The sequence below is a fragment of the Pinus tabuliformis genome, chromosome J, assembly GCF_031772625.1.
Source record: "Pinus tabuliformis cultivar Carrire ecotype Pingquan chromosome J, CPIR1, whole genome shotgun sequence".
In the NCBI taxonomy this organism is placed as follows: domain Eukaryota; kingdom Viridiplantae; phylum Streptophyta; class Pinopsida; order Pinales; family Pinaceae; genus Pinus; species Pinus tabuliformis.
In genome coordinates this window covers 68,586,166-68,658,254 of record NC_142295.1, presented here as the reverse complement: position 1 = coordinate 68,658,254, position 72,089 = coordinate 68,586,166, and positions in this window count along the sequence as shown.

Below are 72,089 nucleotides of genomic sequence, written 5' to 3'. Positions count from 1 at the left end.
CACAAGCTTAGAAAATGTCCAGGGGGAATGTAAAAAATCCAGGGAGGTGAGGAGCACCTTGAAGGATGTTTGTGTAGAGAGGAGGTCCTGCAAACAATCTCTAGATTAATGAAAAGATATTAGTATGGTTTTATTCTTGTTGTAGTTTTTTTGGAGCACAAGTGTACCAAAAACCACTCCCTTAGCAATGGATTGTTACCTGCAAAGGATCATAGTCAAAATTGGTGTTGTTATTGGACAAATTTAAATAAACACAACATTGTAAATAATGGATACAATGCATACATAAAGATAAAATTAAACAAAGAGGTGAATAAACATAAAAATTATCAAATGGAGAAAACACATCAATAATATATGGAAAAATATCCCTTTATTGATTGTTGGTGGTAGAGGTTGAATACAATCAGAATACTAAAACACTTGAAGAGAATTCCTTGAGCTAGGGAGCTAAAAAATCCTCAGCAAGGATGTTTCTTTTCCTCAATATCTTTGAAAGTTTCTCCTCTCACTCAAAGAAGTGTGAAGAATCTGCAAAGGGTGGATTGCTCTTCACTCACTAAGATGTTGGGTTGCTTAGAATCAATATGGTCAACATGCTAGTGCTCTTCACTGCCTTGGTTCAACAATGAAATGGTGTTTTTCTTACAACCAATTTGGCCAACATAACAATGTCTCTTCATTTGACTCTCCCATGGCCTATTTATATAGATTTTTTTGAATCCCTCTTCGCTCTCTTTATACATGTATGATAAAGAAACATGATTAGGACAAGATGATTCCATTGACGGCTACACTTCTCCAAGGTGACTTGAATTCGGTTATACTAGGCTGATCTCGTATCAAGGAATTAGCTCCAAGTGTGTAGAGTTGTCTCAGACTGATGAGTCACCTTTTCTGCAACTGCATGGATGTTTGAGGATATGCTGCGCACATGCATTTATCGAAGAAATCTAAGCGTGACCTTAATTGATTTCCTTTATAAACTTTGGACCTTAGGAGAACCTTTGATTTTTATAATGTATTCGGCGGGAAAAATGTCTACATGTGGATTCTGCTGGACACTTTTAATGTCTTCTATATTGTATTAGCAAGTGTATAGTTTTCTGGTGTTAACAACAGCTAAGCTCTCTCTCTTTCTACCCAAATGTGCAACTGTGAGGTGTATTGTTCATGCAACTTCAACTCCTCTATTATCCCCAAGTGCAGCTTGTGCAATCTCTACAATGGTACTGATATGATGTTCATGTTGACATTTCTCCATTCTTTAGCATGTTGCTGAGCCTCGAAAGAGGTCAAACTACAGGGCCCCTCCTTTGCTACAAAACTCCTTTTGGGTGAGAGACGAATTTTTATAACAAATCTAAATTTTTGACCCAATCATTAGCTCAAATTGTGTTCAGATTGTGCTCATTAATTTCATATCTATCCCTAGATCTCAACAATCTATCCTTATAAATGCAACTTTTCGTGTGTTTTAATGTTAACCTTTCCCTTTTAACGGTCATATTTTTCAGTGAAATTCGACGCATCCTATAGTGTAGCGAACAACCCTTCTTATGTCATAGCTCCTATGAACTTCGACATAATCTAGACTGTAGCGAAGTAACCTCCCACATCGAAGCTCTCTGCAAGTTAGTTTATAGTCCAGTGCCCACTTTCAACTGCAGGTGGCACTAACAATTTTCTCCTTTCTTCTTTAGAGTGAAGCTGTAGGCACAAGATTGTCCCTATACAACTTCAACCTATTGCCATTTACTCTTCCTTGAATCAATTCTCCATTTAAATATTCTAATTGAGCTGCGCCTCCATCAGTATTATGCTTGATATATATGGGCCCAACCTATTCATCTTGAATTTTCCTGGAAATTTCACAAACTTATTGTCATAGAGGAGAACAAGGTCTCCTACCTTAAAATTCTTTTCCTTAATATGTCTGTCATGCCAGGGTTTTTCTCTTGCTTTCTATACCAACCGATGGAATCCTGCTATAAATCTGTCTTCCTCTAAAGCAAGCAACTGCGACATTCTTTCCTCCATTATATCAAGGTCTACCATATCTATAAAAGCTGCAATCCTCAATCTAGGCACGATGTAATCCATGGGCATCCCAACTTGTTTCCCATAAACTAACTCGAAGGGTGTCTAGCCTCTCAACTTTTTACACGTGGTCCTACAAACCCATAAAATTTGTTGGAATTATAAGGTCCCAATCATCTCTATTCACATTGCATATCTTAGTAAGTGCATTCTCCAAAATCATATTAAATGCTTCTACTGTTCCATTGGCCTAAGGGTGATAAGGGGTACTCTTCTTATGATAAACTTGGAACTCCTTAGTCAATGCTTCAATCGTCTTATTCAAGAAATGTGAACCTTGGTTACTCATCAAAATATTTAGACATCCAAATCTAGACAATATGTACTAAAAAATAAGCTTCGCAGTAGTATCTACGCTGCAGTTTGTTACTGGTTGTACTTCAGCCTATCTTGTCAGATAATCAGTCGCTGTAATTATGTACCTTGCACCAATCTTCTTTCAAGGTGGGTTGATGGGTGAAACAAAATCAATGGCCCACTTATCAAAGGACTACAATGTAACTTGTGGTACCAATGGAATTTCATCTCTTCTTGAAGGCTTTCCTATTCTTTGACACACATCATATGCTTGTCAGTATTCCTTTGCATCTTTGTGTAGTGTAGGGCACCAAAATCATGCTGTCAAAATCTTTTGCGCAATATATTTTCTTGCATAGTGTCCACCAACTGTGCCTCCATGAGCCTATGCTAGAATCATCTATCTTTCATGTTCGGGAACATATCTATGTAGTACCTTATCTGTTCCCATCTTATATAAATGTCCTGGTATTAATGAAAAGTCAACTGCCTTAACCACTAGTTCTTTCTTTTGCTGTGTAGTATACTCTAAAGGAGCAATTCTCGTGCTTAAAAACTGAATGATATCTACGAAATGGTCATTTGAAACTTTGATTGCATTTGTAAAAATCCCTTTTCATATAGAAGCATCTTAATTCAAAGTTTCAAAGATTACCTCGCGGTCCTTGAAGAATCGTCATTCTGCTTTGTTATAAGACACAGTCTAGTCTATTGTGAACTCAATAATGAACCCTCCCAAGATACTATCAATCCATAAATCAACAGCCCTTGAAACTCTATTTTTAGTTCTTTTGAGTCACTATATCAGTTCAGGAGTCCACACCGTAGGTTATTCACCTTTAAAAAAGTTCTTTCATTCGGTCAACCTTGATATCCACTCGTACAACTCGGCAAGAAATGAAGAGAAGAAATTTTGTATTGATATGTAAAAATATACTTCTATAACCAAGCTTCGGCTATTAGACGAGGGTTTCTGTTTTCTTGATTCACAAATTCTCGGTCTTTTATTTCTATCCAATCTTGAATCTCTTTCTTCAATGGGTACCACATCCACATATCCTTCAAATAGAACCCAATACCAACAACATAACCATTTGTTTCCTTGGTTTGGGCTGACCCAAGTTCGATCTATACTGCGCACCAACAAAACCCTAAATCACTAGCCCTTTTGACAACGACCTGTAAGCAAATCACAGTCTCACCCGAAGTGACTATGGGAGGATGTAGAACTATGTTTCTACAACCTTGAAGCATGTGGATATGTGCTATTATTATGTTATTTTATTCTTAACATTCATAAATCACTTCGCCACATTACATTAATCACTTAAGCGTATCATATCAAACCATAAATCATCATTATGCCGAAATCAAATGAAACTGCGATAACTGAAACTCTAAACAGATAATAAGAAAATATACACACAAAGACACCAAATTACCATGGTTAACCCCAATGTGGGGCTACATCCACAAGAAATGTTTATTATATAATAAATCATGTACAACAAATAGTTCTTGGCCTGCGCACTAAGTTGCAGGCTGTCTCCGTACTAAGCTGCAGTCTCAGGCCTCTGCGCACTCAGCTGCAGAGCCTCTTCTTCACCATAAAACTACAGACTACAATAATATAGAGATAACACTAATATGGATCATAAAATATGATTCAACAAATAGTTCTTAGCCTACACACTAAGATGCAGGCTGTCTGTACACTCAGCCACAAACTTAGGCCTCTATGCACTTAGCTACAGAGCCTTTTCTTCGCCAAAAACCTATAGATCACAATAATATAACCATAAAATTGATTTGGATCATAAAGATTATTTAAGAAACATTTCTTGGCTTGTGCATTAAGCTGCAGGTTATCTGCGCAATCAACTGCAAACTCAGTTCTCTACACACTTAGTTGTAGAGCCTCTTCTTTACCATAAAGCTATAGATCACAATAATATAACCATAACATTGATCTGGATCATAAATATGCCTCTCTTCTTTATTACTTTACCATATATATATTATTACATCATAGGGTTACTGTTAGCTCTGCTACAACTGCAGTGTTGGAGGGTCTAACTCGGGTCTGGTGGTGTGTTTGTGCTGAAAAGGGACTCGCAGCAGTCGTTCCCCTTCTGCTCCTTCGGTTTCTTCATACCCCATAGCCTCGCCATCTTTGTTTCTTTTTCTCCGGAAACCTCTTTGTTCCCCGCTCAAACACTCCATTTCACCTCTTCATCGCTGCGAGAGCTAATGATCTTTCGGCCCCCGAGCGCTACTTCTGAATCGCCATATGACCGCGGTAACATAACTGTGCGCCTACCCCACTATTCCTCCATCCTTTGTTAAATCCCCACCGTTGATCGCGTCACGATCCGATGGTCTCCGTTGACTTTCCCGCACCTTAAACTTCGTGCATGTTCCCCTCCATCCGACTGTCTGTTGCACGATCAGATGGTAGTTGTAAGCCCTGCTCGCACGACCTATCCGCTCGTTAACGTGCGATCGCGGCGGTTTTCCGCCTGTCCCATCGGCCACGTGTCGGCTGATGATTCGCATCGCACACCCTCATACGGAAACCGTTGCGGCTCTGAAGGCGGTGCGGGGAAACCACTTACCGCCCTAAATCGCCTTTCCCCTCGCTCATTATCGCCCGCGTATCTTCCGCTTCCGTTAACCGTCAGATCTGCTGCGTCCAGATCCGACAGCCCTCGTTGCTCCATCCACGTCACCTCCCGATAGCCTGCATAAAGTAATCTCCACCATTCAATTTCATGATCTGACAGCTCACAACTTTCTTCCATTACCTCCTGATATTCCTCATCGAGTGATCTCCGCCATTGATCTGTGCCATCCAATGGTCCGCCTCGTTTCTCTATTCACTCTGTCCACCCGCCATGAAGTCTTGACTCCTTTGACTGTCTTGAGCTCCCGAAGGACGAAGCCATCAGCTACCAAGTACTCTGCGCAGTTAATACTTCAACCACCTACATTCAAATAATAGAGTGGCTGAGGAGGGAGAGTACAGAGCTCGAGCAGATAAATGCAGTTATTAGTTATGGAGCTTGTATCAGTCAGTACTCCGCCTGCTCAGAGAAGGATAACAGAATATCTAAAAGGGCCATTTTGTTCATTAAAGCACACATTTTGCAGCAGAGACCCTTATTAGATTGTAAATGTGGATGGTGGTCAGTTATGACCCATCCACGCATAGCATAACAGAGAAATTTTGTAAACAAACTCTATATATACCCAAAAGCAAGATGTGTTGAGGTTGATGGATATTGTATTGATGTAAAGTTCAACTTCTAGAGACTGTAACTACTGTGATACCTGCAGCGTTTGGTCTTCATTTTCAGCTAATACAAGCTTATTTTGCTGTTAATTGCTCACTTTCCACTTCTTCTTTGTTCCAGGCTGTGCCTGTTATACATTTTTCATGTTCTCTTGATGTTTAGAATTAGAGGGGCTATCATCCCACCTCTGTGTTAGAATCTAGTATGTATTATTGAAGGTGTATGCAGGTTTTTGTTTTCTTAATGCCAGAGAGCTGTCATCCTGTCTTTGTATTAAGAAATAGATTTACAAACCTTTTAACTGGTTGTAGTTGGCCATCACAGGGTCCTATGCATCTGCTGGTGTGATCAATATTCTCCATTTTCACCTATTCCTTAAACTGTGAGTAATTGGTGGTCTAAAGCCTTGTAGTCTGGAGGTGTTCACCCATGTCTGGGGTTAAGCATAGTAGAAGTGGTTATCTGGCTTGAAAATGCATCATTCCTTCCATTCATCCACCATTTTCAAACATCTTTGTTGAGTTTGTAATGTTCCCAAACATCTTTGATATACAACCTAGGAGAGTTTCTTGGGGTGATAACATCAATTGGCGCCGTTGCCGGGGAGAGGAGATTGAAGCTCAACTTCCCTGGGAGAACGACACAGTTCCAGATTTTGATGATAGACAAGGTCTGGGCACACTTCTGGTTGTAATCATATATTTGGCGACTCTACTGGAGGAAGACTGACTTTTGGCGACTCCACATTGCAGGTTTGGTGCAGTTGGTGAGGCATGCTCGGAGAAATCCATAGAAACCATTAGCTGAAGCAGTGCCTGACCCTGAGAAGATCGTTAAGCAGAAGAAAATTTCGTAGAAAGTATCATCAGGACCAGGTAAGCCTTAGATATTCCATGTATCTCTGTTCGTGAAAGTCACCTTCAGAGATTCATTTAGCTCCTTAGTTATTCATTTCCCTTTCTGACCTCAGTAGAAAGAAACATCCATGCTGTCCATCATATTCCTCTGTTTCTGTCATTCTTTTCATTGATTCATACCACTCAGTCCACCAGTATCCTTTCATATGCCCTAGCCATGGTAGGTCAGCAAGCCCTTACAAAGATAGAAATAATCGTTGCTGCTAGATATGGACCCTTGGTCTTGCCTGTTCCTTTAAATGCCATGCCTGCAGGAGATTATCAAGAATTTATGCCAAATTTTACTGGTGTAGAAGGAGTAACAACTGAAGAGAATTTACAGGCCTTTTATAGCTATGCTGATAACTTGGATATCAATGAAGAGGATGTCTGGACGAGGGTTTTTGTCCAAAGCTTAGATGGGGAGGCTAGAAAATGGTTTAGAGAATTACCCCCTAGGTCTATTACAGACATTGAGGCCCTAGATGATGTGTTCCTAAAGCATTGGGGGAATAATAAAGATCTGCACTTTCATCATACTGAATTTGGGAACTTGCAGAGAGAAGATGGAGAGCTGCTGTATGATTTCAACATCAGATTCAATCATATGTACAACAGAATGCCAACTGAAGTAAGAACTACCCCTACTTCTGCCATGCTCATTTATGCTAATGCCTTCGATTCTCAGTTCTGCCTACTGTTAAGAGAAAGGAAATGTGCTTCTCTCGCCAATATGCAAGATGCAACTTTTGAAGTAGAATCGAACATTCTGGTTGCAGAGAGGCTCGAAGACGATGATGAAAGAAGAAGACAGGGAGGTGAATCCTCATCATCCTATGATCCTGAGATTGATGAATTAGCCAGGATGATATAGTTTTTAGCCTCTGAAGTTTCCAAACTAAAAGCTGAGCAGTATTCTGAGGAAGCAGGAGCTCCTTCTTCCTTTACTCTTTCAAGGCCATATCCATATAGAGGAGAAAATTAGCATTTGCAGATTTTGCAAAGAAATAAAGTTACAAATGAAGATAAAGGGGTGAATACCCTTTTACAGAATATAGTCATGGAAGAAGTGCAGTACGAAGAAGAGGAGGAGGTTCATGGTTTGGTAGATAAGGGCTGTGCCCCTTTCTTGATAAGGGCTGCATATGAAGAAGCATTATCCAGAGGCACTGCTTGTGAGTTTGTTGTAGCTGCAGAACAACAAGCTGATCAGCAGAAGCAAGTAGCAGCAAGTCCCACCATCCTCCAAAAAGCTGTGCCCACAGCCAGCTCATCTTCACATGGCTATGCAGATCTATAAATTAGCCAGCCTGCTATCATACCTAGCCTAGTGATCAATAAGGGAAAGGAAAGGTCCCTTTCATCTTATGTTTCTTTGTCTGCTCAAGCGACAGTCCCTCAAAGTTGCCCCCTGAACTCTAAGACATGCCATAATTCAAAGCTCAAGGCTGATACTGATCATCTCAGTCTTGATATTCTAATGCCTGCTCAGATGGCCTCCACACAGAATGAAAAGGAAGCTTGTCAGGTGACAGAGGAAGAGGGTGCTTAGTTTTGGGACTCCTCCTTGGATGTAGTCAGTTCCAAAGAAGATGCAGGAGTAGGTGATGTCTGTGAGTCCTCCATATAGGAATACGATGGTGCATCATTTATATTAATTGTGCAGGCCACAGATGACATAGAGAAGTACACAACAACCATGATTATTCAGCATGTGTACAGAGGCTCCCATGAAGAACATCCAAGGAGGAGAGCACACAGAAAGGGGATGAAATTTGATCAGTATCTACCTATCAAGGTCAAATCTCCTAAACTCTTTGAGGTAGAGGATCAAATAAATCCTGTTTTGCAGCTCTATGATGAGGGGGCCGAGAGCAGGAGAAACAGTTTTGATGGCGCATCAGTTGGCCAATTTTTGAATAATTATGTTGTTTAAGGTCCTCTGGCCTTAAATATTGTAAGCAATTTCTTTTTTAGTTTTAGTGTAGACTTGGTTTAACTCCATGCCCAATGGATACTAGGCATAGTTTTTAAAGTTGGTTTTGCATGAAGGCATTGGTTTGCAGTTCTTGAGACCTCACAGGGAGGATCTCATCCCCAGGAGGAGCCAGTGTTAGCTCTGCTACAACTACAACATTGGAAGGTCTAACTTGGGTATGGTGGTGTGTTTGTGCTGAAAAGGGACTCGCAACAGTCGTTCCCCTTCTGCTCCTTCGGTTTCTTCATACCCCATAGCCTCGCCATCTTTGTTCCTTTTTCTCTGGAAACTTCTTTGTTTCCTGCTCAAACACTCTATTTCACCTCTTCATCGGTGCGAGAGCTAATGATCTTTCGGCCCCCGAGCACTACTTCTGAATCGCCAGTTGACCACGGTAAGATAACTGCGAGCCTACCCCACTATTCCTTCGTCCTTCGTTAAATCCCCATCGTTGATTGCGTCATGATCCGACAGTCTCCGCTGACTTTCCTGCACGTTAAACTTCGTGCATGTTCCCCTCCATCTGACTATCTGTCGCGCAATCGGACGGTAGTCACAAGCCCTGCTTGCACAACCTGTCTGCTCGTTAACGTGCGATCGCGAGGGTTTTTCGCCTGTCCCATTGGCCACGTGTCGACTGATGATTCACATCGCACGCCCTCATACGGAAACCGCTGCGGCTCCGAAGGCGATGTGGGGAAACTGCTTACCGCCCGAAACCGCCTTCCCCCCTGCTCATTATCGCTTGCGTATCTTCCGCTTCTATTAACCTTCAAATCTACTGCATCCAGATCTGATGGCACTTGTTTCTCCATCCACGTCACCTCCCGATAGCCTGCATAAAGTAATCTCCACCGTTCAGATCCGACAGCTCACAGCTTTCTTCCATTACCTCCCGATATTCCTCATCGAGCGATCTCTCCCGTTGATCTGTGCCATCTAACGGTCCACCTCATTTCTCTATTCACTCTGTCCACCCTCCATGAAGTCTTGACTCCTTTGACTGCCTTGAGCTCCCAAAGGACAAAGCTATCAGCTACCAAGTACTCTACGCAGTTAATAATTCAACCACCTGCATTCAAATAACAGAGTGGCTGAGGAGGGAGAGTATAGAGCTTAGGCAGATAAACAGAGTTATTAGTTATGGAGCTTGTATCAGTTAGTACTCCGCCTACTCAGAGAAGGACAACAGAATATCTAAAAAGGCCATTTTGTTCATTAAAGCACACAGTTTGCAGTAGAGACCCTTATTCGATTGTAAATGTGGTTGGTGGTCAGTTATGACCCATCCACGCATAGCATAGTAGAGCAATTTTGTAAACAAAATCTATATGTACCTAAAAGCAAGATGTGTTGAGGTTGATGGATATTGTATTGATGTAAAGTTCAACTTCTAGAGACTCTAACTACTGTGATACCTGTAGCGTCTGGTCTTCATTTTTAGCTAATACAAGCTTATTTTGCTGTTAATTGCTCACTTTCCACTTCTTCTTTGTTCCAGGCTATGCCTGTTATACATTTTTCATGTGCTCTTGATGTTTAGCATTAGAGGGGCTGTCATCCCACCTCTATGTTAGAATCTAGTATGTATTATTGAAGGTGTATGCAGGTTTTTGTTTTCTTAATGCCAGAGAGCTGTCATCCTATCTGTGTATTAGGAAATAGATTTACAGACCTTTTAACTGGTTGCATCTGGCCATCATAGGGTCCTATGCATCTGCTGGTGTGATCAGTATTCTCCATTTTCACCTATTCCTTATACTGTGAGTAATTGGTGGTCTAAAGCCTTGTAGTCTGGGGGTGTTCACCCATGTCTGGGGTTAAGCATAGTAGAAGTGGTTATCTGGCTTGAAAATGCATCATTCCTTCCATTCATCCACCATTTTCAAACATCTTTGTTGAGTTTGTAATGTTCCCGAGCATCTCTGATATACAACCTAGGAGAGTTTCTTGGGGTGATAACAGTTACATCATTACAATACCATGGTCCAAATACCATGGACTCCCTAAAACAAGCAACTATGGCCCAAAATCCCATTATCCTTTACAACATCACATGATTTTACAAAAAGTAGGGGCTTCAACCCACCCCGAAGCCCTTTTACCACTCAGTATACTCCAATTGATCCACTGTGCAGTCCACTTCAAATTCCGCTATTCTACTGTGTGGTCCATTGCGCACTCTGCTCCAAAAAATGTGGAGTCTTTGCCAAAATCTAGGGCATATGGGCTACGCCCAACACATGATGATACTTGAAGATACCAAATGGCATGGACATATATTAGTAGGTGGAATTCTCCCTAGTTGAGAGGGAGTGTTAAAATTATGTAAGTGTGGTCAAATTCCACTTTGGACAACTAATATGATGAAGATAATAACTGCAATAGATTCCTCTTTTCGATAGGACCAAAATCGACCTAAAGATCACATTATTTGGACAAGCATACGTTGGTTTTTTAATTTATTTATTTACTCATGTATATTGGATTAGGTCGGCCCTAAGGACATGTGCAATTGGTCAGGTCGGCCTCAACATCAAGTGGACCCTCATGAAAAACTATATATAGAAGAGACCTAAAGCTCATTTTGGACACAATCATCAATAACTCTCTTATCCCTTCTATTGTTTGGTTCACACAGGCCTAATGGAGGAAATCTCACGCAAAGGGTGTGAAATTATAGGGTCGAAACTCGCATGTGTATAGAGTTTCTGAGTCTGTTATGAAACCAGCTCAAGAAAAGATAGAAAAGATAGATCAACGCCTTAGAATTCAGCCTCTTCGGGGGGAAACATCCTTTACATTACATAAATGAACAATTCTTCGATGATAGAAATGACAAAACCTCCTTTCTATATATAGGAGTCTAAGGAGTCACAATATAATCCAGCCGACCTAACAATAATAATATAAAGCCACAAAAATAACAATAGAGGGATTCTATGGGGCACATAAATAACAACATGGGGGTAATAGGGACACAACAATATAAATAAGGGGTATAACTACAATAGTAATGGGGTAATCACTAGTATTATAGGGACCCAACATGCCCCTCTCCTTCAAAAAAGTGTTGTCCTCAACGCTTGAGTAGTTCTGGATACTTCTGCATAAAATTCTCATCCTCCCATGTGGAATCTTCAGCGGATAAGTTCTTCCACTTGATAAGATACTCTGAAATTGATCGATTTCGTAGCTGTTGAGTTCTTGTTTCTGTGATGCTTCCCGTTCCAATATAAATTTTCCTTCCTTGTCAAGTTCTGGCAATATTGTTTGAACTGGGAGCTTGTCGCCTATAACCTTCTTTAAACATGAAACATGGAAAACTGGGTGCAATCGAGAAGCTGCAGGAAGCTCCAATTTGTATGCCATAGTACCAATCTTTTGCAACACCTTGTACGGACCATAATACTTTGGTGATAATTTATTATCCTTCTTAGCTTGCTTTAGGGACATTTGCTTATATGGTTGTAGCCGTAGGAATACCCAATCACCTACATCAAAACTTCTTTCACTGCGATGTTGATCTGCCTGTTGTTTCATTCTATTTTGTGCCAACACGAGGTTATCCTTTAAGAGTTGGAGGACTTGTTGTTGATGTTCGATGTGATGTTCCACTGCCTGAACCTTAGAATTTTCTCTTAAATATGATGTGATGGATGGTGGTTGATACCCATAAAGTGCCATAAATGGGGTCATTTTTGTTGCTGTATGGAAGGAAGTGTTATACCACCATTCAGCCAGAGGCAACCATTTGACCCATTGTGTCTGTTTATCAGATACAAAGCAACGAAGATATCCTTCCAAACATTTGTTTACTATCTCAGTTTTCCCATCAGATTGAGGATGATAAGATGAGCTATGAGCTAACTGAGTACCAAGACAAGAAAATAATTCTGTCCAAAAATTTCCAGTGAAAATGGGATCTCTGTCACTTACAATAATCTTTGGGTTTCCATGTAGCTTTTGAATTGTTTCCATAAATGCAGTAGAAACTGTACTGGCTTTAAATGGATGTGATAATGCACAAAAGTGTGCATACTTGGTAAGTCTGTCAACTACCACCATGATGACACTCTTTCCCTCAGACTTGGGTAAACCTGTGATAAAATCCATTGAAACCTCCTCCCAACGTTGGCTTGGAATGGATAAAGGTTGTAATAGACCCGGTGTCTTAATTGTTTCAACTTTATTTTGTTGGCAAACCAAACATTCCGCCACAAACTTTTGAATATCTGATTTAAGGCCATCCCAAAAAAATTCCTTCTTAACCCTGTGGTAAGTTTTTAAAAATCCTGAGTGCCCTCCTAAGGGAGAAGTGTGCAATTCCATAAGAATCTTTTGTTTTAGCTGGGAATTCTTACAGAGGTATAAGCGATCTTTGTACCATAACGAATCATTTTGCCAGCTAAATGTATCAGATGTACTGGAATCTTGTTGTAGCTTTCGAATAAGTGCCCACACTTCTTCGTCATTCTTCCATTCCTCCCTTGCTTCGTTTATCCAATCTGGTTGGATAATAGAAATGGCGCACAACAATGCTTCCACATCCTCATCCTTTCTTGAGAGTGCATCTGCCACCACATTTTGCTTCCCTTTTTTGTAGATGATTTCAAAGTCATAACCCAACATCTTTGTGACCCACTTTTGTTGCTCTTCAGAGGATAATCTTTGTTCTAAAAAGTATTTAAGGCTATCATGATCCGTTTTTACCTTGAAGTGTCTTCCCATTAGGTAGGGTCGCCATTTCTTAAGTGCATGGAGTATTGCCAACATTTCCTTCTCATAAATAGCTTTGCTTAAAAACTTTCCCTTGATTGGACGACTTTCAAAAGCAATGGGTCTTTCATCTTGCATTAGAACAACACCAATTCCATTTCCTGAAGCATCACATTCCACAATAAAGGTTTTTGTGAAGTCCGGTGTAGCTAAGACCGGTGCTTGGCACATTGCCTCTTTAAGATGTTCAAAGGCCTTTGTTGCTTCCGGAGTCCATGAAAATGCATCTTTCTTCAATAATGTTGTTAGAGGTGCTGCTATTCTCCCATAATTCTTAACAAACTTGCGATAATACCCTGTCAACCCAAGAAATCCTCGCAGATGCTTTATGGATGTGGGGATTTTCCATTCCTTAATGGCTTTAATTTTGCTAGGGTCTACCTTAACTCCTTCATGAGATACAATATGACCCAAATATTCCACCTCCTGGACTCCAAAGAAACATTTGGATCTTTTTGCATATAATTGTTTCTCCTCCAATAGTTGTAGCACCCTGTCAACATGTTCAACATGATCCTTCCAAGACTTGTTGTAGATTAGTATATCATCAAAAAATACTAACACAAATTTTCTAAGGAATGGTTTGAAAATTGAATTCATCAAACCTTGAAATGTTGAAGGTGCATTGGTAAGGCCAAAAGGCATGACCAAAAATTCATAATGACCCTCATGAGTTCTAAATGCCGTTTTCGGAATGTCTTCAATCTTCATTCTGATTTGATGATATCCCGAACGAAGATCCAACTTGGTGAAGTAAATTGATCCATGCAATTCATCCAGTAATTCATCAATGACAGGAATGGGGAACTTATCTTTAATAGTGAGCTTGTTGAGCTCCCTATAATCCGGACACATGCGCCATGATCCATCCTTCTTGTGCACCAATACTACTGGAGCAGAGAAAGAACTTTGACTTGGTTGAATTATACCAGCCTCTAGCATTTCTGCAACCATACGTTCAATTTCACTTTTTTGGACATAGGGATATCTGTACGGCCTGATGTTTGGAGGAACACTTCCTGGAATCAGATGAATAGCATGATCATGATCACGCATAGGTGGGAGACCTTTGGGAGTCTCAAATACCTTGGAATGATTGTCCAGGACTTTTTGGAGATCTGGAGAAATAGATGATTCCAATGTGGAAACATCTAGCGAACATAATTGTGCAATTACACCTCTTTGCTCCTTTTTTAGAAGCTTTGTCATACCATTAGAGCTGATTATCTTTCCTGGTTTCCCTGCAATACCCCTTAATTCAACTTCCTTTCCTTCCATAGAAAATTTGATGAAAAGTTCTTGAAAATTAAAAGCTATTGTACCCAAGGATTGTAGCCATTGGACTCCTAGTACAACATCAGCACCTCCCATTGGAATGGAAAGCATTGGGCTAGTCAATACATATTCTCCCATGGATAGCTTGATATTATGGCACTTTCCAGAGCAATTTATTGTTCCTCCATTTGCAATCATCACTTGACACTCTGGTGCTGGATATAGGAAGCAATTCAATTCTTTTGCTACCCTACAATGAATAAAATTGTGGGTGCTTCCTGAATCAATCAACACTATTACCTTTTTCTTCTTGATTTGTCCTTCTATCTTGATGGTTTGAGGAGTGGTAATTCCCGCCAATGCATTACAAGATATGGTCGGATTTATTTGTTCTTCATCTAGGCTTTGTTCCTGGAGTATATCTTCTTCTTTTGACCTTTCTTGCTCCTTTTCTTCTTCCTCTTCACAATCTATGTAGAATAATTTCTTCTCAGCACACTTATGACCTTTAGTGTATTTGCTATCACAATTGTAACAAAGCCCTTTTGCTCTTTTTTCTTCCAATTGTTGTGGTGTCAACCTTATAGGTTGTGGAAGACTAGGGGCAACAACACTTCCGTCTTTATAGTTGTGAGTGGTATGCTTCCTAGTTGCCATAATTTTGCTTTCCATTTTTCTTGCTAACCTGAATGCCTTCTCTAATGAATCAGGTTCCCAAAGGCGAACATCATGTTGGATATTATCCTTTAAAGACCCTATGAACACATCAATCCTATGCTCCTCTGGAATATCTTTTACCCTTATGTTCAATTTTTGGAACTCCTCAATGTGCTCCATTATTGAACCCTTTTGTTTGAGACTTATCAATTGGCTAAAAAAAGTGTTGCTTTTTGTATCTTCATAATGTGCTATCAATTCTTCCGTAAAAATTGCCCAAGTGATAAATTGTTTACGAGAGCAAAGCCATTGATACCATACAAACTGATTTGGTTCCAAATATACAGTTGCCATACGTACCTTTTGTGTGTTTTGCACATTATTGAGATCGAAGAATTGCTCCATCTGTAATATCCATGTGGCGGATCCTTGCCATCAAACTTCCTCATATCGATTTTTGGAATATGGTGGGTCTTCGATCCAACATTAGAGTCTATGGAATCATGATTAACATTACTTTTGTTCACATCATGAGTTTCCTTTACAACCTTTTCACCATTAGTAAGTATTTCTTGTAGAAAATTTGTCAAATCTGTCTTCAAATCTGCCATGTCTCTCTTCAAATCTGTCTTCGAATCATCCATCTTAGCTTCCATTCCCTTTATCTTAGATTCCATGCCATTTATCTTCGATTCCACGCCATTTATCTTAGATTCCACGCCATTTATCTTAGCTTCTGTTAGCTTTTGTGAGCGTGACATTTGTTGCACTTGTTCTTGTAATTTTGATATATCATGTAGCATTTCTTCCTCTTCTTCATGAGTCATGCTAGAGCTTTCAGGTTCCTTACTAGGTGTTTGCATTTTCTTTCCTTGGGGCATCAGTTACCGATAATAATGCTTTACTATGCCCTTTGAATTCCGTTAAACCAAGCTTACGCAAAAATTTAAAAAAAACTACACACCTTTTTTCACTTTGTAGAAGCCTGATATTGAATCTGATGTATCTCTGTAATTTCGGATCATCTAGTTCTGAAATTATGACCTGTAGTAGCCTTCTGCATCCTCTTTCCAATGCCACAAGTCTGACCCAAATTGGATTCTCCAAGGAAGAGTTATGTGAAATCTCCCACAGTGACTTGCTTCTAGACTAATTCAGTAGAGAAAACTTGTACGACGTGCCACGAGTCACTGTTTCAACCTTTGGATCTGAAACATGCATACAAGAAACTACAGTCCGTCCTCTTTCTGTACCTTCTTATGAAATTTCAATCCGATCCCCAGAGATAAAGTTATGACGATTTTCCCTAGGTCACCTGTTTTGAATGTAATTCAGGAGTCTGCAAAAAGACCAACTTCCTCAGATCATATCTCCGCAAATATCGCGCGAAAAGCTCTGAAATTCGGACCCAAGGTTCAGCACGATTTCTTCTCAAATGGGTTTTTTTTGCGACTTCTGAAACATCATAGAAAAATAGTTATAGTGAAAATTCCACGATGACCTGTTTGGAGCAGCGAAACCCTAGAATCCAAAGCTTTGATACCAAATGTTATGAAACCAGCTCAAGAAAAGATAGAAAAGATAGATCAACGCCTTAGAATTCAGCCTCTTCGAGGGGGCAACCTCCTTTACATTACATAAATGAACAATTCTTCGATGATACAAATGACAAAACCTCCTTTCTATATATAGGAGTCTAAGGAGTCACAATATAATCCAGCCGACCTAACAATAATAATATAAAGCCACAAAAATAACAATAGAGGGATTCTATGGGGCAGAGAAATAACAACATGGGGGTAATAGGGGCACAACAATATAAATAAGGGGTATAACTACAATAGTAATGGGGTAATCACTAGTATTATAGGGACCCAACAGAGTCTCAGACGCTAGCACAATATGGTCAAGGGAGCATCCGGGAAGTCTCAGATGTTCGTGCAGGGTGTCTAAGAGAGAATCTGGGAGGTTAGGGTTTTTGCAGTGCAATTGGACTCCAAACGACCACATGCAGTTCACCAGGGAGCGTCTAGATCAATCCCAGATGCCCACATCCAGTTCTCTAGAGAGCGTCCAGATCAATCTTAGACGCTTTCACATAGCATCTCAGCATGCGCTTGTGACCAAAATATGAGTTATCAGTATGCATCAATGTTCAACACAACAACAACAATATCCAACAATTGACTACAATTAGTAATAATGCATTACAATCCTCAGAATTAGGGTCTTTGAGTATAAGTATGTTTAAGGTCATGATATGGATGTTCTAGTTTTTTGTTGCATTGATAAAGATATGGATCATTGTACTTTGTTTTGCTGAATCATTTGATGATGAACTAAGAAGAAGAAGAATTTGCATGGGTTTTCCCCGTAGTGGGTTTTGCCCTAGTCTCCGACTTGGTGTCTCTATGTGTGCATGATTTTGTTCTATTGTTCCTTTATGTTCTGCTGCATTGATGTTGATGATATTTTTATTTCAACATAGTTTCACATGTTGATTAATAATAATGAAAATATGAATAATGTTATAATGTTATGGGTTGAACTTAATGTGTTAATGAAGAAATGAAATTATCAAATAAAAGAACAATGTAGCCCTATGAAAGATTAACAAATTGCAGGGTTCGAAGCTCGCATCTCTGGTTTAGGGTTTTGGGCCCTAGTTGCAGGCACAAAATAGGAAGGATTCGACTATAGTCACACATGCAGAAGCTCATCCATGCGACTGGAGCCTTCAAATCGCACAAACAACTCTCCAGCCATGTAACTAGGTGTTTAGGGTTTCTGTAGTCCATATCTGACCTCGTTGCATGCTAGGGTTAAGGGAGTGGCTGGGAAAGTTATATTCACTCACATGACACCTCCTCTGTGTGACATGAATCTAAAAGATGAAATATCAGTGTTCCAAATATTTTTCTCACTGACCGCAGGGTTTGGAAGTTGACTGCAGATTGTGAAAATTCATTACAATCTTTAGAATCAGAGTTTTGAGCATATACATTGTTGGGTTCATTTCATGGATGTTGTAGTTGTTTTGATGGTTAGTTGCATAGATGAAGATATGGATCATTGTACTCTCTTTTGCTAAATCATTTGATGACAATCTAAGAAGAATAATTTGCAAGGGTTTTCCCCATAGTGGGTTTTTCCTTGGTCTCTGACCAATCCTGGTGTCTCTATGTGTGAATTATTTTCTTCTATTGTTCCTTTATGTTCCGTTGCATTGATGATGATGACTTTTTTCTTTCTACGTAGTTTCATCTAATGATGAATAATGATTTAAATATGAATAATGTTATGATGTTATGGGGTTAACTTAATGTGTTAATGAAGAAATGTATTTGTCAAATAAAAGAATAATATATCCATATGAAAAATTAATAGGGGAACAAGTCCTTGGTGTTCTATGACACCTACAACCAACAAAACCACTAAAAACCAAAACATACTTCCCATGGAGATTTATAACCCATCTCGTTGTAGTATTTATAATGAAAAAATTGGTGAAAAGAAAGCCAACATGACAAACATAACAAAATGACACCCATAATGCTTATTGGAGCTTTATAACACAAATCATGGTATTATTTACATCCATGAACATATATAAATATAAAAAAAAATGCTTTGCCTCAACCGACAAACAATGAACGATACATATCTTGCCTCTGATCATCCATCTCCCATGTAGCTTCATCAGGACCAAAGTGCTTCCACTGCACTTTAACCTGCTCGATTTCTCTGTTTTCGCTGTAATATGTACCGAGGTTCCATTTGGAATTCTCCTTCTAGTTCCACCTGCAATACAAACTAATCAATAACATGATCAACATTATTTACATATATTTTAGGTAATGAAACATGGAAAACATCATGGAATTTCACTGTCGGAAGTAGTGCAAGTCTATAGGCCACTGGTCCAATTCTCTCAAGGATCTCAAAAGGCCCACAATACTGTGGCTCCAACTTAGCACATGATCCAATCCTAAAGGAGCTATTCTTGGGATTGATCCACAAATACACATGCTCCCCAACCTGAAAGTCCTTAAATTCCCTGTGCTGGTTTGCATAACCCTTCTGCCTATTATGTGTTGCATTTAGATTCTTCTTTATGACTTGCATCTCCTATTCCATTTCTGTTAACATATCTAGTCCAATAAGTACCCTTTTCACTATATCACTCCATCTAATGGGAGTATTACAACTCTACCCATACAATGCCTCAAATGAACTCATCCTTAGTGATTATTGGTAACAATTATTATAAGCAAACTCGACCAATGTAAGGTACTCCTCCCATATCCTCTGTTGGTGCATGACGTACATCCTCAACACATCCTCCAGAATCTTGTTGACCCTCTCTGTCTGTCCATCTATTTGTAGATGATAAGCTATATTGAAGGCCAACTCTCTCCCCAAAACTGTAAAAAACTCCTTCCAAAACTTGGAAGTGAACTTAGAATCCCTGTTCGACACAATCTTCTTCATAAATCTATGTAGCCTCACTATATCCCTCATGAAGATCTGTGCCACCTCCCTAGCTGAATACGTTGTCTTCACTGGAATGAAGTGATCTACCTTTCTCAACCTATCGACCAAAAATATGATAGAATCATGCTACTGGGATGTCATCAGAAGATATGTAATAAAATCCATGGAAATGACCTCCCATTTTCATTCTGGAATGTGAATAGGCTGAAAAACACACTTGGATGCTTACACTTGGCTTTCACTCGTTAACATTCCAAAAATATAGCCACAACCTCCGCCACTTCCTTCTTCAGATTCAACGAATAATATAACTTCTTCACTACTGTCAATGTTTTTTGATATCCTAGGTAACTTGAATATGGCTTGACATGAAACTCTCTCAAGAAAAGCTTCTTGAGCCCACTATCATCTGACTCATTGATTCTATCTTTGAATATCATAAAACATCTGTTGAGAGATGATATTCCACATCTTGATCAGCTGTACCTTGTTGTAACTTGTGCCTAAGATCCCTATACCTGTCATATTTCTATCTTTCTTGTAAGATACTATCCTATAAATCTGTCTCATATTAGCTCACCGCTGCAACATGGTTCATCTACACTCTCCTACTAAGAGCATCTGCAACTTTATTCTCCTTATCCTTGATGTACCCGATCTCAAAGTCAAACTCACTGAGGGTAGCCAACCATCTATCTTACCTTACATTCATATTCGATTGGTAAAACAAATATCTCAACCCACTATGATCACTCACCAATACAAACCTCCTTCCAAGAAGATAATTCCTCCACATCTTCAAGGCATGAATAATAGATTCCAACTCAAGATAATGAGTCACATAGTTCTACTCATGCTCATTCAAATTTCTGGACTCATAACATACTACCTATCCCTCCTACATCAAGACCCCACCAATTCCTCTCTTGTAGGAATTTGTACACACCATGAACTATTTGTTTGGATTTGCAATATTAAGAACCAGAGCATTGGTCAACAACTGCTTCATCTTCTCAAAACTAGACGCACACTCCTCTGTCCATTAAATTTTCTTACCTTTCCTTTGCAATGATGTAATAGAATATGCAATACATGAGAAGTTCCTGATGAATCTCCTATAGTAACCTGTTAGCCCCATGAATGATCTGACTTCATCCATATTCTTAGGAGCTTCCCACTCCATGATATCCCATATCTTTTCTCGATCCACTGCTATGCCTTCCTTGTAGAAAACATGTCCTAAGTGATGTACCTCTGTTTGAAAGAAGTTTCACTTGCTACGCTTAGCATACAACTGATGCTCTCTTAGCAATATCAATACTGCTGCTAAGTGTTCGACATGCTCTTCCTCATTCTTAGAATATATCAATATATCGTCAATTAATACAATAACAAACTTATCCAGATAAGGATGCAACACATTATTTATCAATCACATAAAATTAGTTGGGGCATTAGTCAAACCAAAAGGAACTACAACAAACTCATAATTCCCATACTTGGTCCTAAAATTAGTCTTGTATATGTCCTCTTACTTGATGTGCACCTGATGATATCTTGATCTCAGATCAACCTTCAAGAACATTGTTGTTTCCTTCAATTGATTAAACAAGTCATCAATCCTTGGCAATGGGTACCTGTTCTTGATCGTCACCTTGTTCAACTTACTATAATCAATGCAAAACCTGAGGGTACCATCCTTCTTCTTCACGAAAAACACTGGTGCACCCCAAGGTGATACACTTGGCCTAATATATCCCTTATCAAGCATTTCCTTCAACTGCAACTTCAACTCTACTAACTCTGGTGTGCTCATCTTGTAAGGTGCCTTTGATGCTGGTGCTGCTCCTAATACCAACTCAATAGAAAAGTCCACTTCCTTGTGGGGAGGAAACTCTGGAATCTCTACTAGAAACACATACGAAATTGCTGTAATACAAGGTACCTCTTGAAGATTCCTGTATCCTCAACATCCTTTCCCCTTGCCACTAGAAATATGAATTACAAACATCACACACCCTTTCCTAAAATTACGCTTAGCTTGCATGGCTGTGACCATTGTTGGGTGTGGAGCCTGATTATCTTCTGTATTCAAAGGTCTCAGCCAGATGTATACCCTAGGAAGATTGTACACCCCTCCACACGGGGGGTGTGGGGGTAGCGCCCCCGAAGCTAAAAATAGATGTAAAATTGCCTTGTAAAAGAATAGTAATTTCTAGTCAATCTAGGTTGTTCATTAGGCGAATGATCTGACGGTAGAAGTTATGTTTAATTTAGGGCTTTTTGCCCTAGAAGGCAACCCCTCACTATATATGAGGGAATTGTATTGCGTCTATGTAGATCTGTATTCTTAGTGAGGAAGAGAGAGGAGATTGAGAGTGAAGAGGGAGTTACAGTGGATCTGCTGTAGGTTGTCTATCTTATGTTTGCTAGATAATATAATAAGAAGGACTGGCTGTTTCTCCGTGGACGTAACCGAAACTCAGTGAACCATGTATATCTGTGTCTCTCTTGTTTTATGCGTTTTCTGTGTTTATATTTCTACAATATTTTATGTGTTCCATTGCTTTGTAATATATAATTTTCTAACAACTGGTATCAGAGCCGAAGGTCTATTTGGCTGATAAACTTGCAGGAGAGAAGGGTTCCTGGTTCGAGTGGAAGCAATGGCGGAAGATGGTAGGTTTAGGGTCGAAAAATTCAATGGCAAAAACTACCAGCTATGGAAGATGAAGATGGAAGATTATCTGTATCAGAGAGATCTGTACCTACCATTGAGCGGAAAGACAAAGAAGCTGATGAGTATGACAGACACAGAATGGAATATTCTCGACAAAAAGGCACTTGGAACAATACGGATGTGCCTAGCAACATCATTAGCATTTAATATTTCAAAGGAAACGACAACAGAGGGTTTAATGTCGACATTGGCGAAACTATATGAAAAACCCTTGGCCTCAAATAAGGTATTTCTTATGAAGCGTTTATTTAATATCAAGACGTCAGAAGGTGGATCTGTTGTAGACCATTTAAATGATTTTAATACAGTTACAAGTTAGTTAAGTTCTATAGGGGTAACTTTTGATGATGAAGTTAGGGTTCTGTTATTTCTGTGCTCATTGCCAAAAAGTTGGAATGGTTTAGTTATGGCCATTAGTAACTCTGTCTCTAGATCTAGTACTTTAAAGTTTGATGATGTTGTCGGTGCAATCGTTAGCGAGGAAATGCAACGGAAAAGCTCCAGTGAGACATCAGGTAATGCTTTCACTGCAAAGACTAGGGGAAGAAAAATGGAAAGAGGAAAGAGCCCAGGATACCGTAGTAAGTCAAGAAAAGGCAAATCCAAGTCCAAATCGGGGATAGTGTGCTGGAAATGCAGGAAGAAAGGACACCTGAAGAAATACTGTAAGTCTCAGAAGGGAAAAGAAGGAGACGCGTAACAAGAAACTAATCATGAAGCGAATGTAACAGGTGATGTGTTGCAAGATGCTTTGATTCTTTCATTAGAAAATATTATTGATGCCTGGGTGGTAGATTCAGGGGCCTCATTCCATGACACACCTGATAAGAAACATTTTAATGATTATGTTCAAGGATATTTTGGAAAGGTTCGATTGGGTGATGATACACCCTGTAAAATCTTTAGAATGGGTACAATTTTCATAAAACAGTAGAATGAAAATCAGTGGCTATTGAAGGAGGTAAGGCATGTTCCAGATCTAAAGAAAAATCTAATTTCAACAGGGCAGTTGGGAGGTGAAGGTTGCGTAACTACTTTCACAAATAACACCTGGAAGGTCACTAAAGGATCCCTGGTAATAACGAAAGGAGGAAAGGTTGGTACATTGTATTTATGCAATGGTATTTCTAATTCTGTTAATGCTTTAACCTCTACAGGAGAAGATACGACATTGTGGCATCATAGGCTCGAGCACATGAGTGAGAAGGGGATGTAGATTCTTCACTCAAGAAATTTGTTGCCAAGTTTGAAGCATGTTGATTTAGAATTCTGTGAGAATTGTGTTTATGGAAAACAGAAGAGAGTCAGATTCCTTAGAGTTGGGAAAGAAAAGAAGAGCAAAAAATTAGAGCTTGTGCATACAGATGTATGGGGACTTGCTCAGGTATCATCTCTTGGTGGCTCTTGTTATTATGTTACATTTATTGATGATGCAACTACAAAAACCTGGATTTATTGTATTCAAAATAAATCTGATGTATTTGATACTTTCAACAAATGGAAAGCTTTGGCTGAAAATGAGACAGGAAAAAGGTTGAAGTGTCTCAGTTCTGACAATGGAGGTGAATATTGCAGCAAAGAGTTTGATAGGTATTGTTCTGAGAATGGAATTCACAGAGAGAAGACAGTTCTAGGAACACTACAAGAAAATGGTGTGTCAGAAAGGATGAATAGGACAATCATGGAGCGTGCAAGGTGCATGAGATTGCATGCAGGATTGCCTTTACAATTTTGGGCAGATGCTGTAGATACTGTTGTTTATCTAATAAATAGAGGGCCTTCAAGTTCCTTGGATGGTGGTATTCTAGAGGAGGTACGGATAGGTAAAAAGGTAAACTACTCTTTTTTAAAGACTTTTGGTTGTGAAGCCTTTGTCCACATTAATAAATAAAATAGAACAAAGCTTGAGGCAAAATCAAAGAAATGTGCCTTTATTGGATAGGGTGTTAATGATTTTTTTTATCGCTTTTATGATTATGAAAAACACAAAATCATCAGGAGCAGAGATGTGATTTTCAATGAAAAGGTTTTGTATAAGGATAAGATGCAGGAAAAGAAACAGGAAAAAGAAAACAGAGAATACACAGTGCTTGACGAGATCACAGAAAAAGTGATGGTGCCTGAAAATCATAATGATCAACAGCCAGAACAACAACCACAACAACAACAAGCACTTCAAACACCTGAAAGTGGTGTTAAAAGATCTACCAGGATGAGTAGAGCCCCTGAATGATACTCTCCATCATTATGTTATGTATTGTTGACTGATTCTGGTGAACTAGAATGTTATGAAGAAGAAGTGCAGGTAGAAACCAAGAAGAAATGGGAGCGAGCCATGAAAGTAGAGATGGACTCCTTAGCACATAACCAGACTTGGGACATAGTCAGGTTTCCTGTAGGTAAAATAGCATTGCAGAATAAATGGGTTTACAAGTTGAAGGAAGAAGATGGAGGTAGGAAAAGGTATAAAGCTAGACTTGTGGTGAAAGGGTTTGCACAGAAAAAGGGTATAGACTTTGATGAGATATTTTCTCCTCTTGTGAAAATGACTTCAATCAAAACTATTCTAAGTCTAGTAGCAGCTGAAGATTTGCATCTTGAGCAGTTAGATGTAAAGACAACCTTTCTCCATGGGGACTTGGAGGAAGAGATATATATGCAGTAGCCACAAGGATATGAGGTAAAAGGGAAGGAGAAACTAGTGTGCAGGTTGAAGAAGAGCTTGTATGGCTTAAAATAGGCTCCAAGGCAGTGGTATCTAACATTTGATAGGTTTATGTTTGAACAAGGTTATACAAGATGTCACTCTGATCATTGGGTTTATCTCAAAAGGCAAAATGATGTTAGTTATATTATATTGTTATTGTGTGTAGATGACATGCTTGTTGCAGGTTCTAACATACAGGAAAAAAATGTGCTCAAAAGGAAATTGGCAAACTCATTTGCAATGAAGGATTTGGGTGTTGTAAAACAAATCCTTGGTATGAGGATAACTAGAGATAGGAAGAATTGCAAATTAACATTGTCTCAAAGTGAGTACATAGAAAAGGTGTTGAAAAGGTTTAATATGCAGAATGTAAAACCAGTTAGTAAACCTTTGGCTAGCCATTTCAAATTAAGTAAGGAAGCATGTCCCAAGACTCAAGAAGAAATGGCTCATATGTCTAAAGTTCCATATGCATCAGCAGTTGGAAGTTTAATGTATGCAATGGTATGCATAAGGCCTGATATTGCACATGCAGTGGGAGTTATAAGCAGGTACATGAACAATCCAGGAAAAGAACATTGGATGGCAGTGAAGTGGATTCTCAAGTATTTGAGAGGTACCACAAATCAAGCATTATGCTTTGGTGGTTCAAACATTTCTCTACAGGGATATGTTGATGCAGATATGGTAGGTGACAGAGATAACAGGAGGAGCACTATAGGATATGTATTTACTGTAGGTGGAACAACTGTCAGTTGGGTTTCAAAAATCCAAAGTGTTGTTGCACTTTCAACAACAGAAGCAGAGTATGTTGCTGCTACAGAGACTAGTAAAGAAATGATTTGGTTACAAAGGTTTCTGGATGAATTGGGTAAGAAGCAAGAGTTGGGTAGGTTATACAGTGACATCCAGAGTGCCATACATCTCGCAAAGAACTCTACATTTCATTCCAAGACTAAACATATACAGCTCAAGTACCATTTCATACGGTCAGCATTGGAAGATGGACAGTTGAAGCTGGAAAAGATACACACTAGCCAAAATCCTGTAGATATGTTAACAAAAGTTATAACCAGGGAGAAATTGAGAATATGCTCAGCTTCAATTGGTCTTCAAGTATGATGAAGAAGATGAGAAACAGCCAGGTCCAAAGAGGAGTCATTGTCTAGCAAATGAAGCAGCAGTGGAGTTGCTATAATCAATCTCCAAGTGGGAGATTGTTGGGTGTGGAGCCTAATTGTTACACTAAAAAATGTCACCTTGACTACTTACAGTTAGTATGGCTCCAATCGACAAGTCATGCTACCCTCTTAGGCAAGTCTCATGCCTCTGTTATCCATCTCAAACTCAAAGAAGAGAGAAAGTCTTGTAAAAATAATGTTTATCTCTGGGGTCGCAGGTTCTCTCTAGCCTTACCTGCGGGGACGCTGATCATGTTCACAAAATATGCGTCCATGGACGCTCTGTATGTTAAGGGACAGGTGCGTCCCTCTGTAAAAGGCAAAATGCGCGAGTTTTATCTTGAAAAAGTTACTTGTGGTTACTTCTAGAACATTCTAGAGGTCGGTTTGATGAAATGGATGCGCCTCCAGTTGGTTCATGTATCTCTATTAAGGGGGAACCTATCCCATCAATAAGGGAGCTATCCCACCCATAGAGGGGGATGATCCCATTGATAGTGGACCTGAATAACCTCTTTACAGCACTATAAATGAAGGCATTGAGCCAGAAGGAGAAGAGGTTGGAGCTATACATTTTCTTTGGGTAAATGCTGCAGGATTTAGGTCTTCCATTAGAGCCTTTGTGAGGAGAGATTGTCTTCACTTGATTCTACTTGGGAGAGGGTGAGCTTTGTCAAAGTAGAGGAAAACCCTTGATGGACCCTGGGAGGAACTTGCACAACACCAAGGCCAGGTTGTAAGAGTTTCTTTGTTTCGTTATTAATACAAACTGGTTTATTTTTCTCAATAGCTTATGTTAATGAGTTATTTCATGTGTTCCTTGGTCTGCATGTTGAATATATGTTTTATTATATGAAATGCAAGTGCTTGGTAATTGTTTGATTGTTTGTGGTTGCAGGAATTGACTTGAAGGAGGAGCTCATCCGGATCGTCAAGAACGGACTTCAACAACAGCGTTTTGGAATAAGGTAAGCCTAAACACTTGTAGTTTTCATGTTGTAAAAGGTGTATTTAGAGAAAGATCACTCCATTTTGTCTTGTTTGTCATTAGAATGTCTTAGACTTCTAGGAAGGTCAGTCGTGTCCGCACCCTTGACAGATTCCGTGTGACAAATTGGCGACTCCGCTGGGGAATCCATTAATGAGAGAGTCTTTTCCTTTATATGAACTTTGCTTTGAGAAAATCATTTTTATTTTCTGGTTTTTGACTGTGAGAATTAGTATTTGGGTGGCTTAGCTGTAGCTTTAGTTGGCTTTAGTTTTTCTTCCTTTTTCCAGAAAGACGCAGTCTCTGTGTGCTGCACAGTGCGTCCTTGGACGCGCTGTTGTCGACTGCACAGTGCGGGGTCGCACCTGTGACAACGGCTGGCCTGCGTCTTCCTGTAAAAGTTAAGAAAATTCCTTTTTTGCCTTAAATTACTTTTAGATTTTGTTTTTTCTTAGTGTTTTCTGCCCAGATCCTTTAGTACCCTGTCAAGAATTCTTACCTGAACTGGTTTTGTGAGCTTTGAGTGTTTTAGTGGTTTTCAACGAAGTTTAGACCTAGGGTTTGATTTTTGGAAAGGCTTTGTAGTAACTTTGAGCTTAGAAAGTTGTTCCAGCCTTAGATATCTCTGGTTAGTCAACCTTCTTAGAAGTTGAGCCTGCCGTAAAGTCTCCTTGTTTGAGCAACTTGTCATTTGAGTTGTTTTGGGTCAAATTTCGAATTGCTTGTTTTTAAAGTATTGATTTCCATTTTCAAAAAGGACAAAAAGATTAGAATTTTGTTTTGACTAGTTTTTGGTTCTGCAATAAGCTAGTCCTTGATTTGATTGTGATCAAGTAAAACACCTTAGAAATAATCATTGTTAGTTTTGGCCTCGTTAAGATTGCTTAGAGTAAATTTGCCTTTAGTTTGCTTATGAGTGCATTTTCATAGATTTTAAGAGTTGTTAAGATTGATTTTTGGTTATATTAGATTTATTTGTTTTATTAAAAGAAAAATACAAAAACATCTTCTTCAAAGTCTTGTTTCAAGTAGCTTTTTGTTTTCAAAAGAAGGAAAGAGTTTTTTCGTGCATGTAAAGAGAAGTTATGTTTTTATGCTTGGAAAAGAAAAACGAATTGTTTCTTTGATTGTCTTCAATTAAGAAGTTGCTTTTATAAGGATTGCATTCTCTCAACTTTTTAGTTAAGCAATTCATCGAAAAGTAAAGTAGTGGATAAATCATTTTAGGTGCATTTTGTAGTGGTTTCGAGTCGAGTCAACACACCACTAGTTTCACTTCCATCACCTTTTGACTTAAGAAACAACCTTAAAAGTAACGCTTAAATTAAAATCAATCTAGTAATCTTTATTTTTCTAGGGCTCTGAAGCACCAACATAGCTTAGGCTAGGGTCTTGGAGTAGGTGAGTACTTAACTCTCCAAGACTACAAAACCAAACAGATAGTCTATCTTGAGTAGAACAAATCCAATTGTTTCAGTTACATTCTGGGAAAGCTCCTCTTAAAGGAGAAACACGAGCTCGTGTCCGAACCAGTGAGGGGATCATTCCTCCCTCGTTGGGAACGACGCCAGGCAGTACGTATTACAAACGGTAAACCTCGGATTAACCATTGTCGAGGAGCCAGGGGTCACTTATCGGTAAACCTTGGATTGTTGTCAAGGAGCCGGTAAGGGGATTGGAGCTTGCTACTCTGCCCTTGCGTGCTGTCGGAGTTTAGACTGTTCCCCCAGGTGTAATTGTTGTGATTGGTAACCTTAGTGGCCATAATATCTAGGATTCTACCCAAGGTGACGGTGGAGGGAAGGTCCCACTGTACCTGGAGCAGACGTCGGTTATACTCACTTGGATTTTCTGGGGGGTTCGCTTCACTTCGAGACGGTTAAAGTGGAGGAACTTGGTCCAGTCTATTCATTAAGCAGGTTGCCGGGGTAACTGTTCCACCCACTATTTCTGTACTGAATCCTGCGAGGTTGGGCCTAATCACCAACTAGCGCTTTTGGTCCGGAAGACTACTGTTTGTGTGTGGTTTGACGCTCTAGATTATTTAGGCGTGTGCTTCAAATTTGATTGGTTCTTTAGAAGACTTTAGGTGGTTTGATTTGAAATTTTTTACTTTGTTTTCGTGTGTTGTAGTTAAAATCTTTAATTGTGGCGGAATTACCGAGAAGGTCCCGTCGTATTGCGGGCCAGTCTCCTGAAGTTGTATCTGTGGCCGAATTGTTGAGAAGATCCCGTGAACTTAGGGGTTCACCTCCTCGAGACGACCCCAGTTATTTAGAGGGTTTAAAGGTCCTTGTAACTCCTAGTGGCAGTAAAGTAGGTCCACCTGAAGAAGGAGAATCTTCTTTGGTAGTCCATCCAGATTACGAAAGATTAGAAACAGGTTACAATCCCGAAGCTGTTACAGTTTCCGAGCTTGCTGGTAGTTTTTCATCTGCCAGTGAAACAGGCGAAGAACCTGAAATTTCAGAACCTGTTACTCCAACTCCTAGTGTTCCTGATTCACCAAGAATAGAAAGAATAATCACCGAAAATCTTCCTGTTGGGTTAATTGCTATAGAAGAACTTGTTCCAGAGGAAGAAATAGGCGTTTCTGATTCTGAAGATCTAATTACCCTTGATCTAAGGGAGCGTGAATCCATATTTTACAGTCCTCCTAGAAGTGAGTCTTGGTACCTTGCATTAACCAATTTTTTAGACAACTCAGTAGGTTTTTCTACACCTCGTACTCCGGTTCCACCCAGAGGAATTCATTCTCCTGTAAATATGTCTGGTCAGTCGTCTGTGTTTTCGCAAAGTCCTGAATCATTTTTACATGGCGGTCCTTCTGTTCCTACTGGGTATCAGTCACTTTCTGGTACCTTTGCGGGAGCATCTCCTCAACCTGTTGATCATGGGTTATTAGTTGGAAACAGTGGTAATGTACCATTGAGTATAGGTGAAGTTTATATGATGTCAGGTTCAACTCCCATTAACCAACCTCAAGGTGGCCAATTACCGCCTGGGGGGCAACCTTCGTTAATGCCTGGGGGGCAACCTCAAGGTACTTCATTTGTGACTGGGGGGCAACCTCAAGGGTATCAACCCCAAGGGTATCAACCCCAGCCTCAATATGTACCCCAAAGTCAACCTCAGTATCAGTATCAACCTCAAGGATGGCAACCTCAAGGATGGCAACCCCAAGGGTATCAACCCCAAGGGTATCAACCTCAAGGATACCAACCTCAAGGTCAAGGTCAACCCCAGTATTCGTATTTACCTCAAGGTTATCAACCTACGGGTCAATACCCTGGTCAAGGTTATCAACCACCTCAAGGGCAATCATATGGGACTACACCTTACAGTTATCAACCCTATCCTCAATACGGCTATGGATCTCAGTATCCTCAACCTGTTACGAGTCAATACCCTGGAATGTTAACATGGGATCCGTCACAGGGTCAACAGATGTCGCAACCAAGTATACAGTCGGTACCTCAAGCAGGACAACCTGCAGTTCCTGGTCCACCCCAGCAACCGCAACTTGTCCAGTCAAGTGTTCAGACCCCTGTAACTTCTGTAGTTACTCAGCCGCCAATTGCACCGAGTACTCCACCTCACACGGCTGCAGCAACTACCGCTTCATCTACCATGCTTACATCTGGAGTATCGGCAGCTCCGGTTTCTACTGTCCCTGTAACCGTTCCTCAGACATCTGTACCGTTGTCTGGACCCACGATTCAAACCACAGTCCAGATGCCTGCAGGTCAACCTGGTACAAGTACGGTTGTTACTACTCAACCTCAATTTGTTCAACCTCCGTACCAGGGACAGTATCAACCTGGTCAAGCTGCCCAACAACCGGTTTACCAGTATCAACCGTATCCTGGGTACAATTATCAACCACCTCAACAACCCCAGTACGGTCCGGTTAATCCTGGTTTTCCAGGAGGATATAATATCCCCAATGCGAATCCTGTTCCTAGTTATCCTGGATATCCTCCTCCTGGGGCTGGTATTGTGACTCAGAGTTTCCGAGATCCTAACCGGCAGTTACCATTTATTGCGACTTTAGATTTACCCGACTTGACGCGCCTAACGAACGATCCAATTCAATATCTTCCGTTCTGGCCGCCAATGCCAAATAAGTTGCCCAGCGATATACCCAAGTTCGAAGGTAAGTCTGGAGAGGATCCGTCTAATCACGTGATGACTTACCACCTCTGGTGTGCATCAAATTCCATCTCAGATGATTCTATCCGCTTACGTCTTTTCCAGCGTACACTCATTGGTCTCGCAGCCAAGTGGTACATTGAGTTGCCACGGGCTTCTTTTTACAACTTTAGCCAGTTAGCTACTTCATTCTTAACTCATTTTCAGTTACCAGTCAGATACGATAATGGTACGGAATTATTAACTTCGCTAAAACAATCGACATCCACGTACATTTCTGATCACATCCATGAGTGGAGACGTCGAAGGAGATTAGTGAAAGTTTTTATCCCGGACCAAATTTTAGCTGAATGGTTTGTAAAATCATTATTACCAAGAATTACTGAAGATGTAGCTAAGGCCGGCGTAGTTACTGAGGAGCAAGTCATTGCTCAGGCACAATACCTTGACTTAGTTTACACTCAGTCGGGTACGTTACACGAGAAAATTCCGGATCTTCCAAGTCAAACCAAATCGCTGCTGCTCCTTCGGGATCTCATGCCGCTGATGGTATGATCGGTATCGTGACTACGAAGAGTAAGAAGAAGTCTTCCAAGACCTCCAATACTCCAATTATCACTTTGCCTGATTCTCCGACAGGAGAGTCTTCTCCTCCTGAACTTACCGCCGACATTCACGCTGTAGAGTCATCTACGGCCAAATCCAAAAACGGTGGAAAGAAGAAAGGAAAGAAGAAGGCTAAAGCAGACAAGGCTCCAAAGGAGAAAACGGAAAAGTCGGAAACTAATGACGAAAAGCGCAAACCTCGTTATCCTTGTCTCATTTGTGAAGAAGATCATTTTACGAGAGACTGCCCTCATCGGGCCGAGGTAGTGAAAATAGTTAAAGGTTCTCCGACTCCTGCTGTGTTAAAGAATCCATTCCCGAGCAGGAAAATAAGATGATAGGTTCTTCTTCGAATGCCAGTGAAGAACCCATTTTGATGATGTCTCATGTCAGGATTGCGACTCGATCGCAAGATTATGGTAGTAAGGCTCCTGTTGATGGTAAAGAAGCAGAATCTTCTAACTCTAACCCATCAACCTCAGCTCCTGGTTCCGATCCACTACAGATCGAAAAACCTAACCCAGACTTAGTGATTAAGCCGCCCGCCAAGGGTGTACTTCGAAGGTCTGCTTTCAATCCACATGCGAGAGCAGCCCAGAATTACAACATTGTTGAAGATTTAGCTGTTTCACCTTCAGCAATGTCGGCACTCGAAGTGCTGCAATCATGTCCAGCGCAACGAAAATTGCTTTTGTCGGCTATTGGAGCTGTCGATGTTCAGGACCCGAACCTAATGATCTTTGATCTAGAAAGTAGTACACCGCGTCTCCCCCATCAAATGGCTTTCCAAATTCCAGTGATAGTCAAAAACAGGCCTATTCATCGGACTGTGATTGATGAGGGAGCTTCTACGTGTATTATGTCGATTCAATGTTGGAGATCGCTTGGTTCTCCTTCGTTGAACCAATCCCCCACCATCCTTAAGGCCTTTGATGGCCGTGGGTTCCGTCCGTTTGGTATTCTACAAGAATTGCCTATAGGGGTCGAAGGTAAAACCGTTAGTCTGGATGTGGAAGTGGTTGATGCCCCTCTAGACTACAACCTTCTTTTGGGTCGAAGTTGGTCATATGCTATGACAGCGGTCGTTTCATCGGTCTTCAGAGTCATTAAGTTTCCACATAACGGTAAGATCGTGACTATTGATCAGCTGACATACTTTTCATCCGACCCAACCTCTTCAGAAACTATCCAGCATGTTGGTAAAACGACAATCCCTTATAGGGACATTGGTGTAGGTTTAGTTAAGGATTCCGGTTTACTGGGAACTTTTCCTCTCCCTCCACTCAATGCAGACCCTTCGTTCGCAACAATTCATATGATCACGTCAGAAAACATTATTTATGATGATCCTTGGTATGTTCCCTCTGACTCTGAGCTAGACTCACTCGGTGATGTTATGCCGTTGAGTCCGTATGAGATTGCTTATGAAGCTCTTATGTCTTTTACCGACTTTCATTCAACCGACCAAATGAATGTGGTCAGTGAAGAGTCACTTTTCACCTCACCCTTAGAACGGATAACGTTTCCCGAAGAAGTGTCATCTGACGAACAACTTCGCGAAATCCTAAGTGTAGATGATCTACCATGGGACGATCTCCATCACAGATCTTCGTTTTTACCTAAGGATGATGCTTTGAAAATGATTTTTCATCTATCTTTACCGCTGAATATGTCAAAGACGCTCAGGATCCAACGAAACATTCTGATTCAGAGCTGAATTTAGGGAATATTTCTCGTACTATTCCCATTGATATTTCAGTGAAGCCCGGAATCAAGGAGAACATTCATATAGGTGCCGCATGTACTGACGAAGAAATTGAAACTTACAAGGCCCTATTCCAAGAATTCCGCGACGTGTTTGCCTGGTCCTACGAAGAAATGCCAGGAATCGATCCTGCCATTGTTGTTCATGAAATCAAAACCTACCCGGATGCTAAACCCATTCGGCAACGGTTGCGTCAGATTCACCCTCGAAAAGCAGCTGCAATCAAAGCCGAAGTCGAAAAGCTGTTGAAAGCAGGTTTCATTTATCCGATCCCGTTAACGGATTGGGTATCGAATATTGTTCCCGTCAATAAAAAACAAGGAACAATAAGAATCTGTATCGATTATAGGGATATCAATCGAGCTTGTCCAAAAGACAACTATCCTACGCCTTATATCGATCAAATTATTGATGATTGTGCCGGAAGTGAGATGTTTTCCTTCATGGATGGTTTCTCGGGTTATAATCAAATCAATATTCTACCTGCCGATCAACCAAAAACGGCATTCATTTGTCCATGGGGGACATTTGCTTATTGCAAATTACCTTTTGGCCTTAAGAATGCCGGTGCTACTTTTCAACGGGCCATGTCTTATGCATTTCATGACATCAAGCACATTGTGCAACCCTATCTCGATGATTTGCCTGCTCATTCTTTACACCGAGCTGATCACCTTGTCCACCTACGAGCAATCTTTATGAGGTGTAGGCATTATCGAATTCGGTTGAATCCCCACAAGTGTGTTTTCTGTATAGAAACAGGTCGATTGCTGGGATTTGTTGTTTCCAAAACCGGCATTCGCGTCGATCCCTCGAAAGTCGAGGCTATCATCCAATTGCCTCCTCCTTCGAGTTTGCGCCAACTCCAAAGCTTGCAAGGGAAAGCAAACTTTTTACGCCGATTCATCCCTAACTACGCCGAGGTCACTAAAGGTTTTACACGGTTGTTGAAACAGAATGTACAATTCTTTTGGGACGAGATTGCTCAACAATCTTTTGATGCACTGAAACACGCGTTGACCCATGCACCGTTATTGCATCCTCCCAACTACAACCAGGACTACTTCTTATACCTCGCAGCTTCGCATTCCACCATTGGAATGGTGTTAGTTCAAGAAGATGAATTCAACGCAGAGCATGTGATATATTACCTTAGCAGAACCTTAAATCCAACTGAGTTAAAATATTCACATGTGGAGAAATTGGCCCTGGCAGCCGTTCAAGCTGTCCAGCGTTTTCGGTTTCAATCCCAGCAATACAGAATTATTGGAGATACACTTTATCGCCTGGGGGCAGACTTAGTTTTTCGACGTTGTTTAACTCACGATGAGGCTGAGAGAGTTTTGAATGATTGTCACTCTGGAGCATGTGGCGGTCATATGTCTGGGTATGCCACAGCTCAGAAGGTGTTGCGCGCTGGCTATTTCTGGCCGTCTATGTTTAAAGATTGTATCCTTGCCGTCAGAAAATGCCACAACTGTCAAGTGTTTGATCGCAAGATGCGCGCTCCACCTGCTCCTCTCCACCCTATAATTGCCGCTGGTCCATTCGCCAAATGGGGCATTGACTTTATTACTTGTAACCCTCACTCGGCCGGGGGGCATGCGTATATCATCCTTGCGGTTGATTATTTTACTAAGTGGGCCGAGGCGATGCCTACATTCGACGCAAGCGGCAAGACAGCTGCACTTTTCGTATTCAATCATATCATAACTAGGTTTGGTGTCCCACAAGCAATCATTACGGACCATGGAAGCCATTTTCGAAATGTCATGATGACTGAACTTACAAGCCAGCTTGGTTTGCGCCACGATAGCTCTACACCTTATTATCCGCAAGCCAACGGTTTGGTTGAGTCAATCAACAAAGTTCTAGTCGTCATGATTCGACGGATCATTGGTATCCATCGAACGAATTGGCATAACATGTTATTTTCGGCGCTATGGGCATATCGAACTTCAGTGAAAAATTCAACAGGTTTCACCCCTTTTCAGCTAGTTTATGGCTTAGAAGCTGTGTTACCTATTGAGTGCGAAATCCCATCACTTCAAATGGCTGTCGAATTACTTCCAGCTACTTCCGAAGAGGAGAAACGGTTGTTATACTTAGCTAAATTAGATGAGACTCGACGTGACGCTACTTTAGCTATCGAGACTCACGCGAAACGAATGAAAGCTCAGTACGATAAAAATGTAACCCCTCGAAGTTTTTCGGAAGGAGACCTAGTACTATTATATGATCAAGCGAACGATAAGCTAGGTGCTGGAAAATTCGTTCCCATGTGGCATGGGCCCTACATTGTAAAGCGAAAGCTAGCAAAAGGGGCTTATGAGTTAGTTGATTTTGATGGGGACTCTTTGGGCAAACCCAGAAATGGACTTTACCTAAAGAGGTATTATGCTTAAAATGGTGGATGGAGAAATTTTTAGATAGGTTAGATTTCCTTTCTAGCTAGCAAGTGTGTTAGTTTAGTCAGTGTGCTTAGCTTAGCAAGTGTGGTTTTTCGTCATTATTTTGGCTCATCTTGGTTTTACTCTTGATATTGTAGATGTCGACGCCTCTCCAAACATACATTGGATTTGCTGATGGTGCTTGTCGTAGTACACGGAATATCTCTTCCGCAGCTTGGGTTATCTATTCGCCCTCTGACGAGTTAGTTTCTATGCATGGGGTAAGCCTCGGTCAAACAACGAATAACATTGCAGAATACAGTGCAGTGGTTGAATTATTATCCGAATCTATTTCATTTGGAATTCGACGTTTGATAGTGAGGTTAGATTCTGAACTTGTTGTATTACAGCTTAATAGAGTTTATGCCATTAGAAATCCTGTGTTATTAAGGTTGTTTTTGAGAGTGCGTCTCTTGGAACGTGAATTTGATTACATTGAATATCAACATATTCCAAGGTCTTTGAATACATTAGCAGATGCAATTGCTTCTCAAGTGTTGGACAGACATTTATAATAATCATGCAAGTAAATTTAAAGACATTTCATCATACATGTTAAACAAGATAAGCCGATAATAGTGATATATAGATATAGATAGAAGTGTGTCCAAAAATATATACATCGTCTTCGATCATAGGTTTAACACACCTTATGATCGGCAAAATGATAGTGCAAAAAGTCAAAAATGTCACATGTGACTACAAAAGTGACTAGTCAATCACTGGTGGTGCTCTCTGTACGACACCACTGCGCGGGCTATCTTGCGCAGAAATCTCCTAAACGGTCCAGGGACTGCAACCACGAAGCGCTGAAGCCTCATTGGAATGTCATCCATAGTAGTCTCAGGTATATCTGCCGTGAGACGCTCTAGATCATGCTCCAAATCGGCTAGTACTTCTGCTGTCGCATCCTGTAAGGCCGGTGCCGGTGCAGCTGGATGTCGTCTGTCATAAGGCCGGAGATTGGCTGGACGCTGTGGTCCAACATCTGCATTTTTAAAATTTTACTGTTACTTTGAGACGATATATATGAAAAATAAAAAAAAATACATAATTAGAAAACTTGTGAAAATGAAAGTACCTCTGTCATCCCATTGTTCTCCCTGTGGAAGAACCATGTCCGGATCACCTCTGAAATCCATTCCGGCATATGGAAAGTCTTGTATCACAAAAAGCTGGCCCTCTAGCCAGTCGAAGTAACTGTCAGAGAATCGAACCACTGCAGCACCCTCGTCAGGATGCCGGGCCATCACCGCTACCCATCGAATAAGCTTTGGCTCCCGAGGACCCAAGTCATCAACTGTGAGTTGCTGAGGGATCAGCATAGGAATTCTCTCCAAGGCAAAGCTCACGACTAGAGGCCCATATCCAAAAGTCTTTAATCGTCCGTTCTTTGCCTTGGTTAGTTGGCTCTTCATATGAGCCGACACAGCTTCGCACCAGTTGAAGATGGTGCCTTGGTAACAGTCAACTGCCATCCGCATTTGGGATCCGGAAGCAATGTGCAAGGCGGCCGCGCCACAAATCCTAGTGACCGTAAATGCAATAACTCTAAGTTCCGCCAGAGCGATGTGCTTTATCTCTACGCCTTTTTTATGGTGAGTCCCTGGTCTGCACCACTCCTCGCGGAGATCATCAAGGGATTGGCCACCCGGCCTGGTCCCCGCAAGGTTGAGTTGCTCACCTCTGTTTGGCAAGCCAGTGAGAAAGTATACATCCGAGGGCTCTATCTCGAGCTGGTGCCCTCCAATGTAAAAACATTGATCTTGAACGTTCCATCGCTCAACTAGCCATTCCAAAAATCTTACCTGGCCCCTCATGCCCGGTATGGTCCAATATTTGTACAATCCACATGTTCTTAAGGCATCCAGAGAGGGTTGGTGGTTAATCGCAGCTTCATCGTCTTCTACGTGCTCTCTCTCTCTCCAGTCTAACATGTTTTGGCCCTGCACATCAAAAGAGTCAATTAGAAATTAATTTGAGAAAATTTGGTGGTTTTTTGAGAGAGTTAGGGTTTTGAAATGCGCCCTTTGCGGAAGACGCACCCCGGCTTTTTAGCACAGGGCGTCCGGACGCAGCTCGCCTGAAGGCGGACTGCGTCCCCAGACCTTTTTCCCGTGTGAGAAAAAGTCGGGGGACGCGGCCCACCCGAAGGGCACCTGCGTCCGCCGAGAGGCGCATTTTGAACCCAAAACCCCCCCAAAAAATGAAACAGAGACCAAAAACAAAAAACTAAACGGATAAAAATGAAGAGTGGGATGTGTAAAATACCTCGGTGAAGCGGCGTTCGATTCCGACGGTCAGATTTTCCGCAGCAACCACGGGAAGTTTCTTGTCAAAAGCTCCTTTTTCAACCTCAACAGTGAAACGGTAAAAATGACATGGTAAAAGGTCTTTTTATAGGTTTTTTGGATGAATTAGTTCATTTTTTACCATGAAAAGATGTTTTCAAATGTATTTTTGCCTATTTTAAACAGGTATGAGTAATGTGTCGCTTTTGTGCAGGACGAAGGGATTTCAAGGGAAATTGTAATTTTTCACAAACAAAATTTCAGAGTCATCTTTTAAGCCCTTTTCTGACTCCTAAAACATGAAAAGATCGCCGAGTGTTTCTTTTTCACTCGTTAAAACGGAATTAAAAGACGGTCCCCTTTTAGCTCTTTTCTGACCGTAAAATCAGGAAAAGATTGCCGGGTTTTTGTCGTTTCAAACTCGATAAGGAAATAAAACGACGTGTCTTTGATCGCTTTTTACTTTTCAGATCAACGATTCTATTATGAAAGTACTCCTTGGTCGCAAGATCAAGCGGTTCCCCCAGGTATTATTTTATACTTTTTCGGGCTTGAGGGACACAAATATACGAAAAAGTTCAACGTGGAGTTTCCTTAAGTTTTTCAGACTCTCTAAAAATAAAAAACGCCGAGTTTCTCCTATACTGGGCTCGTTAAACTTTTACAGTAAAGGACCTGTTCAATTACAAACAGGAACGAACCACTCCTTCCTAGGGTTCGCATTTAAACTAGGTTGGACTCGTCCGAAGGATGAGCTTATAATCAAGCATATGTTATCCTCCTCAAGCTTGTTAAAAATAAAGAGGTACTTGCCAGAAATGGTGGGGGAAAAAAGAGAAGAATGAACCTATTTGTCACCTTTTGCCTCAGAAGAAACTTTATTACCGCTCTTGAACACGACACTTTTCATTCACCTGGGTTGGGAAATCTTTTACCTCACAGTTGACTAAAACACTTTGAAAATCTTTAACCGGGTTCAGGGATCAACTTTGAGTTATTCGTCACCAAACCATCTGTTGTGTCGTTATGTGTTCAAGAGGTCTGCAAGCAAAACTTTCATCTGCAAAATACTTGTCATCCATTGACCATCCCTGAGTCAGTCCTTACAGCAACATTTCTTCAACTTGAACAATGATTTCGTGTTGCAGGCTTGCCTGCAACGGGTCGCTTTCTATCGACATCGACACATTATCTAGAAAGATGACTTAGGAATCGACAGTACCTTGAAGTCTGCATGCATCAATGGCAGGTTTCTCGCCTTTGACGTCAGTTTACATCATTGACTTTCGATCAAAGGATTCCGTGAAGTGTTCGACATCAAAACATCTATTCACATTTCACGGGTTGTGCTTGGTACTTTGAGGACCATTGACATTACTGGTGGTTTCTCTCACGCTTGTTAACAGTTTACATCATTGACTGGTAATCAAGTGGTTTCTACCATGTTCGACATCGAATCATTTAATCACATGGCTAGAATCGTACCAATTCGGGAAGTAGAAGTGAAGACCCTGGATCTAGTTTCTACCATCCAGGCTGCGAGGAGTTTTGTATTCATTATCTATGTAGACTAATCATAAACAGATGGCTGCGTCCATACTGTGTCTACAAAAGTCTATAAAAATGATGTACTGCAAGATCATTCCTATATCAGAATAGTTAGTCCATTAGTTAAAGTTTTGAATCTGAGTATGGGAATGCCTACCTCAGTGATGATATAATCTTATCCATGTATTTTGTGTTGAAAATTGCAGGTTCCAACCAGGCCATCCACAAGGCAATCCTTGAAATGATAAAGCGCTTCACCCTTCCTAGAATTACAAAACCCTATTCTATTCCAGGCTTCGCACTTTAGGGGGCAATCTGTTACACTAAAAAATGTCACCTTGACTACTTACAGTTAGTATGGCTCCAATCAACAAGTCATGCTACCCTCTTAGGCAAGTCTCATGCCTCTGTTATCCATCTCAAACTCAAAGAAGAGAGAAAGTCTTGTAAAAATAATGTTTATCTCTGGGGTCGCAGGTTCTCTCTAGCCTTACCTGCGGGGACGCTGATCATGTTCACAAAATATGCGTCCATGGACGCTCTGTATGTTAAGGGACAGGTGCGTCCCTCTGTAAAAGGCAAAATGCGCGAGTTTTATCTTGAAAAAGTTACTTGTGGTTACTTCTAGAACATTCTAGAGGTCGGTTTGATGAAATGGATGCGCCTCCAGTTGGTTCATGTATCTCTATTAAGGGGGAACCTATCCCATCAATAAGGGAGCTATCCCACCCATAGAGGGGGATGATCCCATTGATAGTGGACCTGAATAACCTCTTTACAGCACTATAAATGAAGGCATTGAGCCAGAAGGAGAAGAGGTTGGAGCTATACATTTTCTTTGGGTAAATGCTGCAGGATTTAGGTCTTCCATTAGAGCCTTTGTGAGGAGAGATTGTCTTCACTTGATTCTACTTGGGAGAGGGTGAGCTTTGTCAAAGTAGAGGAAAACCCTTGATGGACCCTGGGAGGAACTTGCACAACACCAAGGCCAGGTTGTAAGAGTTTCTTTGTTTCGTTATTAATACAAACTGGTTTATTTTTCTCAATAGCTTATGTTAATGAGTTATTTCATGTGTTCCTTGGTCTGCATGTTGAATATATGTTTTATTATATGAAATGCAAGTGCTTGGTAATTGTTTGATTGTTTGTGGTTGCAGGAATTGACTTGAAGGAGGAGCTCATCCGGATCGTCAAGAACGGACTTCAACAACAGCGTTTTGGAATAAGGTAAGCCTAAACACTTGTAGTTTTCATGTTGTAAAAGGTGTATTTAGAGAAAGATCACTCCATTTTGTCTTGTTTGTCATTAGAATGTCTTAGACTTCTAGGAAGGTCAGTCGTGTCCGCACCCTTGACAGATTCCGTGTGACACTAATTATCTTCTGTATTCAAAGGTCTTAGCCAGATGTATACCCTAGGAAGATTGTACACCCATCCATGTGGGGGGGCCGACCCCCCCCTAGCTGAGGGGTCTGGGGGCTAGCAGTCCCCCGGTGGGGGTTCGGGGCAGCGCCCCCGAAGCTAAAAATAGATGTAAAATTGCCTTGTAAAAGTATAGTAATTTCTAGTAAATCTGGGCCATTCATTAGGCGAATGATCTGACGGTAGAAGTTATGTTTAATTTAGGTTTTTTGCCCTAGAAGGCAACCCCTCACTATATATGAGGGAATTGTATTGCGTCTATGTAGATCTGTATTCTTAGTGAGGAAGAGAGAGGAGATTGAGAGCGAAGAGGGAGTTACAACGGATCTGCTGTAGGTTGTATATCTTCTATTTACTAGATAATATAATAAGAAGGACTGTCTGTTTCTCCGTGGATGTAGCCCAAACTGGGTGAACGACATATATCTGTGTCTCTCTTTTTTTATGCATTCTTGTGTTTAAATTTCTGCAATATTTTATGTGTTCCATTGCTCTGTAATATATAATTTTCTAACAACCATCCTAAATGATGTAGGCTTCTTCTTTCCCTGTAAGATTCTTTTTTCTCCATTATCATCTAGGCACTCAATAGCCTCGTCATAAAAATATATCTTGGTTCTGTGAAGATACAACCAATCCATAACCAAAATCATATTATATGATCACAATGGCAGTACATTCATATGTGCTGTTGTAGGCATACCATTCATCTCAAATGCACAATCTCTTACCCAATGATGAAATCTCTTCTTAGTACCTGTCCCAAGCTGCACCAACCAAGACTCTTCATGAACTTCTTTTCTCAAGCCACACTTATCCACTAGGCCAGGATTAACATAACTATAATTAGATCTAGGATCAATCAAAATAGAAAAAACTAGATCATAAAGCTTACCTTCCATCTAAATAATGGATTCCTGGTGATCTTCTTGCTTATTTTCCATACCTGCATAAATCCAAGGAATTTTATGACCAACATCCCTAATTGACTATGCCTCCTAAGTGCTGTATATCTGAGGCCTGCCACCCTGGTACAATGGACAATCCTTTTTGCGATGATCTTTTCCATATATCCAACACTACAATGGTCCCCTACCATCACCTTTGTTCTGCTACTCTACAGGCTATGACCCATGTCCCTTCTCAACTGCCTGGAACTTCTTGTAAGGAACAAAATTTTCTTTCTCACCTAAGTTCTTCCCCACTTCAGTGGCCATTTCCCTTTAGCTTTCTCATTTCGCTTCAAATCACGCTTAGGCTGAGCTTTCTGCTTTGACTGTGTAACAACTCTGGTTAAAAATTCATGTAAAAATATATAAGATCACAGTCATGGGACACGTATTCCAAGTTGAATGGTGGAAAAAACATCCTAGTGGGTGTTCAATTTGGTTTATTATGGCTAAGGAGATTGGCAAAGGCATTAACAAAGGATTTGGAAAGGCATGAGGCATTTATTGGCATTTTATTTATGAAAATAAAGGAAATTAGGAGGAAAGGAAGGTGAAAGGTCATAGGTTGCATGTGAGGAGGAAAATGAAGGAAAATAATGGAAAATGAAGAAAATACAGGCCTCATTGATAAAAAGGATCTGGAGGATCAATGGGCAAGCTTGGTCAGTTCAGTTTTGGAGCTCTCTCTCTATTCTCTCTCTCTCATACTCTTGGACACTTAGAGTTTTCTTGGAGCACTCTTGGAGGGTGTGGAATACTTGGAGTTATGGATCAAGAAGGAAAAGGAAGAGAAGGAAAGTGCAAGAGGACATTAGGATCAACAACTACAACAGGTTTTTCTTGTAGATACCAATTTGCATGTATGTCTTCCTCACTAGTTTTGGCATGCATGGCATATGCATGGGGTTTATTGGTCATGATCTGTCACTGGCATGAAGTATTTCCAAGAATGACTATGGATTTTCCTAGCCTTTCCATTTCCTAGATAGCCATGGTGATTCTAGATTTATTTCCTTTTTTGTTTTGGTTGGTTCTCATTCTTCCTTTAGCTTGGGTTGAGTTACTAGTTCATGGAAGCCCTGGTTGGACAAACACTCTAGAAGCCTTGTAAAAACTTGGGTTGAATTACCAGTCTTGAAAGTCTTGGTTGGAAAAATGCTCTAGAGGCCGTAGGTGGGTAGGAGTTACTAGTCCTGGAAGCCCTGGTTGGAAAAACACTCTGGAAGCCCATAATAAGTTGTGGATTGAGTTACTAGTCCTGTAAGCCTTGGTTGGAACAAACACTCTGGAGCCTTGGAAGGCTTGGGTAGAGACCAATCCGATGATGGTTTTGTGATGTCCAACCATGAGGTGGAATCACTGTTTGATGGGTTGATGTGGATGGCCTCTGGTAGCCTTGGATGGTTTTGGATTGATGTGTTCTATGAGATCCCACATTCATGCTTGGAATATGGCATGGGGGTGAATAGATGAAGAGAGATTTGGCTCAACCATTATACAATCAGGTGGAACATGGTAGTCCCATCCTAATTTTGGATTTTGCATCATCAATATGAGGTTATTTATCCTTGTATTTCTATGAGTATTATACTAGTTTATATGTGGACCATATGGCTGTGATTTCCTTGGTATTTCAATTGTTATTATGTTGGTTATGTATATGTTTTATGACAATACCTATGTATGGATCTCATCATGTTTTTACTTGTAAATGAATGAAAAATGTATCTAGGCCTTAATGGATGAAATGTAAGCTAATGTGTTGAGGCATCAATGCTTCTTAGTGATTCTCAGATGAGTATGAGAACCCTATGCTTAGAATTGTTGTTTACACCTGTAGATTACATATTTGTGATATGTTTGACGAAATTCCTGTCATGGCTAGTAGGGGTCCAATCAAGGGCTTGTTCAAGTATTTGAATTTGCATTATTGTTTCATTGTTATCTTTCTGTTATGAAGGTGTCAATAAATTTTAGGTAGTGACCTGGGCTCTGGGCATGAAAAAGTGGCTCAAATCCTAGGGACACTGGCACAAAACTGAGAAAAATAGTACCTGGATGCTGGCATGCCTTGTCATGAGAGCATCTAGAGTCTCCTAGACGCTGTCAGGCCCATAGCATGGGAGTGTCTAGAGGTCAAGGGGTCTAAAACCTTAGTGGGACCTAGGTGTTGGTTACCAGAAGTGTTGGGATGGTTATCAGGGTTTCTGTAGTTGATGTGGAAGGTATGTATGATGTGTTTCCGTTGATTCCATTTCCTTAAGGTCACCTAGAAGGTTGAATCTAATCATAGTAGCCTCCTGTCACATGTTTACCTTGTTTGAATGGTTACTTGGGTAGATGTGGGAGGACGGTGTTATAAAGGGTATGAGAGTGGGTTGCACTCTCTTTGGGTCATATCTAATACCACATAGTGGTATCAGAGCATGGTTCACTCCTTAGACTAGATGGATGGTGTGTGTTGGTCAGGCATTCATGTCGGTTTCACGTGTGTTAATCATATTTTTGAAGAATTCTTCGGCGAAAATCACATGGAGAAATTTTTGTCGACGCGTTTCGAACCAACCAGTGTGGTTCATCGTCAGGACAAGTTGAATGAGCAGATCTAGCATATGCACTTTAAATAGACCGGGCAGAATATCCAGTGACTCAGATTACTTGATAAGGTAACAGCTAGAAAGACAACAGCTCGATTTGGCCTGATAATGGCTAGTTTGACCATTATATTAATTTATATTATTTATTTATTTTATTTATATAACAGAAATAAATTAATCATAAAATGAATTAATTATAAAAATTGATTTTAAATATATTAATAAACTTACATTAATTTAAGTTTGTTAGAAATGTATACTATAATAGGTAAAATTATAATAAGTAAATTACTAAAAAAATAAATAAATAATTTCAAATATATTAATTTTGAACTGTTAAATAAAAATCTTAATTAGTTATAACGACTAGTTTTGTGTTCTATGTGCTTGTTTCATATGCATGGTGTTGTTATAGACATATTTGGGCACTGCAACCCCAAACTCATATGTCCATAAACCAAGGGCTCTCTAGTCCCTAAAATTGTTGTTTCATACCCTAAAGGATCATGGTCAATTGATTACATCATTTCCCAGAAGTTCCACCTGAAAAACTACTCAAAACTAGCCAAAACTGGACCATATTGATTGCTCCATGGTCAAGGTGCGATGCATATTGAAATGGCATTTTGTGGGGTGCCATGAGTGAGAATAGACAAATGGTAGAGACAGTTTGCTAAGTGGATGATCATGGAATCTTCCAGAAACTTATCCTGTGACACTTGCCTCTCTGAATTTGCCCAGGGATGAGTAAGAGATCAATGAAATCTCCAAGTGGAACCAAGAAATATAAGTGGAATGACTCTAATCAAAAACCCAGAGCTGACTCACACCCTTGCAAGACATCTATAAATGGATCCCTCATCTGAGAGATCTGGAGGCTAGAATTTTGTAATTTGTAAGGAAGTGTTGTTGGTTTATCTGTGAGAAAAGACATTGTATTGTTGGGTGATCTTGCTTTTCATGGGGTGAAGAGGGCTTCTATGCTGGGAGGATGATGTTGGATTAGACAGCTGGGTTGTAATCCTCTCTTCTACTATTACTAAAGTTCTTTGAGTTTTCCTCCATATAATCGTGTATTTGTGAATCTTATTGTTTATGAATGCAATTGTATGGTCAATGTGTTTTTGATTCTGCATTGTTTATGGTGTTTTAGATAGAGATGCTTTGATGGTTTTCTATTACTTTGACTCGACAGGTACTCTTTGAAGTGGGACAAGTAGGAAAGGAGTGGCAAATTCTATCAAGGGAAAGAGAAATCAAGCAAGGATCAAAGCGAAAGATCCAGGTTGGTCCTCATTTCTTCCCTCTTATCTATCACACCTAAAGGAAATCTTGAATTGCTTTGATTGTTTGTTTCTAAGATAGCTACCCATCTTAGTGGGACTAGCAGTTCGAATCGACACTAGTTTTCCTTGAAACAGGTGTTGGTGATGGTTGTAGTGATGTCGCCATGTGAAGGTTGATGGTGTTGTTGTGGGATGTGTCGTCATGAGTGTATGGTTGTATATGCATTTTTTATGCATGTTAGTGTCTATATGTTGTTATGCATGCATTGTCATGGTGAAGGTTGGTGTGCATGAGGTCATTGTATGCAATTAGGTCATCATGATGCTAATGTGTTGAGTGAGATAGAGAAGGAGATGCAGATCATTAAATTGAAGTTGCAACATTGGACCTCAAGGAAAAATCATGTCATCATATAGGTTTTTATGTTGGGCATGCACGTATGTAGGTTAAGGATTGTTATATGTATTATGGTTATGTGTATGCCTTTCATTATATGGATGATATGGTTACATGCTTGATAGATGCTAGTTGATTTATGTAGTCATATTCACATGTGTCAGATAGTCATGAATGATAGTAACTTGTGGTTGTATGCATTTCTATTGTTTTTTTATGTTAGATAGATTGATGATTAGGTTATATTTTATTGATGAGCATGATATGTAACTTGCCGTTGTTATGTGCTAGTAACTTGATGATTAGGGTTATTACATTAAGATCTTTTTGTTATATGTATCATACTAATTTGGATTGGTATATGCAAATAGTTAGGGTTAACATCATTTAGGTATGAGTTAATACATTGTGATATTATGCCATACTAATCTAGACTGGTTGTGCAGATGTGATTATTATGTATGAATGATAAATGTTTATGAGTTTATGATGTGAACATGTTAGTTAGTGACAATTATGGATATCATGAGATTAATTGTGTTTGAGTTGATGTTTTGTGAAGTTATATAATGTTAACTAGATTGATTATGTAGATAAGATAACCTCCCTTGAGATACATTAAGGTATGAATTTTCTTATATTATATATTTGGTGCTTGACTGTTTGATTATGTCATTTATTTGGTGTTTGAGTGTTTTTTTTCTATTATGTTGTCTAGTTGATTTATCTAACATGGTGCATTTATAGTTTGCTTGAATGTTTCATTAATTGCATGATATGAGTACGTGTCTGTAAGTTTGCATGAAGAAATGATATTGTTTTAAGATGACTGTACTAACACATATGTGTTGAGACAATTGATATGTACTTGAGTGTAGTATGTGACAGTTGTATAATTATGTCTAATGACTATGAGTTGAATATGGATTATGGCATGATTGTTAGCCTTTGTAAAAGTTGATTTCAAATTGACAGATATGATTGTCTTGATATTTTGAACATGTGGTTGATATATGTAAACAATTTCTGGAAACATGCTTGATATTAGCATGAAAAGGTAACAATTGATGTGCTTATATAACTAACAGTGGGTGATGTGACAATACCTAGTAAGCCTCGATCACAACAAGGTAAAAAGCTAAAAGACATGAATTGGGAAAGAATTCCTTCGACTATGTTTGGAAACCCTAATTCCAAACGAATGAGTGCTTTGCGTATAGGAAGTCTTCTTAACCTTGAATTTGTCTAAAATTACGTGGATATCTTCCATATTCATGGACATGTACTTGACAAGTATATTAGGTAGTCTCTAGTTACAGGTGGGTCTGTCAAGGGAATTGGAGTCCATTGAGTGTTAGGTCCCTATACTACTAGTGTAACCCCTTATTGTTATTGTTACAACTCCCTTATTATATTGTTGTGCCCATTTAGTCCCCATATTGTTATTATTGTTCCCCATAGAAGCCCACTATTGTTATTATTGTTCCCTTACATTATTATTGTTATGTTGGCTCTGATTATATTATGACCCCTTAGACTCCTATATATAGAAAGGAGGTCTTGTCATTTGTATCATCCAAGAATTGTTCATTTGTGTAATGTAAATGAGGTTGCCCCCTTGAAGAGGCTTATTTTGAAGGTGTTTATCTATCTTTTCTATCTTTTTGTGAGCTGGTTTCATAACATTTGATATCAGAGCTTTGGATTCTAGGGTTTCTCTGCTCCAAACAGGCCATCGTGGAATTTTCGCTATAACGTTTTTGCTACGAAGTTTTAGAAGCAAAAATAAAAACCCATTTGAGACAAAATCGGTCTAAACCTCGGGTCCAAATTTCAGATCTTGTCTCACTATATTTTCGGAGATATCATCTCATGAAGTTAGGGTTTTCAAAAGCTTTAGAATTTCATCTCAAATAGGTCATCATGGTAGTTTCGCTATAATTTGTTTTCTATGAAGGTTCCGACTCAAAAATTAAAACATGTTTGAGCTGCAATCTTGGTGAAGCTAGGGTTCGAATTTCAGATCTTGTCTCGCTATATGTTCAGAGATATAAGTTGAGAAAGTAAGGGTTTTTGTAGACTCGCAAATTACACCCCAAATTGGTGACCTTGGGAAAATCATCATAACTCTCTCTCTAAGCATCAGATTCAAATGTCATAAAATGTGACAAAAATAAGACAGACTGTAGTTTGTGGAGTATAATTTTCAGAACCTAAGGTTGATACAGTGACATGTGGCATGTTGTAGAAGTTCGCTCTACTGAACCAGTCTATAATTAGGTAACTGTGGGAGATTGGACATAACTCTTTCTTCGGGAATCCAATTGTGATCAGACTTGAGGGTTTAGAAACAGAACTCAGAGGACTAACATAGACCACAATTCTAGAACTTAAAGATACAAAATTATAGAGTTATGGTCGTTTCAATATCGAGCTCATAAAAACAAGAAAAAGCGATATGAGGAAGTTTGATGGCAAGCATCCAGTAAATTGGATACTGTAGATGGAGCAATATTTTGATCTACATGAGGTGCAACTATTACAAAAGGTATCTATTACATCTTTATATTTAGAACCAAATCAATTTTTATGGTATGAAGGGCTTTGTTCTCATAAACCACTTGTCACATGGTCAATTTTCATGGAGTAAATGATAGAACATTATGAGGATACAAAGAGAAACACTTTCTTTATCCAATTGATAAATCTCAAACAAAAGGGTTCAATGGCAGAGCACATTGAGGACTTTCAAAAATTGAATATAAGGGTAAATGATATTCCAGAGAAGCAAAAGATTGATGTCTTCATAGGGACTTTAAAGGATAACATTCAACATGAGGTTCGTCTTTGGGAACCTAATTCATTGGAGAAGGCATTCAGGTTGTGCAAGACAAATTGAAAGTGAAATTATGGAAACAAGGGATACCACCACTCAATACTATAATTATGGAAGTGTTTTTTCTCCTAGCCTTCCACAACTTACAAGGTTTACACCACAACAATTGGATAAAAAAATAGAAAATGGCCTTTGTTACAGTTGTGATAGCAAATACACTAAAGGCCATAAGTGTGTTGAGAAGAAATTATTTTACATAGATTATGAAGAGGAGGAAAAAAAGGATCAAGAAACATCAAACAAAGAGGATATACACCATGAACCAACCCCCAAAGAAAGAAGAAATAAATTCAACTATATCTTGTAAAGCATTGGAAAGAATTACCACTCCTCAAACTCTCAAGATAGAAGGACATATCAAGAAGAAAAAGGTTCAAGAAGTAAAAGATCACATCGAGAAAGAAGAAATGAATCCAACCATATCTTGTAATGCATTGCTTGGAATTACCACTCCTCAAACTATCAATATAGAAGGACATATCAAGAAGAAAAATATTCAAGAAGTGTTGGGCGTGGAATCCCCCCAAGGCATGTTTTGGGGCTTAAAACCCAAGTTTTGACTGAGTCCATTATAAAGATTCGCGATTTGTGGGCGCGGAGCACGAAGTCGTAATAGAGGCATAGGGTTGTCCACCCTTTTTTTTGTAATGTAATGTCGGTTTGAAAGATCTACCCATGGTTCGCGGACCATGGGATTGTATAAATAGAGCGAGGCTCTAAGTGTAGAAGATAGCCAAGCAAGATGAGTCTAAGGAATCGATGAAGCAATGAGTCGAAGTGTAAGTCATGTCTTTGGGTCGTAGAGTAGGAGAAGGCTCTGCAGCTAAGTGCGCAGAGGCCTAGTAGTCCGCAGTTGAATGCGCAGGGTAGGTCGAGTCTGTAACTGTGGGAAGAACTAATAAAAGAGAAGTTTTACCATATTTATGGGTATCTTTTCCTGTTTCATGTATTATTGGGCATGAATTGCAATTTTACTATTTATTTATTGCGTGAACTCATATAAATGCGTTGAATAAGTAAATATAACATAAGGCATCCGTTTACGTGAAGATAACTAAATGGTGTAAGAACATAAGTAAGATCTCAGGTGTGACTTACGGAAATAGTGTAGGTCACTGCTCTAGCAGCACGGAAACCCCACAACCCCTAGTTAGGGCTGCGTGAAGGCGAATATATCAGGGCACGAAGGCCAGGGAAGTGCGCGAAGTAACCTGTGCGAATAAACTAAAAATTAGACCAAATCAACCCCTCAGACATCTCAAGGGTGTGGAAACTTGGTTCCAGCACCCCCCCATACCTCTTCGAGTGAGACCTCAGTCCACGCTCCGCGGACTGTTTCCAAAAGGGCTAGTAGTACAGGGATTTGTTTGGCTAATTAACTCTGAACCTAGGTCAGGCCCCCACAACCCAACAAATGGTTCTGTTGCCAGGATCGGGATTTGCATAGAGATGTATGATGTCGTATCACTGGAATCCAACTAAGAAAGAAATCAAATATTGGTTGGAAGATTCACGAGTTCGCTGCGCAGGAGAATAGGAATCCACGATTATCAAAAGAAGAGTGGTTAGACTGCTACCTATACAAAGAGATCCACGAAATTTTCTTTGCATCTTTTGTAGAAATTTTGAATAATATGACACTTATTCACAGAGATTATCCCAATTATACACTATTGCGGAATACATGCATAATACATAACCTCCTCTACGTTGATCATCAATTTTGCAGAATTAAAAACAATGAAACATCAATCGCATGCGCACATTAACACAGTATGTAACCCGGGGAAAGCATACATTTGAAAAACCCACACTATTTGTATATTATAATGATTGAGAACATGTAATAATACATAGTACAATACTCCTCACAAGTACTCAGTACTATCTCCACCTGTTACACACAAAACTAGCTTAGATCTGAATCAATCACAGGTTCAAATCTCCTCCACTGCTTTGCCTGCCTCCACTGCACAATCCTGCATGAGAATAATGATGAATGGCTGAAGCAAACTCGTATTTCCTTGGCTGAACCACGCAATCCTCATTGGCATTACTCAATCCATTGATTGTGCAAGATCTCATGCACAACTATAGTCACAACTGATAGCAATCTCAACCTCTAACACCTGTCTCCATTGAACTGTCCATGCACTGAGTTAACTGATGTATTCTTCAGTTACTTTATGAGTTAATAATTAGTGAATTAATTAATATTTAATTCACACAACTCATTACTAGAGTATTCTTTAGTTAGACTGAATACAACTAGTTCAACCAAGTCAAACTGAACACAACTCCATCAACTCCACAATCAACTCCACCAAACTCAACCACATGAGTTCTAACTGAAGTCCTGCATGCAATAGCTCAACTGACCCACAAGAAAAGCATATTTCCTTCTGACAGCTGCATGTGCCACATCCTAGCTCAAACTAAAGTGCTCCAAGAGGATAAGATAAAGTTTATAGTCCAACTATTATTATGAGACAATAATATTCGACTGTTCTATTTTTAGCCTGGCAGTCTAAAAATAGAAACCTGCCCATATGTCTAAAAATAGAAGTCCATATATTTTTACCAACATGACCAATCATCCACAAATAGCATCCTGCAACTCATAGACCATGATCCATATGTCTAAAAAATAGACATAGTCTAAAAATAGACTTTGCGCCAAAAATAGCCTGCGGGCCCACTTAGTGAAGGTGACTCCTTTCCACTAAGGTCCATCATCTTGTTGCATTTTCAACACTCCCTCTCAACAAGATATGGATTGTCTGCAACCCCTATCTTGCAACTCTGGAATGTTCTGCATGCAACACATTTTCCCGGTCCACTTGCTCCAACAACACTTGGAACAAAAAAACTCCCAACTGACCATTCTGTTGGGCTAGGAACATACTCTGATGCTGAAGCTCTACCTGCTACTGACAAGTGCTCCCTCTCTGACATCTGCGCTACTGCAACATCTCCATTCATCTCGCACCATTGCACACTTCTCTATGCCACCTAGCACTGTGCAAAACACTTCTGCCTCTCGCATTGCTGCAGCCTGCTAGCTATGCGCTATCCTGGGATTCCCTACACTATCGCTTTCTCTGCTGCTCCATCCGCATCTGTCTCTACCCAATCAGTCAGTTCCTGCTACTCCACATCGGGGCTCCCGTAGCAAGGTCTCATCCAAGAGGTTGGGTACCTCAAGGATCCTTCCCCTCCTCCTTGGGACGATCACTCTATATCGCCCCACCTCCTACCTGGAGGTATGGCTACATGTGATCCCTCAGCCCACCTGGCTCGAAGTTTCCCCCTACTGGAGGTCTCTGCATGAGTAGATGTCTCTACTTGATCTCCTCTCAGCTTCCCTTGTTGTGGCTGCTCCACAACCTCCTGAAGCTGCTGCACCAATCGTGGCTCCTCCACAATCGTTTGAGACTTCTTCTGGATCTGCATGTTGAGAGGTAATATATGCTCCCTCTCAACCACCAAGTCTCCATCAGTTACCTTGCTGCTCAAGGCTTTGCATGCATCTTGAACCTCAAAAGCATACAATTTCTTGACCCGTGAACCAATCTGCTTCACCTGTCTAGTGATGATGTGTCTAAGGAAAAACTTTCCCTTACTAAAGACTACATCATAGCCTCCGTCTTCCAGCATCGTGATCGAAACCAAGTTTCTCTTCAGTCCTGGTAGATACTTGACATCGGTGAAGGTAAGGCGAGCTCCATGCTCCCTCTGAAAAATAACCATGCCTACACCTAAGACACTATACTTCTCATCATTACCCATTGCTATGAGTATCCGGAGATCTTTCTCCTCCAAAGTACTGAACAAACTCTTGTCACCGGTCATGTGGAAAGAAGCTCCACTGTTAAGAAACCAACCACTTCCCACCATGGATGAAACCATGCATGCGAAGAGTGTGAAATCCAACTCAAACTGTGAAGCAAGTGCCTCACCTTCAGATCCTTCCTCGGATCCCTTCTTGGATTTCCTCCGTGGACAATTTGCAGCATAATGGCCCACCTCATGACAATGAAAGCATCGCACTTTCGATTTGTCAACCTTCTTCCCATCATTGGAAGAATTAGATTTAGAAAGAGAACCCTTCTCCTTCCCCTTCTTTGCTTTGGCAGCCAAAGCATAATTTTCTTCATCAGATGTCTTTGATGAAGATCCATCCCTGGTATTCCGCCTGATCTCCTCTTGCACAAGATCCGACCAAAGTCTCTCCCATCTTGGAAATTTCTCCCAACCATTGAGAGAGTCCTGATAGGAATGCCAACTCTTCGAAAGACCAAGGAGAGCCAACCTCACCAAGTCCTCATCATCGACAGTCACCCCCACACTTCCCAGCTCATCCCGGCATTGCGTGAACTTCGTGAGATACTGGGGCATACTATCTCCATTCTCACACTTAATGTTTCTGAGTTTATCCTTGAGCGCCAACTTCATCTGGTCGCTCTTGCTTTGGAATATATCTGTCAACACTTTCCACATCAAGTATGGAGAAGCCTTTCCATGCAGGTTGGACACAATGTGATCCTTCACACCCTCCAACAGAATCCTTCGACACTTTGTTGTCTTCTTTTGCCAAACTTCAAAGTGAGTAGCATCAGTAGGCTTTAGGACCTCAGCCTCTATGAACTCCTTCAACCCATTGTCATCTAACACTGCCTCCATCCTGTCTTTCCATGCAATATAATTCGAGTTGCCTTCAAGGGCATACTCCAATCGCAATCCGTTGAAAGACATTTCAAATTTGACACCAAGAAAACATTGCTGCAAATTAGAATTCCACCAGCTCAAAACTCAACCACTTCTGATCTAAAATTCGTGAGAACAAAGTATTTCTCATACAAAGATTGACTGTATGGGCTTTTATCGGATATCTCACCTTCCAAAAGAAGGATGAATCCAGAGGCTACCTGGCCCAATTATAGACTCTGCCTGAAGAAATAAAATGTAATCACTTTCTGAATAATAGATCTAATGATCAACTCTGCTCTGATACCATGTAGAAATTTTGAATAATATGACACTTATTCACAGAGATTATCCTGACTATACACTATCGCGGAATACATGCATAATACATAACCTCCTCTACGTTGATAATCAATTTTGCAGAATTAAAAACAATGAAACATCAATCGCATGCGCACATTAACACAGTATGTAACCCGGGGAAGTATATAGCTGAAAAACCCACACTATCTATATATTATAATGAATGAGAACATGTAGCAATACATAGTGCAATACTCCTCACAAGCATTCAATACTATCTCCACCTATTACACACAAAACTAGCTCAGATCTGAATCAATCACAGGTTCAAATCTCCTCCACTGCTTTGCCTGCCTCCACTGCGCAATCCTGCATGAGAATAATGATGAATGGCTGAAGCAAACTCGTATTTCCTTGGCTAAACCACGCAATCCTCATTGGCATTACTCAATCCATTGATTGTGCAAGATCTCATGCACAACTATAGTCACAACTGATAGCAATCTCAACCTCTAACACCTATCTCCATTGAACTGTCCATGCACTGAGTTAACTGATGTATTCTTCAGTTGCTTTATGAGTTAATAATTAGTGAATTAATTAATATTTAATTCACACAACTCATTACTAGAGTATTCTTTAGTTAGACTGAATACAACTAGTTCAACCAAGTCAAACTGAACACAACTCCATCAACTCCACAATCAACTCCACCAAACTCAACCACATGAGTTCTAACTGAAGTCCTGCATGCAATAGCTCAACTGACCCACAAGAAAAGCGTATTTCCTTCTGACAGCTGCATGTGCCACATCCGTAGCTCAAACTGAAGTGCTCCAAGAGGATAAGATAAAGTTTATAGTCCAAATATTATTATGAGACAATAATATTCGACTGTTCTATTTTTAGCCTGACAGTCTAAAAATAGAAACCTGCCCATATGTCTAAAAATAGAAGTCCATCTATTTTTACCAACATGACCAATCATCCACAAATAGCATCATGCAACTCATAGACCATGATCCATATGTATAAAAATAGACTTTGCGCCAAAAATAGCCTGCGGGCCCACTTAGTGAAGGCGACTCCTTTCCGCTAAGCTCCATCATCTTGTTGCATTTTCAACACCTACTGAGTTGTATGAGTGGATCACGAAGTTAGTAGATAGCCAAGGAAGGTGCAAGCTTGAAAAACCTATTGTGTGGACTCTAGAATTGGCGCGCATATTGGAAGCATCGAAGGATAAAATCACACGCACTATTGATCACTGGCTCGATCGAGTTATAGGACGATTCATCACTGAGTTCGCGGTAGATACTTCAGTCAGCTACAGTGGGGAAGAGCGATGCTTCCTCAAAGGACCATGAGGTAAGTACTTTAAGTCTTTGAACACTTGGATTAAAATGCTACTGTGTGAAAAGTGGGTTATGCAAATACAATGATGTTTGGGGCTACATGAAGTGGGAGAATTTACAGAAATGAAGGTAGTGCAGAACTAGAAACTAGCCCCTTGATTTCACCCCCGCAAGGGGATGAGGAAGAGCTCGCGAAGGTCTCACCAAGAAGTGCGATCAATTTGATAAGGTAGAGGATTCCGCGCATACCACCCCCACCCACACCACTGTCGGTTTCACTGTCTTCACCCCCATCTTTTCCCATACCACCTTCGCCACCACCGTGAGTCAATATGGCAAGTGCGATAAAGTTTCTGGTGTTCAAGGGAGTAGGAAATGAAGATTCGGACCAGTTTTGGTTCGTGATAAAAGCTGTATGGGAAGTGTAGGGAGTTAGAGATGACAATATAAAGAAAGCAATGTTGTTCAGCACTCTGCAAGATCGAATGCTGACCTGATATATTAAGCATTCTAATGACAATCCGAATGCAAGGATCACAGATATCCAAACTGCATTGAATAGAGAATTTAGCAGACCGAAGTCAAAGGCACAGTCGATCATTGGGTTCAAGGAGATCATGATGCTACCAGGCGAGACTCCTTGGGAGTTGGATCAGAGACTAAAGTGCACAATTCGTGAAGCTAACATGACTTTGATAGATGGACAACACCATGAATGGTTTGTAGCATTTCTAACGCCGCATTCAAGGAACATGTTGTCACAACAGAGGCTAACAACTCAAGCCGAGTCCTTGAAGCTCGTGATGAGACTGCATGAGACCCCGATATAGGATCCTAACCTGGGAGTTCAACAGATTTACGCGCAGTTGAAAAACTTGTGCCTTGAGATGCAGAGTCTGAAACAGGGTAGGAAAGCTCGCCCAGAGGTGCACGATGAGGTATGGCGTGTTAAATGTATGGGTCAGGGTCATGACAAGGACCACTGCCCAGTGTTCAAGAATTACCTCGCGAGAGGGGGACCAAGGCCATTGAGACTAGAGGCACAAGCAAGACCTAGTGCGATGCCTGTGTTATGGTGCACAATTTTTCAAATAGGAGGAAAGCATGCCTTAGACAACTGCCATTTGTTGTATAAGTACACACAGAATTAACAACAGTTGTTCTGTAGTTTCTGTTGATCAGTGGGAAATGATGAGCGCACCTGTAGAAGTTATGAACTGATGATGGATAGGGCTCCCACCTACAGATTTTAGGCCGAAACACAACCCCTTAACCAGAACGCAGGGATGGCGCGAATCAGATTTCAGGGGCGCGGACGAGGCCGAGGTGGAGGAGGACCTAGAAGAGGTCACAAACATTTGATATGTTATAATTGTAGAGGGCCAGGACATTATGCCCATGATTGTATGAATCTGACATGTCCATCATGCTTGTATTGTACATTATTTGATCATGAGACAGAGGATTGTCCCACACTGATAGCGAGGCTGCGCGACAAGGGAGCACTCCAACCTCCCTCGACTCAGAACCTGCAAATGATGAGGTCTGAGCTGCGTGAGGAAGACCCTAATGTGAACATTGTGCTCTGAAGTGGAATTACGACAGGGGATGATAAAGGCAAGCAGCCTGAAGATAGTACTTGGGTTCACAAGGCTCCGATGAAAGAACCAGAGTTTGATTTGGAGCGTGCTAAGGAAACCTTCATGGAAGCTAGGAAGAGCTTCGCTGATGCCTCCACTTCAAGAAGCAAAGATAGACTAGAGCCAAAAATGGACCCCTCGATGCTCACAATGTTCCTGGAAACATGCATGAAGCTACTGCGCGACAGCAAGGCTATAATGGGACTGTAGGAACTCATAAATAGATGTGCTAGGACCGCGCTAGGAGAACCACGTGTAGTCCATAAGATCGGAAAGAACGTGACAAGGACATGAAGAGAGATGAGATTAACCGCACAGATTGGGGAATATGAGATGGACCAAGTGATTCTGGACCTAGGATCAGACACGAAAATTCTGCCGAAGTAGACATGGGAGCACATGGGAAGGCTTAAGCTGCAATGGTCTCCTATCCAACTGTGAATTTCGAACCAACAAAAGATCTAATCGATGGGAAGATTGCAGGGAATCACTGTATATATTGAAGGAGCAAGTGCGCTGACAGATTTTGAAGTGATATAGATTGTTGATGACAACAATCCCTACCCTGTGCTATTAGGGATAGATTGGGCCACTGACATGAATGGGGTGATAAATATGAAGAAGCACAAGACGATTTTTGAGAAAAAGTCTTTGTGCGTAGTCATACCTTTGGACCATGCAGAAGGATCATGCTACACAGAGCCAGTGCACAACTATGAAAGCAACGACAATTTGGACTGCATCTATAAGATAACTGCGTGAGAGGAAGTCTGGGTAAATCCCACCACGGATGGATGAATCTCATGGGAGTGCCAAAGCTCCTGTACATCGGATTCTGATGAGGAGATAGAGTGATGGCAGAACTGGTTACACGAGGTAACCATGCTGAACTATAACATGATGATGAGATCATTGCACTACATATTGACAGAGGTAAGGGATCTTCCTACATATGATGGGTTAAGCGAGGCAGATGCCTTCCTGAGCAGTTTCGAAAGGGAGGTGTCGTAACAAAAATTCTTCGAGGCTTTGAAATAGGTACTGTGCGCTATGCCTGCGAGGTGGTGGGGCACACACCAAGGAAGCTTTGAGGATTGGTGTGAATGCAGGAGAATGATGCACATGCATTTTCGTAGATGCGATTAATAGACAAGATTGTTGGATGGAATGATCTGTGCACGCACCTGTCCAGATGGATACAGGCATATCTTAGAAAACCTGCACGGATGCACACAGACTTCACATTAGGAGACTTGGTCAGTAAGCATGTGTAGGTGAGACAATTGCGCAAACGACCCCTCAGGGTGGAACAATGAAGTATGGAAAGAATGAGTGGGTAGAAAGTTATCCACGTAGAAGCCTTTAACGAAGTATGTGTTATAGACATTTTTGTGCCTTACAACTATAAGCATGAAATGTCCATAATCCAAGGGATCCAAAGTCCCTAAACATGTTGTTTCTACCCCTAGAAGAACAAGGCTAACAAACCACAGCAATTCACAGAAGTTCTCCACCAGAAACTGCTCAAAAACAAGTCAATTCAAGATCAATTTAGAAGCTCCACTAGCTGCCTGCGTTGAAATGCAGAGGTTACACTGGCTGGTTGCATTGCAACGCAGGTAGAAGCACCACCAGGGTGTGCTGAGCGGGAAATGACAAATGTCAGGGTCTCTTGTGAGAGGTTTCAAGACTGTGGAAGCTTCCAGAATCTTCCTCCATGACACTTGCCTTGCTGAGTTCGACTAAGTAATGAGTAAGAGGCTCTTAGTCTCCAAGTGGAAGTAAGAACTGACAGAGAGAGAGGAGACTAGTCAGATCACAAGCTGACTCATCCTCACTCCAAACATCTATATATGGATCTCTTCTCCATGAGATCTAGAGGCTGGAATTTTGTTATTGCAAAGAATTGCTGTTGGTTTGAGACTGGAATCATTGGGTGCTTAATGCTTTGAAGGGAGGTGAAGATAGGAATTTCATTTGATGGGAAGGAGATGCTGGATTGGAACTCTCTTGGTTGTATCTCCTCCTGAACCTTGTTATTCATCAATAAAGCTATCTTGGTTTCTCCTATATGCTGATGTGTCTTTGATGTATGATTGCATTAGTGTATTTGGTTTATTTCTAATCCTGAACTAGTTATGAATATGAATCTATGTCTTTGTGTAGTGTTCCCTTCTTGTGATCTTGCAGGAACCTGTTGAAGCTGGGCGAGCGAGAAGGCAAGTAGCTGGGAACCCTCAAAGAGAAGAGAAGCTGGATCGAGGGACAAACGGAAGACACCGGTTAGTCCATCCATCTCTCTTCATTCTTAATTCATAAAGGAAGAATACTAGAATAGCTGTTTCTGTTTGTTGCTAAGGCACTGTCACACCTTAGGTGGATAGGATTGTCCTGCATAGGCATTTTTCCCCACAACAGTATGTGAAGCATTGAACGAGGTACACAATGCTCAACGGACTGATTGGGACCTGCACGTACTAGCATTTCTGTGGGCTTATAGGACAACATATAAGAAGCTGACGGAGCAGATGCCTTCAAAGCTGGAGTATGGAGCGAATGTTGTAATCCCCATCGAGTATAAAATGCCTAGTCTGCATATAGCAGTGCCGATAGATATGATGGCTTGCGGAGCCTTGGAAGAAGGGATCACGTAGCTGAATGAAGTAGAACACTTGGGACTTGAGGAAGAAATCCGACAGGGTGATTTTGGGCTCGAAGAACTTATGAAAGAAAAGGTGTGATTGAGGGAGAAAAGCGCTCTGGTGGAAGAGGAAGTCAAGAAGCGTGAGGACAAAATAAATAAATATTTTCTCGATAAGAAAGCCAGGGTGATAAAACAAGGTGCGCACGATTATGTTGACAAATTTGGGGACTACCGCCGAGAGTTGATCAACCTGATGCCTTGGCTTGGACCGCATATTACTAAATGGATCACCCATGGTGAAGCACTACAGATGATAAAGTGCACGACACAGCCAATAACAATAAAAGGTGGATGTTTTCCAAGAAAAGTGATGGATGACCAGTTGAAACCCTATACAGGTGGCACAACCACCTGACTAGCCATGGGAAGCACATTCTCAGTGCTCTAGGTAGTTGAAAGGAGGCGCGAGACTATAAACTACTCTATCTGGGAGCTGCACGATGTTGGAGCTGCACAGGAGCAAAGTGTCACAAGGTTCGCGATCGCGCAAGGGGGTCTTCGCTGCCATGTGGGTTGGCTGGAAAGTGACCGTTGGAGTCACTACTCACAATGTGATGCTCGACTTGAGACCAAATGGAGTGGGCGGAATGAATTTAAGATGCACTTTATGGGCAAGATTTGGGAAAATCTGCCGCCAAGGAAGCATTAATGAACTGGATTTGGGGGGAATGGTCAAATTCAAATTCAAAAGACACTATAAATTACAAAGGGCTTCCCAAAAAACAACACTCGGTCATTTGCGAATTGAGCTATCATATGCCCCACGTATTCTGAGCTGAGACCAGGTTGCCCTATGCAGAGCGTTGATTGATCCCCTGATTGAGCGATTGAGAGATTTCTAGACAAGCAAGATGGCAGCGTCTGAAGAAGCTAGGGAAATTGTAGAGATGACAGTCGAAGAGGCTGCGCAGTGCCTGATCGTAGAAGATGCCCCCTAAGGCGCTAGGATTATGGCGGAAATCCATAAATCACCACACACGCTGAGGCCAAAGAAAGACAAACAACTGATGATTCCAGTGCGTGTGTCCCCTCGAAATTCGCTGCACACCAGATTAACGACGGAGGAGAAAGGAAAAGCAGTTAACCTGGAAACCAATGAGGAGGAGGAAGACCTGGAGGACCTCATAATTGAAGAAGATAAGGATGAGGGCATGGAGGAAGAAACTGAGCCTGCGCACCCTCCAACAAAGCTACCCGCGTATATCCCCCCGCGGAAGGGGAAGGCAAAAGTGCCCAAGGACCTCGACGAGAGCAAGAGCTCTCTCCAGACTCTACTCCTCTCGGATGACATCATCTTTGAGGGCACGCACCTGGGACGGGTGCCAAACTTGAAGTTTGAAGATTGGGATCTCACTGACCACGAGAAATTCCCTCACCTAGAGACCGTGCAGCTCATGAAGCCCAAGCAGAACACTGCGACAGGGGTTATAGAATTGGAGCCGCGAAAGTGGTTACACGGAGTGGAAAAGGAAGGGTTATTAAACCTGCTCTAGGTGCCGCATTTCCACCGTGCCCTAGTGACAATCTTCATCATCAGGAAGCTGCTCTGCCTAGTGCATGGTGGTTTTTATGGCTATAGGAGCCCATTCCCATCACAGACCACTTAATCCATTGCATTACCCGACTCCCATGTAAAGGAGAAGACCCTGCAGATATTTTAGAGGGGAAGAGCAGTGACTTGGCCATCGCGGAGGCCATGAAAAAGAAATAGAAGCTGGAGAAGAAAAAAAGGGGCTATGCAATATCCAACATCAATAAAAAAGCGGTTAAAGTTGCAACCCAGATACTGGCAGGTAAGCTCATGCGGAAGTGCTGCGCGGACGAGGTGCCCGCATCGGTGGTTGCACTTGCTGAGCAGTGCGTGGAGGGGGTCCAGTTTAACTGGTCCGAGTTCTTGTGTAAGGAGTTCCTGGAAAATTTCCACGAGGCATAGGAACAAGGAAAAATGTTCCACTATGCATGGCTTTTGCTGTCCATAGTGCTGGTGGCGGGGGAATTATCGAAGGACAACCAGTTCCCTACAATTACAAGGGATCTGCCGAAGGCCACGGAGTATGCTTCGTTATGGGCCACTAAGGATGTGAGCTAGATCTGTGACAGTAAGATATTTTGGGTGTTCATCGAGATGAACATCAAAATGGGGATTAACTACAAGCCGCGGTTATCACCCACTGTCTACAACAAGCTGCAAAGTTTTGCAGAATTTAAAGCGGACTTCCACAACATATATCTCAGAGCGTGCAAGGACCCAGCCAAGAAATGGAGCGAGCTACCCTTCATAGCCACAAATGATGTAATTTTCGATGTACTGGAGACATGGCTACTGGAGTGGCACACCCCAGACATCGTTGTGGTGGAGAAGTCTGCTGCACAGAAGAAGAAAGAGGAGGCCAAACTGCGCATGGTGTAGTTGGTAGAAAAGAGAACGAAAGAAGCAGTGGCAACAAAAGCACAAGAGATACAAGACGCTGCACAGGAGGTAGTAGAACATAAAAAGTCTGTAGTAGCAGAAGCACAGAGGGCAACAGAGAAGGCACAAGAGGGCCAAAAGTCACGTCCCCCGGAGCAGGAGAAAAAAATGGAAATAGAGGAAGAAGAGGGCGGCGCGGACCCACAAACAATGTCAACACTATTGAAGCACTAGCACCTGAGTGAGCGGACGGGGCCGCATAAAAAGGTGAAAGAATCCAAGCTGTCGATCGACCCAATCATCCTTACTGAGGGTGATCTACATGACATAGGCGAGACGGTGCGTGACATCACCACTGAGGCCCTCCAAAACTTTGTAGAGGAGAATTAGGTTGTGTTGGGGGCCCTCCAAGTGCAGATTCAGGAGTTGCAGGTGCACACTCTTTAGGCTGATACTCTTTTGACCAGCCTCGCAATAGGGACAGCTGCAGCCGAGAAAATGCTACGTGCTCGAACAACCAACATAATAGTGCTTCCAGAAGGGGCACTGGTTACAAAAAATGAGGCTGACAGGCCTATGGTTAGTGCACTGAAAGGCATCAGAATCAACATGGTTGCGCTCCCGTGGGAGACACTCTATGTTCTGCAGGATGGGATTACTGCAGAACTGCGGGCTAGGGAGAGTCACACATTGCAGGTGCTAAGCGAGAAGAAGATCAACATGGAGTAGTTGAGCTTGCAGCATGACGAGGTTGTGTCACAGAATAGGCAGATGGTACAGGTACTGGAAGAAGCCTGCCAGATGGTCCCTAAGCTGGCCATCCCAACAGAAGCACCAACAGAGGCGCACATCCACATATTAGCAGCAGGGGTGCACGAGGCATGAGAAGAAATGGCCAAGGTTCAGCTGGAGCTGAACCTTCAGATAACAAAGCTGCAGTTGAAGGTGTAGTCATCCACCCCTCCGGAAGTAGGAGAGCAACACTCCAGCACTATTACATCAGGAATGGAAGAGATCAGCAGTGCAGTAAGGGACTGCACCAGAATGTTGGAAGAGTCATTCGAGGTCCTCACCAATCTGTAGGAGGACCCTAACATCCAAAGATTAGAGATAGAAGCACGTGATCTCCAGCAGCAGTATGATAGCGTAAAAGGGACCACGCAGACGGTGGCCCTCACTTAAAGGCTCACATGAGTGTAAAAGGCCAAAGCGCTGAAAGAGCAAGTGGATGCCTCACAACACTAAGAAGCACTTTTGAAGGCACGTGTTTAGCCTTGGATCGACGAGGCCTTTGTCATTACAACAACAATTGAAGGCAAGCTCGCGCAAATGCAGGGGACATAGGAAAATATCCAAGGAAGCAGTTTTGACACCGTGCTCTTGGAACAACATGTACAGGAGATTTAGTAGACAACCGCTCAGTGCGCTGCCGACCTTGCAACTGTTCGAGCAGAGGTGGAGGGTCTCCATGCAAAGATCTTTGCACCAATAGAGTGACTTGAGGGCGAGTCATGATGTTTGTGTTGGGGGCCTGTTGGGTGTGGAATCCCCCCAAGGCATGTTTTGGGTCTTAAAGCCCAAGTTTTGACTGAGTCCATTATAAAGACTCCGCGATTTGTGGGCGTGGAGTGTGAAGTCGTAATAGAGTCACAGGGTTGTCCGCCCTTGTTTTTGTAATGTAATGTCGGTTTGAAAGATCTACCCATGCTCCGTGGACCATGGGATTGTATAAATAGAGAGAGGCTCTAAGTTTAGAAGATAGCCAAGCAAGATGAGTCTAAGGAATCAATGAAGCATTGAGTCAAAGTGTAAGTCGTGTCTTTGGGTCGTAGAGTAGAAGAAGGCTCTGCAGCTGATTGCACATAGGCCTAGTAGTCCACAGCTGAGTGTGCGGACCCCTGCAGCTAAGTGCGGAGGGTAGGTCGAGTCTGTAACCATGGGAAGAACTAATAAAATAGAAGTTTTACCATATTTCTGGGTATCTTTTCCTATTTCATGTATTATTGGGTATGAATTGCAAGTTTATTGTTTATTTACTGGGCAAACTCATATAAATGTGCTGAATAAGTAAATATAACATAAGGAATCTGTTTACGTGAAGATAACTAACTGGTGTAAGAAGATAAGTAAGATCTAGGGTGCAGCTTACGGAAATATTGCAGGTCGTTGCTCCAGCAATGTGGAAACCCCACAACCCCTGGTTAGGGCTGCGCAAATGTGAATATATCAGGGCGCAAAGGCTAGGGAAGTGCGTGAAGTAACCTGTGTGAAGAAACTAACAGTTGGACCAAATCAACCCCTCATACATCTCAAGGGTGCGGAAACCTAGTTCCATCATCCCCCCATACTACTTCGGGTGAGACCTCAGTCTGCGCTTCGCGGACTTTTGCCGAAAGGGCTAGTAGTACAGGGATTTGTTTGGCTAATTAACTCCGAACCTGGATTAGGCTTCCACAAGCCCACAAGAAGTGAACGATCACATCAAGCATCAAGAAATGAATCCGACCATATCTTGTATTGCATTGAAAGAAATTACCACTCCTCAAACTCTCGAGATAGAAGGAAATATCAAGAAGAAAAAGATTCAAGCATTGAAAGATCACATCAAGCATCAACAACAAGCTCTCCAACTTTTAAAGGATAACGCCACTTTGGTGCAGAATCGAATGAACAATAGGAAGATGAACATCGTAGTGAAATAAGTTTTGATGTAGTCGATTTGGTATGTTTATGGCTACATCTCAAGCAAGCTATTTATGAGAAGGAAATGTTGGCAATACTACATGCACTTAAGAAATGGTGACCTTACCTAATGGGAAGACACTTCAAGGTAAAAATGGATCATGGTAGTCTTAAATACTTTTTAGAACAAAGATTATCTTTATAAGAACAAAAAAAATGGGTCACAAATATGTTGGGTTATGACTTTGAAATCATCTACAAAAAAGGGAAGCAAAACGTCGTTGCAGATGCACTCTCAAGAAAGGATGAGGATGTGGAAGCATTGTTTTGTGCTATTTCTATTATCCAACCAAATTGGATAAATGAAGCAAGGGATGAATGGAAGAAGGAATAAGAAGTGTGGCCACTCATTCAAAAGTTGCAGAAGATTCCAATTCAAACAATATTGCCAGAACTTGACGAGGAAGGAAAAATCATATTGGGACCTGGAGCAGTCACAGAAACAGGTACCCAACAGCTACAAAATCGATCAATTTCAGAGTATATCATCAAGTGGAAGAACTTACCCATTGAAGATTCCACATGGGAGGACAGTAATTTTATACAAAAGCATCATGAACTACTCAAGCGTTGAGGACAACACTTTTTGAAGGAGAGGGGCATGTTAGGTCCCTATACTACTAGTGTAATCCCATATTTTTATTAGTACAACCCCCTTATTATATTGTTGTGCCCATTTAGACCCCATATTGTTATTATTGTGCCCCATAGAAGCCCACTATTGTTATTATTGTGCCCTTACATTATTATTATTATGTCGGCTTTGATTATATTATGACCCCTTCTCCTATATATAGAAAGGAGGCCTTGTCATTTGTATCATCCAAGAATTGTTCATTTGTGTAATGTAAAGGAGGTTGGCCCCTCAAAGAGGCTTATTTTGAAGGAATTTATCTATCTTTTCTATCTTTTTGTGAGTTGGTTTCATAACAATGAGAGATGACGTGGATGAGTTTAGTTGTAAGCAATGAGATGACTGGATGTGTTTAGTTGCAAGCAATGTGTTTGGCACAAAAATGTAAGGTAACCAATGTATTGTTATGCTTATTTATGCATTGATAGTTATGTGTTGATGGTAGTATGATGCAGGGGATTGCATGGCAAGTAGGTTTCCATGAAATCTCAAAGAAGGCTTAGGTTGAGCTTTCCCTTGGAAGCACTAGGAACCATGGGGATTGATTCATGGCATCTGTTGTGAATCTCGTGATTTTTGTCTTTTTGTGATTTGTTGTGCTTGATTTCGATTTTATTTTCATCTTGCGCATGGCCATACCACTTTGTTTGCGGTGTCCTAATATTGTTGGTTTTCCATGGTTCTTCTTGCTTGATTTTTGGTATTTCCTTTTATGTTTTGAGAGTCTTGGGAATTGGTTTGGAAATAGGAAAGTCAATGGAGGTCAGGGAGAGATGAATGAAATCCAACAGGTTATGCAAGGCCCGGATGAATCTCAGTGCATGTATAAGGGCAGTTGAAGCCAAGAGTATGACAACCAGTTGGACCGATTGGGTACATTGGGGTAAATAGATGATGATGTGACAATCATGGTAAAGGTAATCAAGAAAGGTAAGGTGAATGGATTTGAGGCATCATATGCCTTGGTTATGTTGAGAACTGTTATTCTATATGTTGCGCATGTGTTGCATGCATAAAGGGAGTTATTTTAACCTTCCTTATGATATCTAGTAATTACATTGTGATCATGATTATGCTGATGTCGATATGTGTATACATGTATGTATGTATGTATGTCATGTCTAATAGGGTCATCATGGATCATGATTATTTTATGCTAATGTTTATATGTACATATGTATGTATGTATGTCATTGACTGATTAGATCATTATTATTTTATGTTGATGTTTATATGTATGTATGTGTATGTATGCATATCATTGTCTAATAGGATCATGATTATTTATACTAATGTTACATATATGTATGTATGTATCCATGTATCTATGTCATTGTCCGACAGGGTCATCAGGGATCATTCTTGTGGAAGAATGATTGCTTATGTAGGTGAATGGAATGAAGAGGTTCCTGGTCTTATGAGGAATTGATTGGTAGGAGTAGCCCTGAAAAATATATGAGGTCAGTATCATGTGGTTTCGAGTTGATATTATGTGATTATGTTATGTCTATGTTATGGGAAGACTATACCGAGAGATACATTAGAGAAATGAAAACGATGTGGTATATGACATCTGGGACAAGAATGGATAAGAAACTAGAAGCAAGGTTGCTTGGTAGAGACAATATGGTTTTAGAAGTGTGGTACTATTGTTGTGCATATGTTGTATACATTGTACATGTTACATCTGTGATGTTGTGCACATGTGGTGTTGTGTATATATATATATATATATCTATATATATATATATATATATATATATATATATATATATATATATATATATAGTGTGTGTGTGTGTATATGTTGACTATGTAATGTCATGTACATGGTGGTATAGATAATGTTGTGTGAAAATTTCATATGCAGTGTTGGGCATAGATGGTGTTATGTACATGTTGGATATGCGATGTTGTGTGCATATGGTGTTGTGCGCATATTGGATATGCAGTGCTATGTACATAGGGTGATATGTACATGTTGTATATGTAGTGTTATGTACATATGGTGTTGTGTGCATGTTTTAGATATGATGCTATGTACATATGGTGTTGTGTGCATGATTGTACAAGTGGTGTTGTGGGTATGTGGTGCCATGTACATGTTCTACATATCGCGTTGTGTGTAGGTGGTGCTGTGTACATGTCATGCATATGGTGATGTGTACATGTGCTATCGTGGAGATGTCATGCATGTGGTGCTATGTACATTTGGCGTTGTGTACAAGTTGTACAGGTGGTACGATTTACATGTGGTGTCGTGTACATGTTGTGCAGATGATGTTGTGTACATGTGATGCTATGTACACATTGTGCAGGTGGTGTTGTGTATAGGTGGTATTGTGTACATGGTGTACATGTGGTATTATGTACATGTCGTACATGTTATGTTGTGTACATGCAGTACTATGTATGTGCATTGTGTAGTCGTGGCATCGTGACATGAGTATTCGTTGTTTTGTATTATGTGTATTGTGGTCACCAGATGTAGGCGTATATATTGTATTGTGTTGTACATTGGGTATAGGTGTATGTGTTGTATGTCAGGTGTAGGTGCATGTATTGCAAGGTTTTGTATGTCGTGTGGAGTTGTATGTGTGTGATGCACACTATGTGTATGTGTACAATGTTGAAGAGAAGGAACTGGGTGTTTTTCTGGTGTGGCAACTGATCTAGAGTGCATATAGAATAAGGATAAGGTAGAAGCTAAGGATTGATTAAAGGATAAGTATCAATATTTTATTTCAGTTTTATTATGCATGTGATTTATGATTCTGGTTTATGATGATTACATTTGATCTATGATTCTGGTTTATGATGGTTACATGGGAGTTGTGATTTTTATTTATTATGGTTGAGTTTGAGCTAACCGGATGTGATATGTTTATACATGGGGATTTGGTCAAAGATGCTAGTTTGACTTGTTATGATAGGAAGTGAATAGATTTACAAGTATACCTTATTGATGGGCCACCAATGAGGTACGATTTGAAGTTATTTAAATTTATTTTGAATCTAATGGAAGTTATGTGCTTGGTACAGGAAACACAGAAATGCTTGGTTGGGTGGTTGAAATTGACTGCAATAATTAGCAGCAACAAAAGGAGTTGGAACATGCAACAGTATGCTGGTAAAGAACTTCAAGATCAGGGCCATTATGGGACACTAGTACCCAATAGTGTCCATTGATTTCCATGAGCATGCTATGACCGGAATTATGGTTTTAAGGAAGGTATATGCCTTGGTTTTTGTATTTTCCGATGTGAGGAAGCCTTGCCAAGGGATGGAATTCCCGAGATGGGGGTTCCAATGGAACTTGGAAGGTGTGTGACTGCAGGAAAGGGGGTGACTGGATTGCCCGAGGGACTGTGTAGCAGAGAAGGGAAGGCTAGGGATGGATTTGTTTTGGTCATTAGCATTTCCAGATGGAATCAACTACACATTGGGAGTGCGCCTTGGAACAATGAGACGATAACTGTTGAGTTAGAGGACAAGTGGCATAGGATTATAGTGTTGGACATTGGATGCAAATTTGACTTTGATGGTGGATTCTGGACTTCTTGGGAAGGAAGTGAATCCTGGAATTACTTTGAGGGTGGAGGTATGAGCCTTTGGATTCCCTTGTTATAGATGCAAGCATCGTATCATTTTAATTGCTGGTTAAGAAAATGTGCATGTGTATGTGCGTGTATTATTCTAAATACTGTATCGAGTTGGATTTATAAAGCTTCATAGGCATAATGATTATTTGTTGGGTGAAGAAAATGTGTATGTGTGTATATTCGGTTATTATTGTAAATACCGTAATGAGTTGTGTTACAAATCTCCAGTAAATGGTATGATTGTCATGTTTCAGCAGTGGTCATTGTAAATACTGCAACGAGTTGTGTTATAAAGCTCCATGGGAAGTATGTTTTGTTTTCAACAGTCATATTTGTTATAGTTGTCATTGAACACCGAGGACAGTGGTCCCCCAAGGTGGGGGGGTTCTGTAACAACCCTTGTTAAAAATTCATCTAAACATATATAAGACCATGGTCATGGGACATGTATTCCAAGTTGAATGGTGAGAAAAACATCCTAGTGGGTGTTCACATCAGTTTATTATGGCTAAGGAAATTGGAAAAGGAAATGGAAAAGGATTTGGAAAGTCATGAGAAATTTATTGACATTTTATTTATGAAAACAAAGGAAATTAGGAGAAAATGAAGGTGAAAGGTCATAGGTTGCATGTGAGGAATAAAATGAAGGAAAATAACGAAAAATGAAGAAAATAGAGGCCTCATTGATAAAAAGACTTTTGAGGGTTAGTGAGAAAGCTTGGTCAGTTCAGTTTTGGAGCTCTCTCTCTATTCTCTCTCTCTCTCTCATACTCTTGGACACTTAGAGTTTTCTTGGAGCACTTTTGGAGGGTGTGGCATACTTGGATTTTTGGAGAAATAAGGAAAAGGAAGAGTAGGAAAGTGCAAGAGGACATCGGGATCAAAAACTACAACGAGTTTTTCTTGCAGGTATCGAGTTGCATGTATGCCTTCCTCACTAGTTTTGGCATGCATGGCATATGCATGTGGTTTATTGGTCATGATATGTCACTGACATGGAGGATTTCCTGGATTGACAGTAGATTTTCTTGGCCTTTCCATTTGCTAGATAACCATGGTGATTGTGGATTTATTTCCTTTTTTTTTGGTTGGTTCTCATGTTTCCTTTAGCTTGGGTTGAGTTACTAGTTCCTAGAATCCTTGGTTGGAAAAAAGATCTGGAAGCCCTGTAATAGCTTGGGTTGAGTTACAAGTCCTAGAAGCCTTGGTTGGAAAAACTCTCTGGAGGCCCTAGGTGAGTAGGAGTTACTAGTTCTAGAATCTTGCTTGGATAAACGCTCTGGAAGCCCATAATAATATGTGGGTTGAGTTACTAGTCCTGGAAGCCCAGAATAAGATGTGGGTTGAGTTACTAGTCCTGGAAGCCTTGGTTGGAACAAACACTTTAGATCTCTGGAAGGCTTGGGTAGAGACCAATATGATGATGGTTTTGTGATGTCCGACTGTGAAGTGGAATAAATTCTTGATGGGTTGAGGTGGATGGCCTCTGGAAGCCCTGGATGGGTTTGGATTGATGTGTTCTATGAGATCCCACATTCATTCTTGGAATATGGCACATGGGTGAATGGCTGAAAAGAGATTTGGCTCAACCATTCTATGGTCGGGTGGAATGTGGTAGTCCCATTTCAGGTTTGAATTTTGCATCATCAATATGAGTTTATTTCTCCTTGTATTTCTATGAGTATTATATTGGTTTATATGTGGATCATATGGAAGTGATTTCATTGGTATTTCTATTGCTATTATGCTAGTTTTGTATATTTTTTATGATAATAGCTATGTATGGCTCTCATCATGTTTTTACTTGTAAATGAATGGACAATGTATCTATGACCTAATGGATGAAATGGAAGCTAATGTGTTGAGACATCAATGCTTCTTAGCGATTCTCAGATGAGTATGAGACCCCTATGCTTAGAAGTGTTGTTTACACCTGTAGATTACATATTTTTGATACGTTTTCCAAAATTACTGTCATGGCTAGTAGGGGTCTAGTCAAGGGATTGTTCAAGTATTTTCATTTTCATTTGCATCATTGTTTCATTGTTATCTTTCTATTTTTAAGGTGTCAATAAATTTTGGGTAGTAACCTGGGCTTTGGGCCTAAAAAAGTGGCTCAAATCTTGGGGATGTTGGCACAACACTGAGAAAAATAGTCCCTGGACGTTGGCATGCCTTGTCATGAGAGTGTCCAGAGCCTCCTAGACGCTGTCAGGCCCATAACATGGGAGTGTCCAGAGGTCAAGA